This window comes from Eubalaena glacialis, chromosome 3, assembly GCF_028564815.1.
Source record: "Eubalaena glacialis isolate mEubGla1 chromosome 3, mEubGla1.1.hap2.+ XY, whole genome shotgun sequence".
NCBI classification, from domain to species: Eukaryota; Metazoa; Chordata; class Mammalia; order Artiodactyla; family Balaenidae; genus Eubalaena; species Eubalaena glacialis.
The window spans coordinates 88,310,739-88,381,917 of NC_083718.1; the positions used below are offsets into that span (position 1 = coordinate 88,310,739).

General features: G+C 43.0%; 1 protein-coding gene, 3 long non-coding RNA genes and 6 other non-coding genes across 12 annotated transcripts; 5 read left to right on the top strand and 5 right to left on the bottom strand.

Annotated features, from left to right (window-relative positions):
* Window positions 1–5,209: 5,209 nt before the first annotated feature.
* Window positions 5,210–31,636, bottom strand: LOC133088244 (uncharacterized). Of its 2 annotated transcripts, none has more exons than XR_009700500.1 (8): window positions 31,599–31,636; window positions 31,194–31,276; window positions 30,778–30,859; window positions 30,373–30,434; window positions 28,983–30,233; window positions 9,983–10,038; window positions 5,959–6,069; window positions 5,210–5,416 (listed from the first exon to the last, which is right to left on the bottom strand). It is a non-coding gene; the product is annotated as an uncharacterized LOC133088244 (long non-coding RNA). The 2 variants fall into 2 exon arrangements; XR_009700499.1 differs by lacking the exon at window positions 31,599–31,636 and adding an exon at window positions 31,414–31,589.
* A 327-nt stretch (window positions 31,637–31,963) lies between these two features.
* On the top strand, window positions 31,964–32,127 carry LOC133089240 (U1 spliceosomal RNA). The gene has a single exon (XR_009700618.1). It is a non-coding gene; the product is annotated as a U1 spliceosomal RNA (small nuclear RNA).
* Window positions 32,128–34,181: 2,054 nt separating this feature from the next.
* On the bottom strand, window positions 34,182–34,255 carry TRNAN-GUU (transfer RNA asparagine (anticodon GUU)). The gene has a single exon. It is a non-coding gene; the product is annotated as a tRNA-Asn (tRNA).
* A 2,594-nt stretch (window positions 34,256–36,849) lies between these two features.
* On the top strand, window positions 36,850–36,923 carry TRNAN-GUU (transfer RNA asparagine (anticodon GUU)). The gene has a single exon. It is a non-coding gene; the product is annotated as a tRNA-Asn (tRNA).
* A 2,054-nt stretch (window positions 36,924–38,977) lies between these two features.
* On the bottom strand, window positions 38,978–39,141 carry LOC133089251 (U1 spliceosomal RNA). Its single transcript, XR_009700629.1, has one exon. It is a non-coding gene; the product is annotated as a U1 spliceosomal RNA (small nuclear RNA).
* Window positions 39,142–39,467: 326 nt separating this feature from the next.
* LOC133088245 (uncharacterized) lies at window positions 39,468–41,595 on the top strand. 2 transcript variants are annotated; one of them, XR_009700502.1, is made up of 5 exons: window positions 39,468–39,506; window positions 39,829–39,911; window positions 40,246–40,327; window positions 40,671–40,732; window positions 40,873–41,595. It is a non-coding gene; the product is annotated as an uncharacterized LOC133088245 (long non-coding RNA). The 2 variants fall into 2 exon arrangements; XR_009700501.1 differs by lacking the exon at window positions 39,468–39,506 and adding an exon at window positions 39,516–39,691.
* A 4,289-nt stretch (window positions 41,596–45,884) lies between these two features.
* Window positions 45,885–49,579, top strand: LOC133088246 (putative neuroblastoma breakpoint family member 5). The gene is given in 5 exon segments (XM_061186092.1): window positions 45,885–46,196; window positions 46,198–46,334; window positions 47,384–47,435; window positions 48,267–48,481; window positions 48,841–49,579. Coding segments are annotated over 5 exon segments (579 nt in total). The 5' UTR covers window positions 45,885–46,050; the 3' UTR covers window positions 48,870–49,579.
* A 2,722-nt stretch (window positions 49,580–52,301) lies between these two features.
* Window positions 52,302–52,373, bottom strand: TRNAQ-CUG (transfer RNA glutamine (anticodon CUG)). Its single transcript has one exon. It is a non-coding gene; the product is annotated as a tRNA-Gln (tRNA).
* Window positions 52,374–53,128: 755 nt separating this feature from the next.
* Window positions 53,129–53,292, bottom strand: LOC133089263 (U1 spliceosomal RNA). Its single transcript, XR_009700640.1, has one exon. It is a non-coding gene; the product is annotated as a U1 spliceosomal RNA (small nuclear RNA).
* Window positions 53,293–53,637: 345 nt separating this feature from the next.
* On the top strand, window positions 53,638–58,851 carry LOC133088247 (uncharacterized). The gene is made up of 3 exons (XR_009700503.1): window positions 53,638–53,656; window positions 53,976–54,058; window positions 58,593–58,851. It is a non-coding gene; the product is annotated as an uncharacterized LOC133088247 (long non-coding RNA).
* Window positions 58,852–71,179: the final 12,328 nt, after the last annotated feature.

Sequence of the window (71,179 nt, forward strand, 5' to 3'; positions counted from 1 at the left end):
ATGTTGAGGAAAGTTCCCTCTATGCCTACTTTCTGCAGGACTTTTATCATAAATGGGTGTTGAATTTTGTCGAAAGCTTTTTCTGCATCTATTGAGATGATCATATGGTTTTTCTCCTTCAATTTGTTAATATGATGTATCACGTTGATTGATTTGCGTATATTGAAGAATCCTTGCATTCCTGGAATAAACCCCACTTGATCATGGTGTATGATCCTTTTAATGTGCTGTTGGATTCTGTTTGCTAGTATTTTGTTGAGGATTTTTGCATCTATGTTCATCAGTGATATTGGCCTGTAGTTTTCTTTCTTTGTGACATCTTTGCCTGGTTTTGGTATCAGGGTGATGGTGGCCTCGTAGAATGAGTTGGGGAGTGTTCCTCCCTCTGCAATATTTTGGAAGAGTTTGAGAAGGATAGGTGTTAGCTCTTCTCTAAATGTTTGATAGAATTCGCCTGTGAAGCCATCTGGTCCTGGGCTTTTGTGTGTTGGAAGATTTTTAATCACAGTTTCAATTTCAGTGCTTGTGATTGGTCTGTTCATATTTTCTATTTCTTCTTGGTTCAGTCTCGGCAGGTTGTGCATTTCTAAGAATCTGTCCATTTCTTCCAGGTTGTCCATTTTATTAGCATAGAGTTGCTTGTAGTAATCTCTTATGATCGTTTGTATTTCTGCAGTGTCAGTGGTTACTTCTCCTTTTTCATTTCTAATTCTATTAATTTGGGTCTTCTCCTTTTTTCTCTTGATGAGTCTGGCTAATGGTTTATCAATTTTGTTTATCTTCTCAAAGAACCAGCTTTTAGTTTCATTGATTTTTGCTATTGTTTCCTTCATTTCTTTTTCATTTATTTCTGATCTGATCTTTATGATTTCTTTCCTTCTGCTAGCTTTGGGGTTTTTTTGTTCTTCTTTCTCTAATTGCTTTAGGTGCAAGGTTAGGTTGTTTATTCGAGATGTTTCCTGTTTCTTGATGTAGGCTTGTATTGCTATAAACTTCCCTCTTAGAACTGCTTTTGCTGCATCCCATAGGTTTTGGATCGTCGTGTCTCCATTGTCATTTGTTTCTAGGTATTTTTTGATTTCCCCTTTGATTTCTTCAGTGATCACTTCGTTATTAAGTAGTGTATTGTGTAGCCTCCATGTGTTTGTATTTTTTACAGATCTTTTCCTGTAATTGATATCTAGTCTCATAGCGTTGTGGTCGGAAAAGATACTTGATACGATTTCAATTTTTTTAAATTTACCAAGGCTTGATTTGTGACCCAAGATATGATCTATCCTGGAGAATGTTCCATGAGCACTTGAGAAAAATGTGTATTCTGTTGTTTTTGGGTGGAATGTCCTATAAATATCAATTAAGTCCATCTTGTTTAATGTATCATTTAAAGCTTGTGTTTCCTTATTTATTTTCATTTTGGATGATCTGTCCATTGGTGAAAGTGGGGTGTTAAAGTCCCCTACTATGATTGTGTTACTGTCGATTTCCCCTTTTATGGCTGTTAGTATTTGCCTTATGTATTGAGGTGCTCCTATGTTGGGTGCATAAATATTTACAATTGTTATACCTTCCTCTTGGATCGATCCCTTGATCATTATATAGTGTCCGTCTTTGTCTCTTGTAATTGTCTTTATTTTAAAGTCTATTTTGTCTGATATGAGAATTGCTACTCCAGCTTTCTTTTGATTTCCATTTGCATGGAATATCTTTTTCCATCCCCTCACTTTCAGTCTGTATGTGTCTCTAGGTCTGAAGTGGGTCTCTTGTAGACAGCATATATATGGGTCTTGTTTTTGTATCCATTCAGCCAGTCTGTGTCTTTTGGTGGGAGCATTTAATCCATTTACATTTAAGGTAATTATCGATATGTATGTTCCTATTCCCATTTTCTTAAATGTTTTGGGTTTGTTATTGTAGGTGTTTTCCTTCTCTTGTGTTTCTTGCCTAGAGAAGTTCCTTTAGCATTTGTTGTAAAGCTGGTTTGGTGGTGCTGAACTCTCTCAGCTTTTGCTTGTCTGTAAAGGTTTTAATTTCTCCATCAAATCTGAATGAGATCCTTGCTGGGTAGAGTAATCTTGGTTGTAGGTTTTTCTCCTTCATCACTTTAAGTATATCCTGCCACTCCCTTCTGGCTTGCAGCGTTTCTGCTGAAAGATCAGCTGTTAACCTTATGGGGATGTCCTTGTGTGTTATCTGTTGTTTTTCCCTTGCTGCTTTTAATATGTTTTCTTTATATTTAATTTTTGATAGTTTGATTAATATGTGTCTTGGTGTGTTTCTCCTTGGATTTATCCTGTATGGGACTCTCTGTGCTTCCAGGACTTGATTAACTATTTCCTTTCCCATATTAGGGAAGTTTTCAACTATAATCTCTTCAAATATTTTCTCAGTCCCTTTCTTTTTCTCTTCTTCTTCTGGGACCCCTATAATTCGAATGTTGGTGCGTTTAATGTTGTCCCAGAGGTCTCTGAGACTGTCCTCAGTTCTTTTCATTCTTTTTTCTTTATTCTGCTCTGCAGTAGTTATTTCCACCATTTTATCTTCCAGGTCACTTATCCGTTCTTCTGCCTCAGTTATTCTGCTATTGATCCCATCTAGAGTATTTTTAATTTCATTTATTGTGCTTGTCATCGTTTCTTGGTTCCTCTTTAGTTCTTCTACGTCCTTGTTAAATGTTTCTTGCATTTTGTCTATTCTATTTCCAAGACTTTGGATCATCCTTACTATCATTATTCTGAATTCTTTTTCAGGTAGACTACCTATTTCCTCTTCATTTGTTAGGTCTGGTGTATTTTGACCCTGCTCCTTCATCTGCTGTGTGTTTTTCTGTCTTCTCATTTTGCTTATCTTACTGTGTTTGGGGTCTCCTTTTCACAGGCTGCAGGTTCGTAGTTCCCGTTGTTTTTGGTATCTGTCCCCAGTGGCTAAGGTTGGTTCAGTGGGTTGTGTAGGTTTCCTGGTGGAGGGAACTAGTGCCTGTGTTCTGGTGGATGAGGCTGGATGTTGTCTTTCTGGTGGGTTCGTCCACGTCTGGTGGTGTGTTTTGGGGTGTCTGTGGCCTTATTATGATTTTAGGCAGCCTCTCTGTTAATGGATGGGGCTGTGTTCCTCTCTTGCTAGTTGTTTGGCATAGGGTGTCCAGCACTGTAGCTTGCTGGTCGTTGAGTGAAGCTGGGTCTTGATGTTGAGATGGAGATCTGTGAGAGATTTTCGCCGTTTGGTATTACGTGGAGCTGGGAGGTCTCTTGTGGACCAGTGTCCTGAAGTTGGCTCTCCCACCTCAGAGGCACAGCCCTGATGCCTGGCTGGAGCACCAAGAGCCTTTCATCCACACGGCTCAGAATAAAAGGGAAAAAAAATGGAAAGAAAGAAAAAAAGAGGATAAAATAAAATAAAATAAAGCAATTATAATAAAAAATAAGAAAAAAAATTATTAAGAGTAAATTTATTAAGAAAAAAATTTTTTTTTTAATTTTTAAAAATAGATTTATTAATTTTTTATACTAAAAATAAGAAAAAAATTATTTAGAAAAAATTTATTAAGAAAAAAAATTTTTTAATTTTTTAAAATAAAAAATATGAAAAAACTTATTAAAAATTTTTTTTAAAAATAGAAAATAAGGAAAAAATTATTAAGAAAACATTTATTAGGGAAAAAAAAAATTTTTAAGCCAAAAAAAAAAAAAAAAAAACCAAAAAAAAAACGGACGGACCTAACCCTAGGACTAACGGTGAGAGCAAAGCTATACAGACAAAATCTCACCCAGAAGCATACACATCTACACTCACAAAAAAAAGCAAAAGGGGAAAAGTTAATATATCCTGCTCCCAAAGTCCACCTCCTAAATTCGGGATGATTCGTTGTCTATTCAGGTATTCAACAGATGCAGGCACATCAAGTTGTTTGTGGAGCTTTAATCCGCTGCTTCTGAGGCTGCTGGGAGAGATTTCCCTTTCTCTTCTTTGTTCGTACAGCTCCCGGGGTTCAGCTTTGGATTTGGACCCGCCTCTGCATGTAGGTCCCCTGAGGGCGTCTGTTCCCCGCCCAGACAGAACGGGGTTAAAGGAGCAGCTGATTCGGGGGCTCTGGCTCAGTCAGGCCGGGGGGAGGGAGCGGTATGGAGGAGGCGGGGCGAGCCTGCGGCGGCAGAAGCCGGCGTGACGTTGCAGCAGCCTGAGGCGCGCTGTGCGCTCTCCCGGGGAAGTTGTCCCCGGATTACGGGAGCCTGGCCGTGGCGGGCTGCACAGGCTCCCGGGAGGGGCGGTGTGGAGAATGACCTGTGCTCGCCCACAGGCTGTTTGGTGGCGGCAGCAGCAGCCTTAGCGTCTCATGCCCGTCTCTGGGGTCCGCGCTGACAGCCGCGGCTCGCGCCCGTCTCTGGAGTTCGTTTAAGTGGCGCTCTGAATCCCCTCTCCTTGCACGCCGCGAAACAAAGAGGCAAGAAAAAGTCTCCTGCCTCTTCGGCAGCTGCAGACTTCCTCTCGTGCACCCTCCCGGCTAGTTGTGGTGCGCTAGACCCTTCAGGCTGTGTTCACGCAGCCAACCCCAGTCCTCTCCCTGCGATCCGACCGAAGCCCGCGCCTCAGATCCCAGCCCCCGCCCGCCCCGGCGGGTGAGCAGACAAGCCTCTCGGGCTGGTGAGTGCTGCTCGGCGCCGAGCCTCTGTGCGGGAATCTCTCCGTTTTTCCCTCTGCGTCCCTGTTGCTGTGGGATCCGCGCTGATAGCCGCGGCTCGCGCCCGTCTCTGGAGCTCGTTTAGGCGGCGCTCTGAATCCCCTCTCCTTGCGCGCCGCGAAACAAAGAGGCAAGAAAAATTCTCTTGCCTCTTTGGCAGCTGCAGTCTTTTTCCCGGACTCCCTCCCGGCTAGCACCGAAGCCCGAGCCCCAGCTCCCAGGCCCCGCCCGCCCCGGCGGCTGAGCAGACAAGCCTCTCGGGCTGGTGAGTGCTGGTCGGCACCGCTCCTCTGTGCGGGAATCTCCGCTTTGCCCTCTGCACCACTGTGGCTGCGCTCTCCTCCGTGGCTCCGAAGCTTCCCCCCTCTGCTACCCGCAGTCTCTGCCCACGAAGGGGCTTCCTAGTGTGTGGAAACCTTTCCTCCTTCACAGCTCCCTCCCACTGGTGCAGGTCCCGTCCCTATTCTTTTGTCTCTGTTATTTCTTTTTTCTTTTGCCCTACCCAAGTACGTGGGGATTTTCTTGCCTTTTGGGAGGTCTGACGTCTTCTGCCAGCGTTCAGTGGGTGTTCTGTAGGAGCAGTTCCACGTGTAGATGTATTTCTCATGTATCTGTGGGGAGGAAGGTGATCTCCGCGTCTTACTCTTCCGCCATCTTGCCCCTCCCTCCACATTGTCTTCTTGCATATGCTGTTGCAGTTGAGAAGCAGAGGGTACGGCAGGGATAAAACCAAGAAGTCGTCTCCTGTTTTCAGAGGGAACATATAAATACCAATTTAACAACCCAAAACAAAGAAATCAGGTAAGGAGGAAGAAAACTGACACAGATTGATACAAAAAAATAAAACAGTAGAAGCAAATCAGGATGTAATTAATCAGTAAGTATAAATGGACTAAATTGCCAGTTAAAAGACTAAGTTTATCAGATTGCATAAAGCAAAACAAAACAAACAAAACAAAAAATATGTAGAGCTACGTACTTAAGACTCCAAATCTGACTGTATCATTCCCTGCTTAAAATTTTCAGTAACTCTCATCACTAATAGGGTTCACAGCATCAACTCAATTCACTCTGACTTAGAGTCAGTCAACCAACCTCTCTAGCCTTATTTTCTTTCAGCTACCTTTTTTCATCTGTTCCAGTAACACCGAACACTCCTAGCTCCGAACACTCCTAGCTCACTGCATTCACCATTTGTTTCAGGATTCTGTATCTTTGTTTATATGGTTTTCTCTTGACACACCTAACCCCTTCTTAAGAGTATTAATTCATCCAAAAGGACTTACTTTAGTTATCATTGCTTCTGGGAATTGGCCCCTAACCTTCAAGAATGTTCCAAATATCCTTCTTTTATGTTTTTTAAGGCACCTTGTATATTCCTTCATCATTCTTCTTACCTAAAAGATCAGGAGTAACAAACAGCAGAATTAGACCCAACAAGCTTTATATTGGAATTATCAGACATAAAATATTAAAAGTATATTTATAACATTTGTAGAAATAAGAGTGAACTGAAAATATGAACAAGAGGTGGGAGGGAATTTTCTGAGGTGATGGGAATATTTTGACGATAAGGTTGTGGATTACATAAGTGTACTCATTTGTCAAACTGAACAGCCTATCCACTTAAGATCTGTGCATTTCATTGCGTATAAAACAGTACTTAAGAAAAAATTTTGAAAATACCTTCCAGATTTTGTCCATCACTGCTTGTTACCTTAATTCAGGCTATAAATATTCCACATTTATTTTGTTATAATAATAAGGGAATTCTTTAAGTACAGAACTGTTTTATTTACGTTCATATCCCAGTGAATGGCCCAGTGTGTGGCACATTTTGTTCCCTAACCAGAAGTCCAGGTTCAAGCCAGTTGCTGAAATATAGCTCTACCTTAGCCATTCCACAGACATCAAACATCATCTAGTCTGTTCATTCCAGAACTTCAAGCTATTTCAAAACCAGTGAATCTTTTCATTCATCTCATTCATGTCCCCATTTGGCACCATTCAAAATACAAGTTACTTTAATTATTTGTCTTCTCTATCATCACCTCTTTCCAGTAATCCCTCTTCTTTGTTCCCCAGAAGCAACCGCTCATCTGATTTCTATTACCATAGGTTACTTTTGCTTATTCTAAACTTCTTATAAATGGAATTATAAATTATATACTGCTTTGTTTTTGGCTTCTTTTACTCAACGTTTTTGAGATTTATCCATGTTGTTATGTGTATCAGTAGTTCACTTCTTTTTATTGTTGTTCAATAGTATAAATATATCATAGATTATTTAACCATTGTTCTCCTATTGATGGACACCTGGGGTTTTTTTCCAGTTTGGGGCTACTACAAATAAAGCAGTTCTAAACATTCTAGAACAAGGCTTTTGTGGATAGATGTCTCTAGTTCTCTTAGATAAATACCTAGGAGTGTAACTGCTGAGTCATGGGATGCACATATGTATTTTTAGCTTTTGAAGGAACTGCCAAACTATTTTCCAAAGTGTTTGCACCATTTTATATTTTTACAGCTATGTATGAGATTTCCAGATGCTCTACATCCTCTAAAGCATTTGGTATTGTCAATCTTTTATCAATTTGTGTTTTAATTTGCATTTCCTTGAGAATCAGTGATGTTGAACACTTTTTAATATGCTTATTACTAATTCATGTCATTTTTGTGAAGCGTTTGCTTAAATATTTTGCAGACAATTATATGACTTATTATTAGTGAGCTCTAGGAATTCTATGCATATTCTATATGTATTATAAGCCCTTTGTCAAATGTATTTATTATGAATATTTTCTTCCAGCCTGTTATGTACCTGTTTTCTTAACAGTGTCTTTTGATGAACAGAACTTTTTTATTATAACAAAGTCCAATTTATGGTTTCTTTGTCTTAAAAAAATATGAACAAGAAATGAGAGATTATAATAAATGACCAGGCAGACTAGAAAAACAGCCAAATAAACTTTTAGAAATGAGATATAAAATCATTGAAATTAACTCAGTGGAGGGTAGGCAGAATAATGGTCCCCCAAAGATGTCCGTGTCCTAATCCCTGGAACCTATGAATATGTTATGTTACATGACAGCAGGAATTAAGGTTGCAGATGGAATTAAATTTGCTAATCAGATGTCCTTAATATAAAAAGACTAATACTGGATTATCTGGGTGGGCCCAATACAATCACTTGGGTACTTAAAAATTGAAGAGGGAGGCAAAACAGTCAGTGTCAGAGTGATGGATGTGATTTTCAAACTGGAGGAAGCAAACCATCAGCCAACAAATGTGAACAATTTCTAGAAGCTGGAAAGGGCGAAGAAGCAGATTCTTCTCTAGAGCCTCCAGAAAGGAATACAACCTTTGACTTTAGCCTGGAGACCCATTTAGAAATTCTGAACTATAGAACTGTAAGGTCATAAATTTCTATTATTTTAAACATTGTTTAAATTTGTGGCAATTTGATATGGCTGCAATAGTAAACTACTACAATGGGTTAATCAGATTAGACACAATGAAAAGAGAATTAGTGGAATGGAACATAGATCTAAAGAATGCAGTAAAGAAGGACAAAGATGGAAAATACAGTAAGTCCCCTACATATGAACGAGTTCCATTCTGAGAGGTATTTGTAAGTCCAATTTGTTCATAAGTCCAACAAAGTTAGCCTAGGTACCCAACTAACACAATCTGTTATATAGTACTGTACTGTAATAGGTTTACAATACTTTTCACACAAATAATACATTAAAAAAACCACAAAAAATAGAGAAAACATTTTTAATCTTACAGTACACTACTTTGAAAAGTACAGTAGTACAGTATAACAGCTGGCATACAAGGGCACATTCACATCTTTGAAAGTTCACAACTTGAAGGTCTGTATGTAGGGGACTTACTGTATGAAAGAAGAGAATAGGGACAATGGGTGAGATGTAATAGTCAATTTGCTGGAAATTCAATGGGTGAAATTTTCTAAAATTTATGAAATATATTAAAACTTAAGTTTCAGGAAGCAATGATTCCCGAACAGGGAATAAATAAATGAAAAGAAATCCCCATGTAAACATATCATAGTAAAACTTCAGGGCACCAAAGACTAAGAGAAGATCTTAAAATAGACATACAGAAAAAACAAATATAAATAAAAAAACAGAAAAACAAAAATAAACAAAACCAATGAACCAGATAAACTTCAAGGAATAAAATTTATACTGAGAACAAATTTCTCAATAGCAAATGGAAGGGTAAAAATAGTAGAATAATATCTTCAAATTGCTGAAAGAAAATAACCTAGAATTGTTTACTTGGTTAAAATATCACTTAAAAATTAGAACAAAATAGACATTCTCAGGCAAATGAATACCAAAACACCAGGCCCACAACACTTTACAAAAAATTTCTACCAAATAACCCAGAAGGTCATTCCCTTTTTGTATATATACATTCTTCCAGAGGATAGATAAAGAGGTGGTGTCTCTGATTCATTTCATGGGGCCAGTATAACCTTAATAAAACAACGCCAATACAAGCAAGGAAAATGGTAGGCTATTCTTACTCATGAACATAAGTATAAAAATTCTAAATAACATAAAAACAAATCAAATCTGGCAATGTGTATGGACTAATTCGGTTAAACTGACTTTGTATTTAACAGATTAGTATTAAAAATCTATTCTCATAACTTAGCAAGTAAAAGAACTTAAGACTTATCTGCCTACTGAGTGCATTGTCCTACATATTTTTAAATGATTTTTTCCTCAACTTTTTACAATTATCTTGTCCAAATGTAATTTGACATCAATTTTTTGGTGACTCATCTTTAGTAAATCTTCCAAAAACATCAACTTTTTCTACACATTTTATCAGTTTATCTGACACTTCTGGCATATAACAGGTGGGAACAAAGGTGCTGATTCTCAGCTAATACTCACCATACAAGAGCACTACTTGTTAACAATGAAAAACTTCCACACCAGTTAGTAAAGAGGAATTCTCTACTTACTTAGAATACAAGTTGGAAAGTGACATCAGCATGTGGCAGCATAAGACATTCCTCCTTTTTAATCCCCCTCTTTAATCAACAAATTGGACATCCATAACAAACAAGGGCGCCGCAGTGAGGGTTTCCAGATCTTGCACCTTTCCCCAGGGGATCCAAGGGGAATCTCGCCCACCAGTTCAGCCAGTAGCAGACAGACATACCTCCATACAAACTGTGGAAGCAGCAGAGCCAGTGAGACTTCCTGGACGCCTCTTGCTGCTGTTGAGCAAGAATTAGGTGAGTGCTGAAGAGGCTAGGTACTCACCCACAAGAGAGAACCTGCAGAATCCAGCCCTCCTGAAGGGAGAATACAATACACCACTGGAGAAAAAGGAAAAAAAATACAATTGGCCTTTGAACAACGTGGGGGTTAGGGGCACCCACCCTCTGTGCAGTTGAAAACCTGCATAGAACTTATAGTCAGCCCTCCATACACTCATGGTTCCTCTGTATCTACAGTTACACATCCATGGATTCAACAGACCTCGGATCATGTAGTACTGTTGTATTTACTATTAAAATAATCCACATATAAGTAAGTGGACCCACATAGTTGAAACTCGTGTTTGAGTCAACTGTGTATGAGTGTGGTCACAAGGGAAGCAGGAAGAGAAACTTTCCCAGTGCTACCCCCACCAGAAGGCCCTGATTGGGGCTGATTTATCAGGCAGAGGCGACACCTCTCAATCACCTGGCTCTTGTGGCAGTGGGTCTTACATTCAGGGGCCCCATAGGACTGTAACAAATGGAGAAAGAGTTCTTAACCAGCTGCCACTAAGATGAACCTGCCGTCTTCCTGTGAAAGGGGCCAATTAGCTTATCTTCACAGCTGTGGCCTTAGGGGCAATCTTCTAATTAAACACATTAGTAGAAAGAAGGAACTAAAGACTGGAGTGGAAATAAATAGAGACTAAAAAGAAAATAAAAAAGATGAATGAAACTAAGAGCTTTTTTAAAAAAAAATAAACAAAAGAGAAAAACTTAGACTCACCAAAAAAAGAGAACTCAAGTGCAATTACAAAGAACAAGGATATATTACAAATGATAATCACATAAATACAAAGGATCATAAGAGAATACTATGAAAAATTATGTCAATAAATTGGACAACTTAGAAGAAATGGATAAATTCCTAGAAATGTATATAACCTACCAAGACTGAATTATGAAGAAATAAGACCAACTGCTGGTAAGGGGATTGAATCAGTAATTAAAAACCTCCTAACAAACAAAAGTCCAGTACCTGATAGCTTCACTGGCAAATTCTACCAAACATTTAAAGAAGAATTAACATCAATCCTTCTCAAACTCTTCCAAAAATAGAAGACAAGGGAACACTTTCAAACTCATTTTATGAGGCCAGCACTATCCCGATACCAAAACCAGACAAGGACACCACAAGGAAAGAAAATTATAGGCCAATATCCCTGATTAACATAGATGCAAAAATCCTCAATGAAATATTAGCAAAACAAATTCAATAATACATTAAAAGAATCTTACACAATGATCAAGTGGGATTTATCCCAGGGAATGCAAGAACAATTGAATTGTAGATGTTGAATCAATGTGATACACCATATTAACAAAATGAAGGGTAAAAACCATATGATCATCTCAATAGATGCAGAAAATTCATGTGACAAAATTCAAATCTATTCATGATAAGAACTCTCAACAAAGTGGGCATGGGGGAACATACCTCAACATAAAAAAGCCACATATGATAAGCCCACAGCTAACATCAATTTCAGTGTTTAAAAGCTGAAAGCTTTTCCACTAAGGTAAGGAGCTGGACAAGGATGCCCAATTTGCCACTTTTATTCAACATAATATTGGAAGTCTTTGCCAGAGTGTGTAAGCAAGAAAAAGAAATAAAAGGCATCCAAACTGGAAAGGAAAAAGTAAAACTGTCTCTATTTGCAGATGACATGATCTTATATACAGAAAACCCTAAAGACTCCACCAAGGGAATAGGGCAAGATGGCGGAAGAGTAAGACGCGGAGATCACCTTCCTTGCCACAGATACATTAGAAATACATCGACACGTGGAACTGCTCCTACAGAACACCCACTGAACACTGGCAGAAGACGTCAGACCTACCAAAAGGCAAGAAACTCCCCACGTACTTGGGTAGGGCAAAAGAAAAAAGAAATAACAGAGACAAAAGAATAGGGACCTGCACCAGTGGGAGGGAGCCGTGAAGGAGGAAAGGTTTCCACACACTAGGAAGCCCCTTCGCGGGCAGAGACTGCGGGTAGCAGAGGGGGGAAGCTTCAGAGCCACGGAGGAGAGCGCAGCCACAGGGTTGCGGAGGGCAAAGCGGAGAGATTCCCGCACAGAGGAGCGGTGCCGAGCAGCACTCACCAGCCCGAGAGGCTTGTCTGCTCACCCGCTGGGGTGGGCGGGGGCTGGGAGCTGAGGCTCCGGCTTCGGTCGGATCGCAGGGAGAGGACTGGGGTTGGCGTCGTGAACACAGCCTGAAGGGGTTAGCGCACCACAGCTAGCCGGGAGGGAGTCCGGGAAAAAGTCTGCAGCTGCCGAAGAGGCAAGGGACTTTTTCTGGCCTCTTTGTTTCCTGGTGCGCAAGGAGACGGGATTCAGAGCGCCACCTAAACGAACTCCAGAGACGGGCGCGAGCCGCGGCTATCAGCGCGGACCCCAGAGACGGGCATGAGACGCTAAGGCTGCTGCTGCTGCCGCCACCAAAAAGCCTGTGTGCGAGCACAGGTCACACTCCACACCACCCCTCCCGGGAGCCTGTGCAGCCCGGCACGGCCAGGCTCCCATGATCCGGGGACAACTTCCCCGGGAGAACGGCGCGCCTTGGGCTGGTGCAACGTCACGCTGGCCTCTGCCGCCGCAGGCTCGCCCCACATCCGTATCCTTCCCTCCCCCTCGCCCGAGTGAGCCAGAGCCCCCGAAGCAGCTGCTCCTTTAACCCCGTTCTGTCTGGGCGGGGAACAGATTCCCTCAGGCGACCTACACGCAGAGGCGGGTCCAAATCCAAAGCTGAACCCCGGGAGCTGTGCGAACAAAGAAGAGAAAGGGAAATCTCTCCCAGCAGCCTCAGAAGCAGCAGATTAAAACTCCACAAACAACTTGATGTGCCTGCATCTGTTGAATACCTGAATAGACAACGAATCATCCCAAATTCAGGAGGTGGACTTTGGGAACAGGATATATTAATTTTTCCTCTTTTCCTTTTTTTGTGAGTGTATATGTGTAGGCTTCTGGGTGAGATTTTGTCTGTATAGCTTTGCTTTATAATAGCTTTATTTTATTTCATTTTATTTTCTCCTCTTTCTTTCTTTATTTCTATTTTTTCTCCCTTTTACTCTGAGCCGTGTGGATGAAAGGACCTTGGTGCTCCAGCCAGGCATCAGGGCTGTGCCTCTGAGGTGGGAGAGCCAACTTCAGGACACTGGTCCACAAGAGACCTCCCAGCTCCATGTAATACCAAATGGCGAAAATCTCTCAGAGATCTCCATCTCAACACCAAGACCCAGCTTCACTGAACGACCAGCAAGCTACAGTGCTGGACACCCTACGCCAAACAACTAGCAAGACAGGAACACAGCCCCATCCATTAGCAGAGAGGCTGCCTAAAATCATAATAAGGCCACAGACACCCCAAAACACACCACCAGACGTGGACGTGCCCACCAGAAAGACAAGATCCAGCCTCATCCACCAGAACACAGGCACTAGTTCCCTCCACCAGGAAGCCTACACAACCCACTGAACCAACCTTAGCCACTGGGGACAGATACCAAAAACAACAGGAACTACGAACCTGCAGCCTGTGAAAAGGAGACCCCAAACACAGTAAGATAAGCAAAATGAGAAGACAGAAAAACACACAGCAGATGAAGGAGCAGGGTCAAAACACACCAGACCTAACAAATGAAGAGGAAATAGGTAGTCTACCTGAAAAAGAATTCAGAATAATGATAGTAAGGATGATCCAAAATCTTGGAAATAGAATAGACAAAATGCAAGAAACATTTAACAAGGACGTAGAAGAACTAAAGAGGAACCAAGCAACAATGAAAAACACAATAAATGAAATTAAAAATACTCTACATGGGATCAATAGCAGAATAACTGAGGCAGAAGAACGGATAAGTGACCTGGAAGATAAAATAGTGGAAATAACTACTGCAGAGCAGAATAAAGAAAAAAAAATGAAAAGAACTGAGGACAGTTTCAGAGACCTCTGGGACAACATTAAACGCACCAACATTCGAATTATAGGGGTCCCAGAAGAAGAAGAGAAAAAGAAAGGGACTGAAAAAATATTTGAAGAGATTATAGTTGAAAACTTCCCTAATATGGGAAAGGAAATAGTTAATCAAGTCCTGGAAGCATAGAGAGTCCCATACAGGATAAATCCAAGGAGAAACATGCCAAGACACATATTAATCAAACTATCAAAAATTAAATATAAAGAAAACATATTAAAAGCAGCAAGGGAAAAACAACAAATAACACACAAGGGAATCCCCCATAAGGTTAACAGCTGATCTTTCAGCAGAAACTCTGCAAGCCAGAAGGGAGTGGCAGGATATACTTAAAGTGATGAAGGAGAAAAACCTACAACCAAGGTTACTCTACCCAGCAAGGATCTCATTCAGATTTGATGGAGAAATTAAAACCTTTACAGACAAGCAAAAGCTGAGAGAGTTCAGCACCACCAAACCAGCTTTACAACAAATGCTAAAGGAACTTCTCTAGGCAAGAAACACAAGAGAAGGAAAACACCTACAATAACAAACCCAAAACATTTAAGAAAATGGGAATAGGAACATACATATCGATAATTACCTTAAATGTAAATGGATTAAATGCTCCCACCAAAAGACACAGACTGGCTGAATGGATACAAAAACAAGACCCATATATATGCTGTCTACAAGAGACCCACTTCAGACCTAGAGACACATACAGACTGAAAGTGAGGGGATGGAAAAAGATATTCCATGCAAATGGAAATCAAAAGAAAGCTGGAGTAGCAATTCTCATATCAGACAAAATAGACTTTAAAATAAAGACTATTACAAGAGACAAAGAAGGACACTATATAATGATCAAGGGATCGATCCAAGAGGAAGGTATAGCAATTGTAAATATTCATGCACCCAACATAGGAGCACCTCAATACATAAGGCAAATACTAACAGCCATAAAAGGGGAAATCGACAGCAACACAATCATAGTAGGGGACTTTAACATCCCACTTTCACCAATGGAGAGATCATCCAAAATGAAAATAAATAAGGAAACACAAGCTTTAAATGATACATTAAACAAGATGGACTTAATTGATATTTATAGGACATTCCACCCAAAAACAACAGAATACACATTTTTCTCAAGTGCTCATGGAACATTCTCCAGGATAGATCATATCTTGGGTCACAAATCAAGCCTTGGTAAATTTAAGAAAATTGAAATCGTATCAAGTATCTTTTCTGACCACAACGCTATGAGACTAGATATCAATTACAGGAAAAGATCTGTAAAAAATACAAATACATGGAGGCTACACAATACACTACTTAATAACGAAGTGATCACTGAAGAAATCAAAGGGGAAATCAAAAAATACCTAGAAACAAATGACAATGGAGACACGACGACCCAAAACCTATGGGATGCAGCAAAAGCAGTGCTAAGAGGGAAGTTTATAGCAATACAAGCCTACCTCAAGAAACAGGAAACATTTCGAATAAACAACCTAACCTTGAACCTAAAGCAATTAGAGAAAGAAGAACAAAAAAAACCCCAAAGCTAGCAGAAGGAAAGAAATCATAAAGATCAGATCAGAAATAAATGAAAAAGAAATGAAGGAAACAATAGCAAAGATCAATAAAACTAAAAGCTGGTTCTTTGAGAAGATAAACAAAATTGATAAACCATTAGCCAGACTCATCAAGAGAAAAAGGGAGAAGACTCAAATCAATAGAATTAGAAATGAAAAAGGAGAAGTAACCACTGACACTGCAGAAATACAAACGATCATGAGAGATTACTACAAGCAACTCTATGCCAATAAAATGGACAACCTGGAAGAAATGGACAGATTTTTAGAAATGCACAACCTGCTGAGGCTGAACCAGGAAGAAATAGAAAATATGAACAGACCAATCACAAGCACTGAAATTGAAACTGGAATTAAAAATCTTCCAACAAACAAAAGCCCAGGACCAGATGGCTTCACAGGCGAATTCTATCAAACATTTAGAGAAGAGCTAACACCTATCCTTCTCAAACTCTTCCAAAATATTGCAGAGGGAGGAACACTCCCAAACTCATTCTACGAGGCCACCATCACCCTGATACCAAAACCAGACAAAGATGTCACAAAGAAAGAAAACTATAGGCGAATATCACTGATGAACATAGATGCAAAAATCCTCAACAAAATACTAGCAAACAGAATCCAACAGCACATTAAAAGGATCATACACCATGATCAAGTGGGGTTTATTCCAGGAATGCAAGGATTCTTCAATATACGCAAATCAATCAACGTGATACATCATATTAACAAATTGAAGGAGAAAAACCATATGATCATCTCAATAGATGCAGAGAAAGCTTTCGACAAAATTCAACACCCATTTATGATAAAAGCCCTGCAGAAAGTAGGCATAGAGGGAACTTTCCTCAACATAATAAAGGCCACATATGACAAACCCACAGCCAACATTGTTCTCAATGGTGAAAAACTGAAACCATTTTCACTAAGATCAGGAGCAAGACAAGGTTGCCCACTCTCACCACTATTATTCAACATAGTTTTGGAAGTGTTAGCCACAGCAATGAGAGAAGAAAAAGAAATAAAAGGAATCCAAATCGGAAAAGAAGAAGTAAAGCTGTCACTGTTTGCAGATGACATGATACTATACATAGAGAATCCTAAAGATGCTACCAGAAAACTGCTAGAGCTAATCAGTGAATTTGGTAAAGTAGCAGGATACAAAATTAATGCACAGAAATCTCTTGCATTTCTATACACTAATGACGAAAAATCTGAAAGTGAAATTAAGAAAACACTCCCGTTTACCATTGCAACAAAAAGAATAAAATATCTAGGAATAAACCTACCTAAGGAGACAAAAGACCTGTATGCAGAAAATTATAAGACACTGATGAAAGAAATTAAAGATGATACAAATAGATGGAGAGATATACCATGTTCTTGGATTGGAAGAATCAACATTGTGAAAATGACTCTACTACCCAAAGCAATCTACAGATTCAATGCAATCCCTATCAAACTACCACTGGCATTTTTCACAGAACTAGAACAAAAAATTTCACAATTTGTATGGAAACACAAAAGACCCTGAATATCCAAAGGAATCTTGAGAACGAAAAATGGAGCTGGAGGAATCAGGCTTCCTGACTTCAGACTATATTACAAAGCTACAGTAATCAAGACAGTTTGGTACTGGCACAAAAACAGAAATATAGATCAATGGAACAGGATAGAAAGCCCAGAGATAAACCCACGCACATAGGGTCACCTTATCTTTGATAAAGGAGGCAAGCATATACAGTGGAGAAAAGACAGCCTCTTCAATAAGTGGTGCTGGGAAAATTGGACAGATACATGTAAAAGTATGAAATTAGAACACTCCCTGACACCATACACAAAAATAAACTCAAAATGGATTAAAGACCTAAGTGTAAGGCCAGACACTATCAAACTCTTAGAGGAAAACATAGGCAGAACACTCTGACATAAATCACAGCAAGATCCTTTTTGACCCAGCTCCTAGAGAAATGGAAATAAAAACACAAATAAACAAATGGGACCTAATGAAACTTAAAAGCTTTTGCACAGCAAAGGAAACCATAAACAAGACCAAAAGACAGCCCTCAGAATGGGAGAAAATATTTGCAAATGAAGCAACTGACAAAGGATTAATCTCCAAGATTTACAAGCAGCTCATGCAGCTCAATAACAAAAAAACAAACAACCCAATCCAAAAATGGGCAGAAGACCTAAATAGACATTTCTCCAAAGAAGATATACAGATTGCCAACAGACACATGAAAGAATGCTCAACATCATTAATCATTAGAGAAATGCAAATCAAAACTACAATGAGATAGCATCTCACACCAGTCAGAATGGCCATCATCAAAAAATCTAGAAACAATAAATGCTGGAGAGGGTGTGGAGAAAAGGGAACACTCTTGCACTGTTGGTGGGAATGTAAACTGATACAGCCACTATGGAGAACAGTATGGAGGTTCCTTAAAAAACTAAAAATAGAACTACCATACGACCCAGCAATCCCACTACTGGGCATATACCCTGAGAAAACCATAATTCAAAAAGAGTCATGTACCAAAATGTTCATTGCAGCTCTATTTACAACAGCCAGGACATGGAAGCAACCTAAGTGTCCATCATCGGATGAATGGATAAAGAAGATGTGGCACATATATACAATGGAATATTACTCAGCCATAAAAAGAAATGAAATGGAGGTATTTGTAGTGAGGTGGATGGAGTTAGAGTCTGTCATACAGAGTGAAGTAAGTCAGAAAGAGAAAAACAAATACAGTATGCTAACACATATACATGGAATCTAAGGGAAAATAAAGGTCACGAAGAACCTAGTGGCAAGACGGGAATAAAGACACAGACCTACTAGAGAATGGACTTGAGGATATGGGGAGGGGGAGGGGTAAGATGTGACAGGGTGAGAGAGTGGCATAGACATATATACACTACCAAATGTAAAACAGATAGCTAGTTGGAAGCAACCGCATAGCACAGGGAGATCAGCTCGGTGCTTTGTGACCACCTAGAGGGGTAGGATAGGGAGGGTGGGAGGGAGGGAGATGCAAGAGGGAAGAGATATGGGAACATATGTATATGTATAACTGATTCACTTTGTTATAAAGCAGAAACTAACACACCATTGTAAAGCAATTATACTGCAATAAAGATGTTTAAAAAAAAAAAAAGACTCCACCAAAACACAGTTAAAACTAATAAATTAAGTAAAGTTGCAGGATACAAAAATTAATATACAAAAATCTATTGCATTTCTATACACTGATAACAACTCTCAGAAAAGAGAAATATAGAAAACACACCCATTTACAACTGCATCAGAAAGAATAAAATACCTGGGAATAAATTTAACCAAGGAGGTGAAAGACCTGTACAGTGAAAACTATAAGACATTGATGAAAGAAATTGAGGAAGACACAAATAAATGAGAAGATATTCTGTGCTCATGGGTTGGAAAATTTAATATTATTACCATGACTATATTACCCAAAGCAATTTACAGATTCAATGCAATCTATGTGAAAATTCCAATGACATTTTTCACAGAAATAGAAAAATAATCCTTAAATTTGCATGGAACCACGAATAACTAAATAACTGAATAACTAAAGCAATCATAAGAACAAAGCTGGAAGCATCACACTTCCTGATTTCAAACTATATTACAAATCTATAGTAATCAAAAGAGTATGGGATTGACATAAAAACAGATGCACAGGACAATGGAACAGAATAGAGAGCTCAGAAATACATATATGGCCAATTAATTTACAACAAAGGAGCCCAAAACATACAAAGGGAAGGGAGAATCTCTTCAGTAAATGGTGCTGAGAAAACTGGGCAGTCACATGCAAAAGAATGAAACTGGACCCCTATCTTACACCATATACAAAAATTGATTCAAAATAGATTAACGACTTGAATAAGACCTAAAATCATAAATCTCCTAGAAAACATAGGTGGTAAGGTCATTAACATCAGTCTTGGCAATGATTTTTTTTGGATTTGGCACAAAAAACAAAGGCAACAAAAGCAAAAATAAATAAATGGGACTACATGAAATTAAAAAGCTTCTGTACAGGAAATCATCAACAAAATGAAAAGGAACCTACAGAGTAGGGGAAAGTTTTTGCAAGTCATATATCTGATGAGGGATTTATATCCAAAAAATATTTTAAAAACTCATACAACTCAATAGCAAAGAACCACAAACACTACAATTAAAAAGTAGGCTGAGAAACGGAATAGACAGTTTTCTAAAGAAGACATACAAATGGCTAAGTGGTTGATGCAAAAGTGATCAACATCACTAATCATCAGGGAAATGCAAATCAAAACCACAATGAGATAACACCTCACATCTGTTAGAATGGCTACCATCAAGAATACAAGAGATAACAAGTGTTGGAGAGTGTGGAGAACAGGGAACCCTTGTACACTGCTGGTGGGAATGTAAATTGGTGCAGCCACTGTGGAAAACAATATGGAGGTTCCTCAAAAAATTAAAGACAAAATTACCATTTGGCCCAGTGATCCATTTCTGGTTATATTTCCAAATACAAAATATCAAAGAGGAAAAAATGGGAATCTTGACATTTGCAACACATGGATGGACTGTGAGGGCATTATAGTAAGTGAAATAAGCCTGACAGAGAAAAACTAATACTGCATGTATCACTTATATGTGGAATCTTAAAAGAAAAAAAAAAGTCAAACTCAGGGAGTAGAAAAATGGATGCCAGGGATGGAGGCTGGGAGAAATAGGGAGAGGTTGGTAAATGGGTACAAACTTTCAGCTACAAGATGAATAAGGTCTGAAGATCTAATGTAAACATGGTGACTATAGTTGATAACACTGTATTATATAATCGAAATTTGCTAAGAGAGTAGAACTTAAATGTTCTCACCAAAAGGAAGAAAAAAAGATAAATATGTGAGGTATTGGTTGTGTTAATTTGGAAGGAATCATTTCATAATGTATGCATGTATCAAATCACCACAATATACACTTAAAATATCATACAGTTTTATATATTAATTATACCTTGATAAAGCTGAAATTTAAAAGAAAAAAAAAGAGAATAAATATTAGTCACCTGGAATAAGCGTAAATATATTAGCTGTCTCAATAGATGGGTGATGGGGAGTTAAATAGAATATACAATTATTTTTGTAGTCCTATATAGAGGTAAGTAAATGTAACAAAGAAAAAAAATCACTGACGAAAAATAGAACCAAAGGTAGATGGTAAATGTAGTAGGCTAAATTACTGGTGTTAACACTTACCCTTTACAGTATCCACATCCTCACACCTGGACTTTGGGTGGCTATATCACCTGCTTGGATCAATGGAATGTGGGTAGAAGTGATAGTCTGCCATTCTGAGCCTCAGTCTTGAGGCCTCAATTGTTTATAGTTGTCCTCTTGCCCTGTGCTATCACCATGTGATCTTCCAATGAGTAGCTGTAATCCTGTTAGCCTGTACCTTAGTGGAACACATGTGAAGCAAAGCTATCCCTGGCTGACCTGCAGAACTTAGTGAGAGGCAGGGCTCCCTCAGCTAACGCAGAGGACTTGCAGATCCATGAGTGAAATAAATGCTTATTGCTGTAGAACACTTAGAGTGTGTGGTTGTTTGTTATACATCAAAAATTAACTAATACAAACAATGAGAAAACAGCCATTTCATTTTAACAATTGAGATAGTAGGTATGATGAAAATGAAATATCTAGCTCTCTAATAAACTTGATCCCAGAATCATAACATGGTTTGCACATACTTGGAAATAAGTCAACTAACATTTGGGTTGTCACCCAGCAAGAACTGCACAGGTGCCAAACAACACTGTATTAAATGGTAAACTACTTCCCTTTTATAATAAAATAATAATATATGGAAATTTGCCAAGGAAATATTATTTGCCAAGGAAATACTAAGAGCAAGAATCAGAATTGGCAAATGTTAATTTTAAACAAAATAAAATTCAAGAGAAAGCATCAAAGAAAATTACATCACACCAATAAAAGGTATAAGACAAATATAACTGTCATTAACTGTTTTGTACTTACAACTATAGTTTTAAATGGTTTCTCTCGCTATATCTATCTATCTAGATATATATCATAGATGTATGTGTCAATTATGCTTCAATAAAGCCAAAATTTAAAAAAAGAAGAGAGAAACTTAAGTAACATGAAAAAAGATTAACTATACCAAATTATATATATAGCATAAATTGAGGTAATTTTCTCTGTATTAACATATCGAAGGGGAAAAAAAAGGATGAGATTATCACCATAGATGCCACAAAAGTCTTTAACAAACTTCACTAATCATTCTTATTTTTTAAAATACTCAAATTAGGAATTGATGGATACAGCCTAAACATGATAAAATATATACACGTTACTCCTACAGCCAATATTTTACTAAATGGGAAAACACTAAAGCCATTTCTAATAAGGTCAAGAACCAAGAAAGATACCTATTATCTCCTCTACTATTTAACATTGTCCTGGAGGTTTTAGCCAATGTAACTAGAAAGAGAAAACAGAGACATAAGAATTGGAAAGATGATGTAAGACTATCTATGTTAAAAGGTGATATGAGAGTTTAACTAAATAATCAATTATAAACTCAGGCAATTAAAAAAATAAAAACCCTCAGTAAAGTAGCAATATATAAAATTTTAACATACAAATTCAACAGTCTTCATATATACAAATGATACATGATTAGAAAACATCAAGGAAGAAGAACACATTTAAAATTCCAATGGAAAAAAACCTATACACTGGAAACTACAAAACATTGATAAAGGAAATTGAATATGACTCAAAGAAATGGAAACATATCCCATGCTCTTGGATTAGAAGAATTAATATTGTAAAATGGCCATACTACCCAAAGCAATCTACAGATTTAATGCAATCCCTATCAAAATACCCATGACATTTTTCGCAGAACTAGAACAAATAATTCTAAAATTTATATGGAAACATAAAAGACCCAGAATTGCCAAAGCAATCCTGAGGAAAAAGAACAAAGCTAGAGGCATAACCCACCCAGACTTCAGACATACCACAAAGCTACAGTAATCAAAACAGCATGGTTTTGGCACAAAAACAGACATATAAATTAATGGGACAGAACAGAGAGCCCAGAAATAAACCCACACACCTTCGGTCAATTAATCTTTGACAAAGGAGGCAAGAATATACAATGGGGAAATGACAATCTCTTCAGCAAGTGATGTTGGGAAAGCTGGACAGCCTCATTTAAATCAATGAAGTTAGAACACACCCTCACGCCACACACAAAAATAAACTCAAAATGGCTTAAAGACTTATACATAAGACATGACACCATAACACTCTTAGAAAAGAACACATGCAAAACACCCTAGGGCATAAATTGTAGCAAAGTTTTCTTAGGTCAGTCTACCAAGGCAATAGAAATAAAAGCAAATATAAACAAGTGGGACCTAATCAAACTTAAAAGCTTTTGCACAGCAAACGAACCCATAAACAAAACAAAAGGATAACCTACAGACTGGGAGAAAATATTTGCAAACGATGTGACTGACAAGGGCTTAATTTCCAAAATATACAAACAGCTCATACAACTCAATATCAAAAACAAACAATTCAATCAAAAAATGAGCAGAAGACCTAAATAGACATTTCTCCAAAGAAGACAACAGATGGCCAACAGGTACATGAAAAGATGCTCGACATCACTAAATTAGAGAAATGCAAATCAAAACCACAATGAGTTATCTCCTCACACCAGTCAGAATAGCCATCATCAAAAAGTTTACAAATAATAAATGCTGGAGAGGATGTGGAGAAAAGAGAACCCCTCTACAGTGTTGGTGGGAATGTAACTTGGTGCAGCCACTATGGAAAACAGCATGGAGATTCCTTACAAACTAAAAATAGAGTTACCATATGATCCAGCAATCCCACTCCTGGGCATAGATCCAGAAAAGATGAAAACTCTAATTTGAAAAGATACACACACCCCAGTGTTCATTGAGGCACTATTTACAATAGCCAATACATGGAAAAAAACCCAAGTGCCCATCAACAGATGAGTGGTTCAGGAAGATGTAATATATATATCACACAATGTAATATTACTCAGCCATAAAAAAGAATAAAATATTACCATTTGCAGGAACAGAGATGGACCTAGAGACTATCCTACTAAATGAAGTAAGTCAGACATAGAAAGACAAATATTAAATGATATCACTTATATGTGGAAAAATATTTATATGTAAAAACTAATACAAATGAATCTGTATACCAAAGAGAAGCGGAGTTACAGACAGAAAACAAACTTATGGTTACTAAAGGGGAAAGGGAGAGAGGGGAGAGATAAATTAGGAGTATGGGATTAACATAAAAACTACTATACATAAGGTAGATAAGCAACAAGGATTTATTGTATAGCACAGGGAACTATATCCAATATGCTGTAATAACCTATGATGGAAAATTATCTGAAAAAAAATATGTATATATAACTGAATCACTTTGCTCTACACCTGAAACTAACACAATATTGTAATCAACTATACTTTAATAAAAAATAAAATAAAATTGCAACAATAAAAACAAAATATTCAAGAATAAAATCAACACAAAATGAGTAAAATCTATACAAGGAAAACTTTAAAATACCCCTGGGGACTTCCCTGGTGGTGCAGTGGTTAAGAATCCACCTGCCAATGCAGGGGACATGGGTTTGATCCCTGGTCGGGGAAGATCCCACATCCTGCGGAGCAAATAAGCTTGTGCACCACAGCTACTGAGCCTGCGTTCTAGAGCCTGCGAGCCACAACTACTGAGCTCACATGCCACAACTACTGAAGCATGTGTGCCTAGAGCCCGTGCTCCGCAACAAGAGAAGCCACCGCAATGAGAAGCCCACACACCGCAACGAAGAGTAGCCCCCACTCACTGCAACTAGAGAAAGCCTGCGTGCAGCAACGAAGACCCAATGCAGTCAAAAATAAATAAATTAAATAAATAAATTTTTAAAAATCAGGGTAGAAATGACAAAAAATGGACAAAAGATATGAGCAGACAATTAACCAGAATTTTATTATACTTCACTTATGATTAGTGAAACTCAAAACTCCGCTTATAAGTCATTTCTCACTTATTAGATTGGTAAAAATTCAAATGTTTGACAACAAGCTTTTTTAGAGAGATATAACTAAATAGGCACTATCATTATATTGCTAGTGGGAATACAAATTCCCCTATAGGGGAATAGCTAACAAAACTACATATTCATTTACTCTTTGACCCATTAATCCCACTTATATAAATTTACCCTGAAGATCTATGTGTACTAAGAAAAGATAAATACACAAGATCTATTTGAGCATTATTTTTAATTGCAAAATACTGAAGCTACCTAAATATTCATACCTAGGATACGGGCTGGAAAATTATGGCACAACCACACAATGGAGTAATATGCAGCTGTAAAATTTTTAAAAGCTGGTTCAACTAGTGAAGCAGAATGAGCTGAGGGGTTGCTGAACTGGAGCAACTGAGTTCTTTCCACACCCAAGACTGGGAAAGCTTAAGGAAAGGAGGATAGAGAGGCTTCTTCATTGTAACTCCACTGGAACCAGACAACACCCTGCCTCACTGAGCCACAGGAACAGAGGCTCATGCTTTCTACTTGTGAATCCTCCATCACCTAAGGCAGATGAACACAAGCTAGTTTAAGGAGACAAGAGAGGGGCTTCTCTGGTGGCACAGTGGTTAAGAATCCACCTGCCAATGCAAGGGACACAGGTTTGAGCCCTAGTCCAGGAAGATCCCACATGCCACGGAGCAGCTAAGCCTGTGCGCCACAAATACTGAGCCTGCGCTCTAGAGCCCACAAGCCACAACTACTGAGCCCTCATGCCAGAACTACTGAAGCCCGCGCACCTAGAGGCCATGCTCCACAACAAAGAGAAGCCACTGCAATGAGAAGCCCACGCACCACAACGAAGAGTGGCCCCTGCTCGCCGCAACTAGAGAAAGCCCACGCGCAACAACGAAGACCCAATGCAGCCATAAGTCAATCAATCAATCAATCAATCTGTGACTCTTTTAAAAAAAACTGGACAAAATATAGAAAAAAAGTCTTCAGACATTGGACAATAGGAAGCTCTGAACTGTGACCCCTAAAAGAAAACAAACAAGGTGAATTCTACCACACCTAAGCTTTCTTCTTGCAAACAACTTCTGGAATATGGCACAGGGAAGGAACGACAACAACAACAAAAAAGTGCGGGAACCTTGCTGAGTTAAAGAAAATAAACACAATTCAAGAAATCTTGAATTTTTGCACAGAGTAAATGAGGAGGGAGACACACAGAGAAGAGTTACTGAAATATACATAATGCGTCCTATGAATCAATAGTTGAATATAAATCTGTGTATGGTAGGGTAAACCTCCATGAGGCTGGGAAAGAACAGATTCCACGCAAAGAACAGTGACTAGGAAGAAGACAAATAATTCCTAGAGATCACACTGTGCTGGAGATCATTACAGCCAGAGTGGAAAAATGGAGAAATCTCACTGAGTATACAGGGCATCCAATAGAGACATCAAAAAGGCCATGCCTTAGAAGTGGGTCCAAGTCAGCCCTCGAGCAAAGACTACTATAGACCTGCCCTGAATGAATTTTAAAACAAGCCTCAAAAGAATCATACTGAACACAAGTAACTTAACTTCTGGGGAAAATAAAGTTCAACAATCTTTAAAAACAAAATTCAGTAACCAACAATGTATAATTCACAATGTCCAGCTTCTAATAAAAAGTATTATACATAGGACAGGAAAATATGACCCATAACCAGGAGAAAAATCAGACAACAGAAACAAACTCAGAAATGAAAGAGATGATGGAGTTAGGCAAAAATATTAAAACATATATTATAATTATGCTTATATGTTCAAAAATGAAAAGAAATATGAGCATAAGGAGAGAAATGGAAGATATAAGTATAAATGGAACTCCTAGAGATGACAAAATATCAGAAATAGAAATATTACTGGATATGGTTAATAGCAGATTAGAGATTGCAGAAGAAATTTTCATTAAACTTGAAGACATAGAAAAAGAATTTATCCAAAATGAATCAAAGAGAAAAAAAGACTGAAAAAAAAAGTTTTAGTGACTTGTGGGACGATGGTAAGTAACATAGTATATCCAAAATTGTTGTCTCAAAAAGAGATGAGAGGCTGGGGTAGAAAAATATTTGAAGAAATAAAGGCTCAACATTTTCTAACTTTTTGGAAAAGTATAAACACACAGAATGAAGACTCTCAATGAACTCTTGAGCAAAATAAACCCAAAACTCCAATAGCTATTTTCACTATAGAAAACGTTCTCTTCTTCCTACAAAAGACAATGTCTGCGTGTGCATGTTTCATACTAAGCACTTCTTTTCCTGGGAGATCGCAAAAGCCATCCTTTTGCTCCAAAGTGAATTGGAGAGTGAACTGGCCCCTGAAGAGGGAGCGGTAGGATCCGGCCACCTGGTGTGCAGTGGCTTTGAGCAGAGATATGACCACGGGAGGTGGTGGGAAGCTTTTCCTCTAACCTGATGGCCCCAGTTGCTCCTCCAGACCTCGCCGCATCCCCTCAGCTCATCCTCGTGACAGGCTCTCGGCGTGCTCCCGGCTTCTGTCACCACTCAGCACTCTCTCCAGCCTCAGTTAGCCACCAGCAGGGCCTGATAATGGACTCTTACTTTGATTGTGGTATTTTGGCCTCCAGGTGAAATCCCTAAGGGCTCTGCCATGCACTCCAGTCCTGTGACCCTTGCCTTCCAGGAGCCATGCAAGAAGCAAAGCCACCAAAGGTCCTTAAAACTGCAAGAAGGATGGGCCTGCCCCCCTTCTTCACAGCTCCCTGTCTGCTGAGGAGGACCCGGGTCCCACTCCTCCACACCTGCTGGAGGGTCTGGAAGGAGTCAGAGATGTGGCCTGGTGGGGCAGGGCGAAAGGCAGGGGGCCTCTCCTGCAGTCGTTGAGGAACCACCAGCCAAGGTCCACCGGGCCCAGCACTAAGCAAAACAGGCATCGTTGGTAGAGGACCTGGTGGCACTGCTTCTGAACGCCCCAGGGGCTTGGGAACCAGCAACAGCACATTTCTCGCCTCATCCTCTGAGGGTCAACTCGGGGGAAACGGGACCTGCTTCCTAGCAATGGAGCATGTGGTCCCCACGCCGGAGCTCCACGGCAGATCGTAAAGCTCAGGACTGAGCAGCGGTGCCCCGCAGGACAGTGTCGGCAGGGGCCCGACGACCTGACCCGGGGCCAGCGCGGCTGGGTCACAGTCAGGCTGGGCGTCGGTCTACACTGCAGCACCTGAGTTCTTTGAATCCACGTGGTGAGAGCAGTGATTCCCAGATGCCGTCTCGTGCTTAGCCTAGACCTCCTATTTCTATGCTTCTATGATCTCCAAGAAGTGTACTGACCTCACTCTAAATATACTGTCCGATTTTGTCATCCTAACTTCTCTCTGGGACTTGGGGGCTACTGGCCACACCAAGCCTGTTGCAAGTCTTGTGTAAATGAACCAGTGATCATTTTTAAGTGACATGTGAGCGGCCCCCAGTTGTGCCAAAGCCTAGTCTGTGTCTTCACAGTGCTTTCGAATGTGTGTATGTGTGAATAAATGTATGATATATATTTATACATGCTGCTACAGCGATACGTTAAAGGCCAACATAACTGGTGGACAGGGTCAGTGAGAGGAAATGAAACAATCTTTTCGGTGGCTATTAAAGCAAAATGTGTGTAAAGAAATAAGTTTTTCTTCCCCTACTTTGTTTCTAATTTCTGCACGCGTCCCTAGGCTGAGTGGGGAAGAATAGGAAAGACAAACTGTCAGGAAGAGCTCACCTCGCTGTCCAACGCTTGAAGTCTAAGTTTAAAAGAATGATTATTTACCCTCTTGTCATTTTGTAACAATCCCCTTATCTAAAAATATTAAAGGGCAGTTCTTACATTTAGAGTGCCTCAGAATCAGCTGTGGAGATTACAGAAGCTCCTTCCTGGGCTCCAACCCCCAGAGGTTTCGTTGGCGTGGGGCCCTAGAGTCTGCATTTTTCACGTAAACACAAACCACATGTTTCTGATGCGGGTGGGCTGCGGATCCCAGTTGAAAACCTATTGTTCTGTAAGACTGATTCGAACCTATAAATAAGTTTGTTTTCCTTTAATTAAGAATCCTTAATTGAAAAAGTGGATAAGTCACACCACAAATTGACATAAAGATCTCAAAGCATTCCTTGGGAAAAGTCCTTAGTTACGTTCTTTTGCTTTCCAGCATTAAAACCGAGCACTTGCTCCACAATTATTTCCTAGTAACAGTTGAAAAATTAAAACAAACAACAACATGAACAAAAAAACTCACGGACTTCCCTGGCGGTCCAGGGTTTAGACTGTGAGCTTCCACTGCAGGGGGCACGGGTTCGATCCGTGGTCGGGGAACTAAGATCCCGCAGGCCCCGCCGGCGTGGCCAAAAAAATAAATAAATAAAATAAAGATAAAAATAAAATAAAAAATAAAACAACTCAAACATTGTCACCACCACCGCCACCAATTACCAAAAGGCCCATCAGAAGACTCAGGCCTGAGGTAGACACATGTCCCACTTCCGTAGTAGATGAAGTGACCTCGACTTCTGCTTTTACACTTGGTTGTTTACGTATTTTCCGTAAGTGCCTTTGGCTGTCACTACAGAGGAACTCACTGGCAGAATCAGCAGAATGGATGAAAAGTCAGCCGAACTATGAAGTATTACTTAAAGATAAAGCAGTAAAATTTGAGGACCTCTTGCCCTGTGGTGATGCAAGCATCCCAGCAATTCTTCCTTCCTCCCTGTGCTGCCAGGGCTGGAAGGTATTGATGATACAATCAGTAATCAATGGAGAACTCAAATAATGCTTTTAAGAACTTCATTTTATGGACGTTAACATTTATGAAAACAACAGCATATGCATCGTGTAAATCTCAGACTTGGTCAGGGTTGAAACCGTGTACGAGCCCCCGTGTCCTTGTCTTTTGAAGTAAAGTGCTGACTCAAGAGTTAATGATTAGGGAATGTGAAGGTGTAGAAACAAAGAACAGCTGTTGGGCTGGGGAACGGGCAACAATTTAGACTATAAATCCGCCACATGGCAGAATCACCGAACTCCCAGTTCACTGAAGCTTCAGATAAAGGCCTGACACACACTCCTAAGTGGTTTTACAGGGAGCAGACCCCCTCCAGATGGAAAGTGCTGCCCACAAGCACATAGACCCTGGACTGGTTGAAACCAGAAAGTTGATGACGCTTGAAACTTCCCCTTGATGCCAGCCAGTCTGAGAACTGTCCGCGAGCTGATCACGCCCTGCTCCTCGGACACTGTAAGACTCCTCACTACGCCCTCGAGGGTGGGTCACACAGTCTTGAGGGCATTAGCCCGCCGTGGCCCCCTCTGCCTGGCAAAGCAATAAAAGCTACTCTTTTCTACTTCACCCAAAACTCTGTCTCCGCGTTCCTCTTCGGCACCGGTGAACAGAGGCCAAGTTTCGGCAACAGGATCCAGTCACAAATTACTTTGGGGGAAAATTCCTAAAAGCCAGTCTTGTGTTTCACCCTCTGAAAAGTAGTTCTTCACCCTAAAAAAAAGAAAAAAAAAAAAAAAGTTGCGAAAAATGTATCTTCGGAATGGAGGATTCTACGGTATTTAACTTTCCATAAATTATACTCTTTCCCTCTACGTGTTAGAACCCATTCTTAAAAGCAAATGAAATCAACCTGTGTCACCACCACTGTCTTCCAATTTGCTGTAATTCCAGTGAGAACCATGTTGGGTACACCTGTGCAGGAAATAGGGCGAGAGTCCTTTAGGGAAAAAACGGAAAGGAAAAAAGATACCTAATGTAATGCTTTAAACATGTACCAATATCTCTTGACCTGTCAACCTAGGACAGACAGACAACCTGCAGATTTATATAGGGTTCACTAGGTCCCCCATCTTATTACTGCTAAGGTGAATGTGCTAGACACTTAGTGAATTGGTGTTCTATGTCTGCCGTAATAAGTGACCATGAGTTTAGTGGCTTAAAAGAACACACATTTATTATATTACAGTTCTGTAGGTTAGGAGTCCAACAAAGGTCTCACTGGACTAAAATCAAGGGGTCAATAGGGCTGCCTTACCTTCTGGAGGCTCTAGGGGATAATCTGTTTCCTTGTCTTTTCTAGAGATCTTTTTCAGAGATTCTCTGAGCTATTACTCTCCCTGGAATAAAGCATATTTCAGATGAAATGAGCCAGAGTTTATTTCTGATGGCTGCAGAGACAGAAAGGAGGGGAAAGGGGAAAAGCAGGGGGAGGAAAGGAAGCTTCTTCCTGGAAGTTAGCTGGGTGCTGAGTTCCTTTGTTGTCGGCTCCAGGATTCTCCGGAAGAGTCAGCTTCCCCCTTAAGCCAAAGGCACCCTCAAGGATCAAGTTACTCCGCTCCTTGCTCTCTGGTCTGAAAACACAAGTTGGCTGCCTTCTTCAGCCTCCCCTCGCCCCGCCCTCAGGTCTAACCCAGTCTCACCCAGGAAGAGAAGACAAACGAACAAACCAACCTCGCTCTTCAAGCAAACAGGTCATCTTCCTATCCCTTATTCTGGTCATCAGCTTCTTTTTCAGAATCGTCATTTCTTGTATTCTGTATGGTGAGGAAAGGAAAAACATGGTCCCTGGGATACCACGAGATTGAAGTAGGAAGGACGTGCACAGAAAATACACCGAGTAGCACTCTGAGATGTAACCCTGAATCTACATGTCTACACACAAGACACATACATAAATATACACTTGTATCCATTGTTTTACAACTTCTTTACTTCTTAAAAACATTTTGCATCAGCATAACACACGATCCCAGAATTCCTTTCCCCGGCGTGTAACGCAGGACAAAAGGTAAGAAGAATTCGAGGAGGCTGGCAAAATCCGCCGGTATCTCAGATAAAGGGTAAGAGGCGTGTTACCTCGGCTTGGTGGGCTCCCGAAGTGGGCGGGCGTGATGACATCACTTCCCCCCTCAGCAGCCGGCCCGCCCATTGGTCATCTCGGCAGGGCGGGGACAGGGCGGGGGTTGGAGAAGAGGAGCCGCCTTAGAGGTCAGGAATGGGGCTTGGCTTATGTAAATCTTGCAGCGCAGGGGTACAATTCCCCGCGAGCCACTTCCCGGGCTGTGGAAGTTTTCCAGAGAAGTTGCTTGGATTTTATTAGCAGAGTCGTTTGGAGGGGCTGAGAGGCGTGGAAGAGGAGGGGGCGCGGAGGGTGGGTAGGGAGCGTGTGTGTACAGTGTAGGAGTCTAAGGCTGTACGGGGGGGCGGGGGCAGAGTGGTTCATACTTACCTGGCAGGGGAGATACCATGATCATGAAGGTGGTTTTCCCAGGGTGAGGCTCACTCATTGCACTGCGAGTGTGCTGACCCCTGCGATTTCCTCAAATGGGGGAAACTCGACTGCGTAATTTGTGGTAGTGGGGGACTGCGTGCGCGCTCTCCCCTGGCGATGAGTGTGCTAACAGCAGAATTAAAATCACTAGCGGGGCCCCGTGTCTGTTAAAGATAGCTAGTTAAAGATCACAGCCGGTTTTCTCACTCACGCGGTGTTCTGTGCTGTTGTGTTTCTGGTTTTTTTTTTTTGGTTTCTAGGCGTAAGGAATACGCCAGCACCCCCTGGCCCCCGACACGTGTGAGAGCGCGCATTAGGTCGTTTTTCTTTTTTTTCCTTTTCGTGTGAGTTGAGTATTAGCGTTCTGCGCAAGCGCCGAGAGTTTGCCTTACTACTTAGGAAGTCGGCCTTTCTTAGTCGGTACCTTGCAAGATTCTTTCGAGAGTCTCCACATGTTCCGTCCCAGCTTTGAACCTTGAAGCGGGGCGGGTCACGTCACACGCAGGCACGGCAACTGCATTTGTTCCCCTGCCTCAAACAACAGTCACAGTACCATGCGGGCGACGTGCAAAAACGTTTTCCCCGGGACTGGCCGTCTCGGCCTCCCTCGTAATGCAGTGGATAGCAATTAGTCTGCTAAGGCAAGGAACACGGGTTCACCGGTTCGAGCCCTGATCCGCGAAGATCCCATACGCTACAGGGCAAGTGAGGCTCTCCTCTGACGATGCCTCAAGCCTGCGCGCCTGGAGCCCGCGCTCCGCAACGAGAAAGGCCACCCCTCCCGCTTTCCGCAATCGGGATAACCCGGGCGCAGCAACGTCGCTGCAATGCACCCAACAATGAATAGAATCAATTTGTTAAAAGAAAAAAAGAAGGGGGAGAGAGAGGGGCCCTCCGGTGAACGAGGGCAGTGAGTGGTCCCCGAGGGTGGGGAAGCAATGGCTCCAATCTAAGGGCGGGAGAGTTTTCCAACCAAGGCACACGGGGGCCAACGGAGTGGACCTTGTTGAGCTGAGAGTCCAGGAAGGCCGAACGACTTCGTGTCCGCAGGACAAACTCCCAGGGAAAAGAGAGAAATGCTAAAAGTAAAGCAGCGAGGAATGCAGCACAGGCCTGACCCGTGCAGCTCTGGGAGGAAACTCCCCGAGGTCGGGGGAAATTTTTGACAGCCTCGGAGACTCGCACAGATAATGCTCCTCCCCAGCAGACAGGCTAGAAGGAAAAAACAAACAAACAACCGCAACCAGGAAACATCGTAATTCAGGAGGGCATTGGGTGGAGTACTCAGGAATGTCTTGCCTCAGTAGCGGAAGCTAGTTAGCCCCAGACTCATCGCTGCTCGGAACCACTTCGCAAATCATAAAAGCAAGAGCGGAAACGACCGAACTGTTTGCAAGTAACTTAAATGCATCCATGAACAAAGTTGAGCATTTACAGGAACACACACCTTTCCAGCAAGGCACCATTCACCATGCCTGGCCTTCCATCAGAGATTTTGAGGTATCCAATGACCCCCCTCCATCATGCAGAGACACATCGGTCATTTGCCAATGACCCAGAGCTGACACAGATGTTAGAATCACCAGAGAAGGACATTAAAACATTTATTCCAACTGTATTCCGTAACTTCCAACAGTTAAATGTACACACGGGAACCATTTTAAAAAGACCCACTCTAACGTAAAGAGGTGAAAACTACACTGTCTGAAAGGGAATGTACTGCAAGGGATTAACAGCGAGCAATTCGAAAACGCAGAAGAAAGAATTTTGAATAGGAATTGCATTGACTCTGCAGATCACTTTGAGTAGAAAGCGGCAGTCCCAAATGCCAGGGCTGAGGCGTCCTGAGATGGGGCGGTGAATACTCCGCGCGGGTGGTGCCATGGAGCTTGAGTGCCGACGTCGCAGCTTGAGTAAGGGATTGCCGCCACCCGTGTGCGTGTGCCTTCATCCTCTGGCAGTTGTCCTGGAACGTACAAGGCAGATGACTTAGTGAGGGCAGCCCTCCACGTGGTGCAGAGAGACCAGGGGCACCAGGTAAAAACCGGGAGCAGGCCGAGATCAGCTGGGTGGAGATTCGGGGAGAGGGGCGCTGGGGAGGAACTGAAAGGGCAGACGCATAAAAGCGACAGCTGAGACCTCGCTCATCAGATTCCAAGAACCAAGTTCGTCCCTGGGTGGGCTCGAACCACCAACCTTTCGGTTAACAGCCGAACGCGCTAACCGATTGCGCCACAGAGACGAGCCGCTGCGAAACTTTCTTGTAACATCCTGGAATCAGAATGTATTCCCCGTCCCCTCCAACCCCAGCGGAAAAGAGATTCAAATGTCTCTATCTTGTCCAACCTCGCCGGCGCCGGAGACACTGAGTCTCGTGGACCGTGGACACCGAGCCCGGGTGAGCTGGGGGCTCCGACGAAACAAGGCCGGGCCCACGACCATCCTGGCCTGCTCCTGGCCGCCTCGAAAGCGGCCCCTCTACACGAGACGACGGCCGCCTCTCTCGGGCTCAAGTCCTCCATTTCCCACTCGTGATCGGCCTCACCCGTCGCGCTCACCGCAAGTCCCCCTCCAGGCCCGGCTGGTCGTACGGGGGAAGGACAGCAACCGGCTGTGTCCCCACCGTTCTGCCCCCTCTGGGCGCCTCCAGAGAAGGGCTCCACGAGGCACGACCCGGAGTTTGCTCACCAGGCAGCCCCTCGCCCGGAGCAGGGCCTGGCATCCAGCAGGCGCCCAATAAATGCCTCGCGGAGGATGCATTCCGCCGCCGGGGCCAGGGGTGGGGGGTAGACCAAGAATTCTTATGCCACCTGTAAGCTTTTAGTCCTCGAGGAACCTAGGCTTTTTCAGATCAGCTGTTCTTCAAAACCTTTCTTCCAGCAGCTGATTTAGAACCAGATAAAAGTCCTAGAAAGGCCAGGAGGGCACCACCCCGACCGGCTCTGAACTCCCCACCCGAGACGGTGCGGCGGCCTCAGCCTGCGGGCGCAGGTGTCGGGTCTGAGAGGCGTGAAGGAGGAAAGCTGCAAAGGAGAAAGACGGCTGGGCTAGGTAACCTGGGAGTATGAGGGAGAAAGAGATACGTAGAGGCTGTCTTTCCATTGCCTTCGGTATTCTTTAATCACCTGCAGCTGTGTTTTGTAGTTTTCAGTCTACAAGTCTTTCACCTCCTTGGATAAGTTAATTCGTAGATATTTTATTCGTTTTGGGTGCTATCGTAAATTGAATTGTTTTCTTAATTTCTTTTTCAGATTGTTCACTGCTAGTGTATAGAAACACAACTGATTTTTGTCTGTCTTGTACCCTGCCATTATACAGAATTCGTTTGTTGACTCTGGTAGTTTTGTGTGGGTTATTGAGGATTTTTCTATGTATAGGAGCACGCCATTCGCAAAAACAACGACAGGAGAGGTTCCCTGTTTTGGGTCGCTGCAGCCCCTGAGTCTTGGACCATCATGCACAGCCTAGGCCAGGGAAATCGAAATCGGCGGGAGCCTTTCTTTGCAAGCCAAGCTCCAACCGGCAGGAGCACAGCGACACCTCCAGGCCCAGGCAGGGCCGGCGCTATGCCCTAGGATTTTCCGGGACGTGTGAGGCCCGAAAAGGGCAGATTCCGATCAACCCAGGCAAATGCTCCCAGACAGAGGAGAAGGTTGTTCTTGGAGCCGCAGGCGCTCTCCTCAGGGTGGGCGGCACCGGGAGCGTCAGCGACGGCGCAGCTGGAGGGAATGCTGACTCCAGGCCTTCGGGGTCTCGGGCGGAGTCTGGGCGTCCTCAGAACGTGGAGTCCTCCGGTGAGGTGTGCGCCTCGCCACCTCGCCCGCCTGCTCTGTGGCCAGTAGGGGGCAAGGCACCAAGTCCAAAAGGTAGAACCATACGGTGTTGCCGGGGGTGATCAGGCACCGGAAGCCCGTTTTCCGTTAGGATTCGAATTCAGACCCAAGCAGCCAGGCTCCCATCACCGCACCAATCACACCACGACCACTGTGCTCCACCGGGGACCTACGGAGCTGTGGTCGGATCCACGTTAGCGCAGCCGTCTTTCGCCTTTGCAGCTTTCCTCCTTCACGCCTCTCAGACCCGACACCTGCGCCCGCAGGCTGAGGCCGCAGCACCGCCTTGGGTGGGGAGTTCAGAGCCGGTCGGGGTGGTGCCCTCCTGGCCTTTCTAGGACTTTTATCTGGTTCTAAATCAGCTGCTGGAAGAAAGGTTTTGAAGAACAGCTGATCTGAAAAAGCCTAGGTTCCTCGAGGACTAAAAGCTTACAGGTGGCATAAGAATTCTTGGTCTACCCCCCACCCCTGGCCCCGGCGGCGGAATGCATCCTCCGCGAGGCATTTATTGGGCGCCTGCTGGATGCCAGGCCCTGCTCCGGGCGAGGGGCTGCCTGGTGAGCAAACTCCGGGTCGTGCCTCGTGGAGCCCTTCTCTGGAGGCGCCCAGAGGGGGCAGAACGGTGGGGACACAGCCGGTTGCTGTCCTTCCCCCGTACGACCAGCCGGGCCTGGAGGGGGACTTGCGGTGAGCGCGACGGGTGAGGCCGATCACGAGTGGGAAATGGAGGACTTGAGCCCGAGAGAGGCGGCCGTCGTCTCGTGTAGAGGGGCCGCTTTCGAGGCGGCCAGGAGCAGGCCAGGATGGTCGTGGGCCCGGCCTTGTTTCGTCGGAGCCCCCAGCTCACCCGGGCTCGGTGTCCACGGTCCACGAGACTCAGTGTCTCCGGCGCCGGCGAGGTTGGACAAGATAGAGACATTTGAATCTCTTTTCCGCTGGGGTTGGAGGGGACGGGGAATACATTCTGATTCCAGGATGTTACAAGAAAGTTTCGCAGCGGCTCGTCTCTGTGGCGCAATCGGTTAGCGCGTTCGGCTGTTAACCGAAAGGTTGGTGGTTCGAGCCCACCCAGGGACGAACTTGGTTCTTGGAATCTGATGAGCGAGGTCTCAGCTGTCGCTTTTATGCGTCTGCCCTTTCAGTTCCTCCCCAGCGCCCCTCTCCCCGAATCTCCACCCAGCTGATCTCGGCCTGCTCCCGGTTTTTACCTGGTGCCCCTGGTCTCTCTGCACCACGTGGAGGGCTGCCCTCACTAAGTCATCTGCCTTGTACGTTCCAGGACAACTGCCAGAGGATGAAGGCACACGCACACGGGTGGCGGCAATCCCTTACTCAAGCTGCGACGTCGGCACTCAAGCTCCATGGCACCACCCGCGCGGAGTATTCACCGCCCCATCTCAGGACGCCTCAGCCCTGGCATTTGGGACTGCCGCTTTCTACTCAAAGTGATCTGCAGAGTCAATGCAATTCCTATTCAAAATTCTTTCTTCTGCGTTTTCGAATTGCTCGCTGTTAATCCCTTGCAGTACATTCCCTTTCAGACAGTGTAGTTTTCACCTCTTTACGTTAGAGTGGGTCTTTTTAAAATGGTTCCCGTGTGTACATTTAACTGTTGGAAGTTACGGAATACAGTTGGAATAAATGTTTTAATGTCCTTCTCTGGTGATTCTAACATCTGTGTCAGCTCTGGGTCATTGGCAAATGACCGATGTGTCTCTGCATGATGGAGGGGGGTCATTGGATACCTCAAAATCTCTGATGGAAGGCCAGGCATGGTGAATGGTGCCTTGCTGGAAAGGTGTGTGTTCCTGTAAATGCTCAACTTTGTTCATGGATGCATTTAAGTTACTTGCAAACAGTTCGGTCGTTTCCGCTCTTGCTTTTATGATTTGCGAAGTGGTTCCGAGCAGCGATGAGTCTGGGGCTAACTAGCTTCCGCTACTGAGGCAAGACATTCCTGAGTACTCCACCCAATGCCCTCCTGAATTACGATGTTTCCTGGTTGCGGTTGTTTGTTTGTTTTTTCCTTCTAGCCTGTCTGCTGGGGAGGAGCATTATCTGTGCGAGTCTCCGAGGCTGTCAAAAATTTCCCCCGACCTCGGGGAGTTTCCTCCCAGAGCTGCACGGGTCAGGCCTGTGCTGCATTCCTCGCTGCTTTACTTTTAGCATTTCTCTCTTTTCCCTGGGAGTTTGTCCTGCGGACACGAAGTCGTTCGGCCTTCCTGGACTCTCAGCTCAACAAGGTCCACTCCGTTGGCCCCCGTGTGCCTTGGTTGGAAAACTCTCCCGCCCTTAGATTGGAGCCATTGCTTCCCCACCCTCGGGGACCACTCACTGCCCTCGTTCACCGGAGGGCCCCTCTCTCTCCCCCTTCTTTTTTTCTTTTAACAAATTGATTCTATTCATTGTTGGGTGCATTGCAGCGACGTTGCTGCGCCCGGGTTATCCCGATTGCGGAAAGCGGGAGGGGTGGCCTTTCTCGTTGCGGAGCGCGGGCTCCAGGCGCGCAGGCTTGAGGCATCGTCAGAGGAGAGCCTCACTTGCCCTGTAGCGTATGGGATCTTCGCGGATCAGGGCTCGAACCGGTGAACCCGTGTTCCTTGCCTTAGCAGACTAATTGCTATCCACTGCATTACGAGGGAGGCCGAGACGGCCAGTCCCGGGGAAAACGTTTTTGCACGTCGCCCGCATGGTACTGTGACTGTTGTTTGAGGCAGGGGAACAAATGCAGTTGCCGTGCCTGCGTGTGACGTGACCCGCCCCGCTTCAAGGTTCAAAGCTGGGACGGAACATGTGGAGACTCTCGAAAGAATCTTGCAAGGTACCGACTAAGAAAGGCCGACTTCCTAAGTAGTAAGGCAAACTCTCGGCGCTTGCGCAGAACGCTAATACTCAACTCACACGAAAAGGAAAAAAAAGAAAAACGACCTAATGCGCGCTCTCACACGTGTCGGGGGCCAGGGGGTGCTGGCGTATTCCTTACGCCTAGAAACCAAAAAAAAAAAACCAGAAACACAACAGCACAGAACACCGCGTGAGTGAGAAAACCGGCTGTGATCTTTAACTAGCTATCTTTAACAGACACGGGGCCCCGCTAGTGATTTTAATTCTGCTGTTAGCACACTCATCGCCAGGGGAGAGCGCGCACGCAGTCCCCCACTACCACAAATTACGCAGTCGAGTTTCCCCCATTTGAGGAAATCGCAGGGGTCAGCACACTCGCAGTGCAATGAGTGAGCCTCACCCTGGGAAAACCACCTTCATGATCATGGTATCTCCCCTGCCAGGTAAGTATGAACCACTCTGCCCCCGCCCCCCCGTACAGCCTTAGACTCCTACACTGTACACACACGCTCCCTACCCACCCTCCGCGCCCCCTCCTCTTCCACGCCTCTCAGCCCCTCCAAACGACTCTGCTAATAAAATCCAAGCAACTTCTCTGGAAAACTTCCACAGCCCGGGAAGTGGCTCGCGGGGAATTGTACCCCTGCGCTGCAAGATTTACATAAGCCAAGCCCCATTCCTGACCTCTAAGGCGGCTCCTCTTCTCCAACCCCCGCCCTGTCCCCGCCCTGCCGAGATGACCAATGGGCGGGCCGGCTGCTGAGGGGGGAAGTGATGTCATCACGCCCGCCCACTTCGGGAGCCCACCAAGCCGAGGTAACACGCCTCTTACCCTTTATCTGAGATACCGGCGGATTTTGCCAGCCTCCTCGAATTCTTCTTACCTTTTGTCCTGCGTTACACGCCGGGGAAAGGAATTCTGGGATCGTGTGTTATGCTGATGCAAAATGTTTTTAAGAAGTAAAGAAGTTGTAAAACAATGGATACAAGTGTATATTTATGTATGTGTCTTGTGTGTAGACATGTAGATTCAGGGTTACATCTCAGAGTGCTACTCGGTGTATTTTCTGTGCACGTCCTTCCTACTTCAATCTCGTGGTATCCCAGGGACCATGTTTTTCCTTTCCTCACCATACAGAATACAAGAAATGACGATTCTGAAAAAGAAGCTGATGACCAGAATAAGGGATAGGAAGATGACCTGTTTGCTTGAAGAGCGAGGTTGGTTTGTTCGTTTGTCTTCTCTTCCTGGGTGAGACTGGGTTAGACCTGAGGGCGGGGCGAGGGGAGGCTGAAGAAGGCAGCCAACTTGTGTTTTCAGACCAGAGAGCAAGGAGCGGAGTAACTTGATCCTTGAGGGTGCCTTTGGCTTAAGGGGGAAGCTGACTCTTCCGGAGAATCCTGGAGCCGACAACAAAGGAACTCAGCACCCAGCTAACTTCCAGGAAGAAGCTTCCTTTCCTCCCCCTGCTTTTCCCCTTTCCCCTCCTTTCTGTCTCTGCAGCCATCAGAAATAAACTCTGGCTCATTTCATCTGAAATATGCTTTATTCCAGGGAGAGTAATAGCTCAGAGAATCTCTGAAAAAGATCTCTAGAAAAGACAAGGAAACAGATTATCCCCTAGAGCCTCCAGAAGGTAAGGCAGCCCTATTGACCCCTTGATTTTAGTCCAGTGAGACCTTTGTTGGACTCCTAACCTACAGAACTGTAATATAATAAATGTGTGTTCTTTTAAGCCACTAAACTCATGGTCACTTATTACGGCAGACATAGAACACCAATTCACTAAGTGTCTAGCACATTCACCTTAGCAGTAATAAGATGGGGGACCTAGTGAACCCTATATAAATCTGCAGGTTGTCTGTCTGTCCTAGGTTGACAGGTCAAGAGATATTGGTACATGTTTAAAGCATTACATTAGGTATCTTTTTTCCTTTCCGTTTTTTCCCTAAAGGACTCTCGCCCTATTTCCTGCACAGGTGTACCCAACATGGTTCTCACTGGAATTACAGCAAATTGGAAGACAGTGGTGGTGACACAGGTTGATTTCATTTGCTTTTAAGAATGGGTTCTAACACGTAGAGGGAAAGAGTATAATTTATGGAAAGTTAAATACCGTAGAATCCTCCATTCCGAAGATACATTTTTCGCAACTTTTTTTTTTTTTTTTCTTTTTTTTAGGGTGAAGAACTACTTTTCAGAGGGTGAAACACAAGACTGGCTTTTAGGAATTTTCCCCCAAAGTAATTTGTGACTGGATCCTGTTGCCGAAACTTGGCCTCTGTTCACCGGTGCCGAAGAGGAACGCGGAGACAGAGTTTTGGGTGAAGTAGAAAAGAGTAGCTTTTATTGCTTTGCCAGGCAGAGGGGGCCACGGCGGGCTAATGCCCTCAAGACTGTGTGACCCACCCTCGAGGGCGTAGTGAGGAGTCTTACAGTGTCCGAGGAGCAGGGCGTGATCAGCTCGCGGACAGTTCTCAGACTGGCTGGCATCAAGGGGAAGTTTCAAGCGTCATCAACTTTCTGGTTTCAACCAGTCCAGGGTCTATGTGCTTGTGGGCAGCACTTTCCATCTGGAGGGGGTCTGCTCCCTGTAAAACCACTTAGGAGTGTGTGTCAGGCCTTTATCTGAAGCTTCAGTGAACTGGGAGTTCGGTGATTCTGCCATGTGGCGGATTTATAGTCTAAATTGTTGCCCGTTCCCCAGCCCAACAGCTGTTCTTTGTTTCTACACCTTCACATTCCCTAATCATTAACTCTTGAGTCAGCACTTTACTTCAAAAGACAAGGACACGGGGGCTCGTACACGGTTTCAACCCTGACCAAGTCTGAGATTTACACGATGCATATGCTGTTGTTTTCATAAATGTTAACGTCCATAAAATGAAGTTCTTAAAAGCATTATTTGAGTTCTCCATTGATTACTGATTGTATCATCAATACCTTCCAGCCCTGGCAGCACAGGGAGGAAGGAAGAATTGCTGGGATGCTTGCATCACCACAGGGCAAGAGGTCCTCAAATTTTACTGCTTTATCTTTAAGTAATACTTCATAGTTCGGCTGACTTTTCATCCATTCTGCTGATTCTGCCAGTGAGTTCCTCTGTAGTGACAGCCAAAGGCACTTACGGAAAATACGTAAACAACCAAGTGTAAAAGCAGAAGTCGAGGTCACTTCATCTACTACGGAAGTGGGACATGTGTCTACCTCAGGCCTGAGTCTTCTGATGGGCCTTTTGGTAATTGGTGGCGGTGGTGGTGACAATGTTTGAGTTGTTTTATTTTTTATTTTATTTTTATCTTTATTTTATTTATTTATTTTTTTGGCCACGCCGGCGGGGCCTGCGGGATCTTAGTTCCCCGACCACGGATCGAACCCGTGCCCCCTGCAGTGGAAGCTCACAGTCTAAACCCTGGACCGCCAGGGAAGTCCGTGAGTTTTTTTGTTCATGTTGTTGTTTGTTTTAATTTTTCAACTGTTACTAGGAAATAATTGTGGAGCAAGTGCTCGGTTTTAATGCTGGAAAGCAAAAGAACGTAACTAAGGACTTTTCCCAAGGAATGCTTTGAGATCTTTATGTCAATTTGTGGTGTGACTTATCCACTTTTTCAATTAAGGATTCTTAATTAAAGGAAAACAAACTTATTTATAGGTTCGAATCAGTCTTACAGAACAATAGGTTTTCAACTGGGATCCGCAGCCCACCCGCATCAGAAACATGTGGTTTGTGTTTACGTGAAAAATGCAGACTCTAGGGCCCCACGCCAACGAAACCTCTGGGGGTTGGAGCCCAGGAAGGAGCTTCTGTAATCTCCACAGCTGATTCTGAGGCACTCTAAATGTAAGAACTGCCCTTTAATATTTTTAGATAAGGGGATTGTTACAAAATGACAAGAGGGTAAATAATCATTCTTTTAAACTTAGACTTCAAGCGTTGGACAGCGAGGTGAGCTCTTCCTGACAGTTTGTCTTTCCTATTCTTCCCCACTCAGCCTAGGGACGCGTGCAGAAATTAGAAACAAAGTAGGGGAAGAAAAACTTATTTCTTTACACACATTTTGCTTTAATAGCCACCGAAAAGATTGTTTCATTTCCTCTCACTGACCCTGTCCACCAGTTATGTTGGCCTTTAACGTATCGCTGTAGCAGCATGTATAAATATATATCATACATTTATTCACACATACACACATTCGAAAGCACTGTGAAGACACAGACTAGGCTTTGGCACAACTGGGGGCCGCTCACATGTCACTTAAAAATGATCACTGGTTCATTTACACAAGACTTGCAACAGGCTTGGTGTGGCCAGTAGCCCCCAAGTCCCAGAGAGAAGTTAGGATGACAAAATCGGACAGTATATTTAGAGTGAGGTCAGTACACTTCTTGGAGATCATAGAAGCATAGAAATAGGAGGTCTAGGCTAAGCACGAGACGGCATCTGGGAATCACTGCTCTCACCACGTGGATTCAAAGAACTCAGGTGCTGCAGTGTAGACCGACGCCCAGCCTGACTGTGACCCAGCCGCGCTGGCCCCGGGTCAGGTCGTCGGGCCCCTGCCGACACTGTCCTGCGGGGCACCGCTGCTCAGTCCTGAGCTTTACGATCTGCCGTGGAGCTCCGGCGTGGGGACCACATGCTCCATTGCTAGGAAGCAGGTCCCGTTTCCCCCGAGTTGACCCTCGGAGGATGAGGCGAGAAATGTGCTGTTGCTGGTTCCCAAGCCCCTGGGGCGTTCAGAAGCAGTGCCACCAGGTCCTCTACCAACGATGCCTGTTTTGCTTAGTGCTGGGCCCGGTGGACCTTGGCTGGTGGTTCCTCAACGACTGCAGGAGAGGCCCTGTGCCTTTCGCCCTGCCCCACCAGGCCACATCTCTGACTCCTTCCAGACCCTCCAGCAGGGTCGAAGAACTTCATGACAGTCTAAAAGTTTGAGGTTTCTCACTTGTGGAAAAGCCTTAAGATCTGTTTAAAGAGAAGGTGGGGTGACTTCATGACAGCCCTACAGAAATTAAGACCTGTTGACAAACTATTTCTCCTGTGAATTTTTTTATACACAAAAGAATGAACAATGAGAACTCCGCTTAGATATTTTTTGGAAGGAGATAGGTAAGTGGTATCAGGACATGTGTAGACAACTTAAGAGTGACTGCTGAGGGGTTGGTTGCTATCAGTGGTGACCTTCACAAGCCCCCAGGCAGCCTTGTGTATTAGCATGGCCTAGGCAACTGGAAGGCAGGTGCCCCCAAGGTTCCATGACCGCCCCCACACCTACCAGTTCTGTTATTGCAACTCCAAACGGTAACCTAGCATGCTGGGTCCCCATCTGTCACTCCTGTCTGAGTGTGAGCTACAGACGGTGCCTTTGGCTCTGAGCGCTGGCACAATGAACCTTGTTTTTGCAGTTGCAAACCCTCAAGTTTCTCCCAACAGTAAGTTAAGAATTCCAGTTTCTGTCATCCCTCAGTCCTGATTAAACTTATGTGATTTCACATGTTTTTAATCCATCAAATGTTTGGGTTTCTTCTCCCCAGTCCCTGGCTCTACCTTTTCTCCCACATGTCACCATGGCAGTATCTCTTGGCCCTTTATCTGATCCAAGGGTAGAACTTACACTCACGGAAATCAACCAGGAGCTTCAGTTGTAGCTGGCAAAGAACAAGCAGAACTTCCAAGACCTCCCAGAGAAATTCCTTGTATCCCAAGCTACTGCCTACTCCCTGGCCAACCAGCTGCAGAAATACAGTTAAGTCCTAGGGGTCGTGGTCACCAAAGTGATGAATGGTCACTGTCTTCCCTCTGAGAAACAAAAACTCTCCAGACTTTGTCTCCTATTCCCTTTGTCATTTTGAATTTCATTCTGACCACAATCCAGGAAAGGTGGAAGTGGCTATTTTACCCTCAGTTGCCTGAGGATGGGAAAACCCAGGCACAAAGAGTTGAGCCACTTTTCCAGGTTTGCGGTGAGTTGTAGGGTGAGATTAGAGTTAAAATCCCAGATATTGATTCTTGGTTCAGGCACTGAACTGCCTGTTTCTCTCAGGAACAAGCTAAACTGTGTCAATTGGAATCTTTTCTGTTCTGTATCTGATCCTGCATCACTTGGCTAAACGACTGGAAATTGGATGGAGTTCATCAGTCCAAGTTTCCCTGAGGTCCCATTGGCAAAGCCCTGTGCTAGCTACACTGGGCTGACGTGGTGGTTACACAGGGGGAAGCAGGGGATAGTACCTGCTCAAAAGGAGCTTAAGGGTGAGACTGCCCCTCACTGAAACCAGGGCTACCTGTTTGAGTTGTAATGAATAATGAGTCACTTCTGACAAAGCTCTGACAATAGTCCCTGGCACAGTGTAACACAGTAAGTTCAAGTTCTACTATGTCTAATAACACAAACTTTCATAGTATTTGGGCACATTGTTTTCCAGGTCCTTATGGTTTCATGTATTCTCTTTCACACAAGTGTATCCAGGTGAGTTTTTTACCTTTGAGATACTTGTTCATTACTGAAGTCCCAGCACAAGGGAACCATCAGTCCTATGGTCCTAGGGGTCTTCCCAACCACACTGGAATCACCAGGAATGCCCCTGCTCAGCGTTTCACCTAAGAGGCTGCAAATATTGGTAAGTGGCCCAGGATTCAGTGTCAGTTTGCCAAACACCAGTTCATCTTGTCTAGTTACTTTCTGTGCCTTGGAGCTTCTGTTTCCTCAGCTCTAAAACAGGGAGTAACCGAATGCCATGCAGGTGGGAGGCTGAGGAATCAGATGTGGAAGTCCCTGCGTGGAGCCTGGCACCGAGGTTACATCTGTCCCCGGGATGGACCCCGCCTTCTCCCTTGAAGGCGGTGACCGCAGCAGCCTGTCCAGCTTTCCCCTGAGGCAGCGTCTCTGTTTCCCCAGAGTGTGAAGCATTTAAGGACATCACTGAATCTGTGCTGGGGGAGAATCTGCTGTTTGAGGCGCTGAGGCTAGCAGAGAAGCTGGCAGAGAAGCCCACGCAAGCTGAGAGGTGAGGTAAGGAGGGCAGAGATGTTCATGGCAGGCACATGGCACAATATTTATAAACCAGCAGGAGAACACCAATTGGTGAATTACGGACTCCAGTTGTTATTCAGAGCCTCATTTACTCCGCTTTTAGAAACACTGTTGACTTAAAATCACATATCATGAAATTCACCAAATTCAAGTGAACAACTCAGTGGCATTTGGTACCCTCACAATGTTGTGCAATCAATACCTCATTTACCTTTACATCACAACCCCCTCCTGACTGACTACACCTTATCATCCATTCTTGACCCTGTCATTCTCATGTTTTTTTCCAATTCACACCAGCTGTATCTGTCCACACTCCTTGGGGATGTTCTCACAGAAATCCCTAATAGTCTGTCATCTTTGCATTTTAAAATTGTATCTTCTGTCCCACCTTGGGACATGTGATATCCTAACTCGAAGTCAGGCACGAGAGCTGACCCAGTTACGGCGGACATTACGGGAAGTGAAAGATGACTGTCCTACTCCAGCAGCACCTCAAGGACTTCCTCATCCACAACGACCTTGACAACCACCAGGGGCAGGGCTTCCAAGAGCGGCTGATGGAGGGACACAGGCTGGCAGAGCACCTTGCCCACAAGCTCAGCCCAGGTAAGGGGGCCACAGTACTTGATAGCACTGAGCTGCTCCAAGGTCCCCTGCTCACAAGAGACTCCACACCTGCACTAGGAATGTTTTTTATCAGCCTTCCTGTTTCATGTCCCGTTTGGGGCTATGATAGGAGCAGGACTGGCTGAGTGGGAGAACAGAGGAGAAATGCGCAGGGTGGAGGGCATAGTATTCCAACTGTCTGATTCCTCCCTGATAGACCATGGCCTTTGGGGCAGGAGGCAGCATCCGCCCAGTGTTAAAGCACAGAAAGGACGATGTGACAGGAGGCAGCTTGTTAGAGTGAAAAGAGCCCTGGACTAAGCATGAAAGTTCCCAGGGTCCAGCCTGAGGGCTGTCTTTAGTAACAGTGAGTGAGTGAATGATTTTTTTCCTATCCCAGTATCTGTTTCCTCTTCTGTAAAATGGATCAAATAATCTGTTGATGGTAGCTATAGTGATGAAATGGGGAAATATTTACGAATGCACTGCAGAAAAAAGAAAGCCCTTCACTGTGTGGTGCCAGATAAGGTACTTGATGTAGTCAGACTCGGTGTTGGGAAACTTGTTTAGAATGGACCACTTTCCATAGAGAGACTTTCCCTTGATAACCAAGAGAAGCCACCTTGAAGAGCCCAGGGATGTGGGACATGGTTCTTCTCCTTAGAGAAAGGAGGGGATCTTGTGAGAGCTGTGAAGATGTATAGAGCCTGTGTCTTTGGCAGAATTTGTGGCAGGATGGATGATCCAGTTGTAGAAGTCAAGATGGAAGGCGGGCAAGTATGCAGTGATATAAGGAAGAAAGGACACTTTAAATGTTTGTCCAATTTCAGGCAGAAGGTGTCATGATGGTGATCCTCTGGTTTAGAGTCAGACTGCCTGATGGATCAGAAATCCATGCTCGGGCAATTGTTTAAAGACAATGCATTAGAACTTCCATACGGTACTAATTCATACATAGGTATTTATGACGCTATGACCATGTGAGTTGCTGTGTTTGTAGTGGGTGAAGTGGCAAGAAGCTGACTGGATATTTCTGAATTTGTCTGCAGAAATTCATGAAGATGAGGAGGATGAACAAGCACAAGAGACACTCACACACAGGTAACAGTGAACTATCAGGAGCTGGTAATGGGTAACGGGTAGGTAAATTATGGACGGGGTCAGAGAGAGTCAAGATACCAGATGCAAGGATAAGCAAAACTGCAGATTGTATTGATTTACTTTACTCAACCCACATGGAAATGGCCCTGTTAACTTGGTTGTCTGTTGTCTCCGTGCTACTTGTATGTATGACCCAAGGTGAATGCACCACCCTTAGGATTTCCTGCACACACAGAGAATATCTATTCTCTCCTAAAGGAACTCCAAGGTGAGATAAATAACTACTCCTACACAGTTGTTTTAGGTCCTTGGGAGGAAGGTACCTAGCAAAGGAATTAGTAGAGAAGTAACCAGAAAAATTAAGCATCAGGACAACTATCTAGAAAAAAGATTGGTTGTCATGTGACAGTAGTAAGTTCTATTCCTAAAAAGAAGGCATAATATCTCTGGGAGTCTATAATGCCTTAATAGCTATATTCACTTGACTACTTTATCTTAAATTGAACATGACTTAGGACCCCGGGGGTAGCATCTGGTATGGAAGTTCATGTGTGTTTCATGTTCCTGAAGGTACCATACTGGGATGGTTGAGTCTCACTCCTCATCAGACGTTGTGTGGCCAGTGCGCGGAGCACCTGCTGGTCTCCCTCTCCTGCCCCATGGCAGCCACACTCCACTTCACGTACGGGAGGATAGTTCCTTCCCTCTTTAGGGGACTGCCCTTTTGGTTTCTCTGACACTCCTGATGCCTCCCATCAAAACCAGCCAGGGCAGCTTGGGGTCGGATCCTCTTCGTTTAATTTTCTGTCATCCCTCTCCCACCTGGCACAGTGGGGAGCTGCAGGAGGTTGAAAAGAAGGAAGTGCCTCAGGAATCCCAGGATGAATGTGTTTTGACTCCTTCAATTCTCCAAGGAAGTTCTGACTGCAACCAGCCCTACAGTGATGGCAAATTTGCATTTGATGAATCAGAAGTGGGCCCTGCTCCGGATGGAGCCTGTGGTTGCTCCCATGCTAAAGAGGATGAAATTCCAACCGATCTCCCAGGTAGGTTCCATATTCTTTGTTCCCCACACCTGTGTAGACTGAGGAAGGTCATCTCTGAAGATAGTCCCTATAGACACATCTTGGTTAAATCAGGGAAAAGGATCTATTATGAAACACAGACATCAGGTGGCTCAGGGAGCCTTTATCCCTTTCTAGGCCCCAGTCATGCCTTTGTCACCCTGGCACCAGTGTCAGGCATTTGGACCCAAATCAGGTGTGAGAAACTCTCATCCACCTTGGGTGGAAATCCACAGTAGGTGTTTGTCAGACCTAGTTTGGATCAAATGTGTCTTGTCACCTGCAATGATCTAATTTTTGTTTTTTTGTACAATGTCCCTGGCCTTTCTCTCCCTATCCAGACACAATGGCAGACTTGCATATACATTAGGAGAGGTTGTTTCCCTGCTCTCAGTCCCAGTCTCCATCTTCTCTATGTTGGCTTCTGTTAACTAAGCAGTCATCCGAAAACCAGGACAGACACAGCTGTACCACTGCCTTGTTTGGATGTTTCCATGGAGCAAGGCTGGGCTCTGGCAGTCCCTTCAGCCTTGAATGGCCATGGTTTCTGTGTCGCACCAAAGATTCTTTTTGGTTTGAGGGTTTATACAATTCATCCATCACTCTAGTCTCAAGTATAAATTCCTCTAAACCATCAGCAACCACATAATCTGATGGGACTAACCAATATTGTAGAAACAATTCTAGAAAATAACTCAGCTCATTTTCTAGGATCATTGGGGAAAATATATTATTAACTATTTATACAGGCTCAGAACAAAGGATATTGGGAGAGCGCTTTACCAGATCAATAAGAGAATTTCCCTGACGGGTCTGGGGTCCAGTCTAATTCTAAGACTTAAGTGTCCTGGAATGTCTCTGCTAATGTATTATGTTCTTGCACTGAGAATATTAATGTCCTTGTGGTGTGTTCACTGAGTAAGTATGTGTGAGGCGTGATTTGCTTATTGTGACCCACTGTCTCTGAATTTCTTACTAGACAATCAAAATGATCATAAGCAAGTGGATGGACAAGAGCCAATGTCCATACTTTCTTTTTGGTGGTAGAATCTACAGCAGTGCTGTAATGTAATAAAAATGCAAGCCACATATGTAATTAAAATTTTTCTAGCTCGGTGCTTTGTGACCACCTAGAGGGGTGGGATAGGGAGGGTGGGAGGGAGGGAGATGCAAGAGGGAAGAGATATGGCAACATATGTATATGTGTAACTGATTCACTTTGTTGTAAAGCAGAAGCTAGCACACCATTGTAAAGCAATTATACTTCAATAAAGATGTTTAAAAAAAAAAAATTTTTTTTCTAGTAGCCACAATGAAAAGTAAAAAGTATAAGCAGACAATAATACAAATATAATCTTCTACATAGCTAATTAATGCTACACATTAAAGGAAATATAATTCCAGCAAAGTTTTAAAGTTGTGTTTAATAGAAAAATATTGTGCATGTCTTCAGCTTTTAAGTTTACATTCACATGAATTATAAATTAAATATAATTAAAATCCACTTCCTCAGTCCTACTAGCCACATTCTAAGTATTCAATAGCCATATGTGTCTAGTGGCCCCTATTTTGGACCTGGCAGATATAGAGACTGATGAGATTCACATTTGCTCTCTTGGCAAGACTACCTCAGAAGTGGTGTGTGCTCTCTGATCAGGAGGCACATCAAGTCCTGTGTGTCTCTTCTAATAATATTAGCAGCCCTCGGAGTTCAAGACCTAGATCCATTAACTGATTATGTGGAGTAAAATGGTGATATTCCATGGTCATGTATTATTTAACTGGAACACTTGTATAAAAAGAAACTTCCCCTAAATACTACATACTGTTTAATTATTTAGTGGTACCCTCTGTAAAGAAAACTGCAGCTTAATGAGCAATTCCCCAAGCATCCTCTGTGGTCACAGTTAGTTTCTTTTATTTCTTTTTTTTTTCCCCCTGTGCTAATATGAATTCAAAGTTTCAAACACATTGAAGTATTTCAATTCATTGCAATATAGTCTTTACTGATACTCCAATTATCCTGTCTTTCAGCAGTGAAAGTGACTTTAAGCTGGCTCCTTAATCCTTTTGATAAGATTCTAACAGTCTTTGAGACCTTTCTTGATATCAATATGACAAGGTGCTTCTGTCTCATCCTGAATATTTCTGCCCCTGACCTGGACTCAGTCATTTCTCTAAGAATCTCTGGTTTCTCTTTATGCAAAACGTTATTCCCAAATCAAATTGTGTAACCTAAAGATACTCATTGGAATTGGTTTCTTTCTAGGCCTTTCCAGCGGACAGAGCTAGGAAATACATACTCATATTTGTATGTATGTATTCACATATATTCACATTCATAATTCAAATTCGGAACTACAGGCTTTTTATTGAACGTCTATCTTTCATCTGAAACTCTTTTCTCTAATACCAGTATTTTTGTCTTTAAGGACACTGGGAGTAATAGAAATACAATATCTTTTACAGTCTCCTTTGCTTCTTCCCGCATTATATAGACAAAAGAATAAAGAAATACCAACAATGCCAATAATAACACAATTGAGGAAAGCAGTTTTTTAAATTTTGTCACTGTCCTGGGGTATATATATTGTGTTTTATGGTCTCTTCGGAGAGTTCTTATCCAATATGGTTGTTCCACAAAAGACATACACAGGTTCATTTGTTACATTGTGTTTTCAATGTCTAGAGGTGACATTTATAAATTTGTTTATTTATTATGTTTGGCTGTGTTGGGTCTTCGTTTCTGTGCGAGGGCTTTCTCCAGTTGCGGCGAGCGGCGGCCACTCTTCATCGCGGTGCGCGGGCCTCTCACTGTCGCGGCCTCTCCCATTGCGGAGCACAGGCTCCAGACGTGCAGGCTCAGCAATTGTGGCTCACGGGCCTAGTTGCTCCGCGGCATGTGGGATCCTCCCAGACCAGGGCTCGAACCCTTGTCCCCTGCATTCGCAGGCAGACTCCCAACCACTGCACCACCAGGGAAGCCCCTAGAGGTGATATTTAAAAGATTAATTTTATAATGATAAAAAAAATGAATGTGGTTCCCAACTCAAATCAAACCAAACAAGGCATATTCACTATAGTCTAGCCTTGACTATAAGATCTGCACGTGTCTCAAAGGCCTGGGTGGAGGTGCGTCAGGGATCCCTGCTCTCCTCAGACGCCGGAATCCTTGGCCTTCCTCCTCCTTCTGGCTGAGCTTGGGACGAAAGGACGAGGTTTCCTGGAGTCAAGGTTCAAATCTTAGCCTAACAGCGGCTTTTCTTGTCCAATTCAGACTTAGGAGTGAGAAATTCTGAATAAAATCGGAACAAAGTGGAATAGGCTCAATTAAAATTCGGAATAAAGTAGGGCACCTGAAAACAATTCAGTACTTCCCATCCAGGTCTGGAACCATAAGACGTTGTCACCCTGGCTGCTCAGCGATGTCACAGCCCCGCACCGCGACCATTTACTCACAGTGACAACCGCGCAGTTAGTTACAAGACGTCCGGGGCGAAGCCTCTCGCGGGGCAGGACTCAGTGGCCGCAGCCTCTACATTCCGCCCCCGAAACTCAGGGTGACCCGTCGAGGGGGTGGCACTGGCTCGGTCGCTGCGCCCCTGGGCGGCGGGGCCGGGGCCTCCGAAAACCAGCGACGGGCAGGATCACTAGGGTCCTGCGGGGACGCCGGGGGCTCGTCCCCCCGTCTGCCCGCCACGTCCGCGTGGAGCGCGCGAACCGCGCCTCTCCGGAACGCGGGAGAGGGAAAGCACGTCCCAGCTGAGAAATAAAAAATCCCCTTCTTCTAACGAAACAGAAAAGGTCCCACCGAGATTTGAACTCGGATCGCTGGATTCAGAGTCCAGAGTGCTCACCATTACACCATGGAACCCTCCGCCGGCTGCTTCGCTGCTCCCGCTACTGAGCCAGGCCGCGCACAACCCCGCAGGCGCAGGAGCGGCGTTGCGCCGGGGTCTCTCATCACCCCGCCCCGAGCCCGCTTCCTTCGCGACACCAGGAAGAACCTGACGCGCCTGCCCTCCGCCGTCTCTTCAGGTTTCTACCTGGTGGAAAGAGACGAAATCTATTCTGGCTGAGCGATAAGAAATGTTTTTAGGGTTTCTTCCCAGTCCACCTGCGCTGTGAGCAACCCTAGTGTTTCCCCCTGAGGTAAAATCCCTGCCAAGAAAAACAAAACTTTTTTTCGTTTTTTCGCAGTTGTCCTCTTCCCGCTGTCCTGCGAGCTTGGAACATCGTCAAACAGCCTTCGGGACTTGGGGGGATGATCTTCCCTTGCGATCGCAGCCGGCGTCGTTGGAGCACAAAGTGTTGTTTTTTTTTTTTCTTGTTGGTAACTAGATCGGAACCGAAAAACCTTGTTTACATGGTAGCAGCACCGCTACGTGTGTGTTGAAAAGGCACTGAAAACAAATTACATACAGAAAAAACGTTTATTACACTGCTGAGTAGAAAAAATGCTCTTACTCAAGCCGCCAGAGTTCAAAAAATCAGAAACAGGGCCGGATCCAGAAAACTACACACAATAAAACCCAGCAAAAACCACTACTACAACGCAAGCACATAAATACAAGGCAATCTTACGCTTTTTTTCCCCCCCGTTTAGCTCTACTGTTAAACATCAATTGCGGGGGAAAAGCGCGCACGCAGTCCCCCACTACCACAAATTATGCAGTCGAGTTTCTCCCATTTGGAGAAATCGCAGGCGTCAGCACACTCGCAGTGCAATGAGTGAGCCTCGTCCTGGGAAAACCACCTTCATGATCATGGTATCTCCCCTGCCAGGTAAGTATGAACTCTTTTTTCCCCGCCCCCCGTACAGCCTTAGACTACTACACTGTACACACACGCTCCCCACCCACCCTCCGCGCCCCCTCCTCTTCCACGCCTCTCAACCCCTCCAAACGACTCTGCTAATAAAATCCAAGCAACTTCTCTGGAAAACTTCTACAGCCCGGGAAGTGGCTCGCGGGGAATTGTACCCCTACGCTGCAAGATTTACATAAGCCAAGCCCCATTCCTGACCTCTAAGGCGGCTCCTCTCCTCCAACCCCCGCCCTGTCCCCGCCCTGCCGAGATGACCAATGGGCGGGCCGGCTGATGAAGGGGGAAGTGACGTCATAACGTCCGCCCACTTCGGGAGCCCACCAAGCCGAGGTAACACGCCTCTCACCCTTTATCTGAGATGCCGGCGGATTTTGCCAGCCTCCTCGAATTCTTATCTTTTGTCCTGCGTTACACGCCGGGGAAAGGAATTCTGGGATCGTGTGTTACGCTGATCCAAAATTTTTTTAAGTAGTAAAGAAATTGTAAAACAATGGATACAAGTATATATTTATGTATGTGTCTTGTGTTTAAACATACAGATTCAGGGTTACATCTCAGAGTGCTACTCGGTGTATTTTCTGTGCACGTCCTTCCTACTTCATTCTCATGGTATCCCAGGGACCATGTTTTTCCTTTCCCCACCATACAGAATACAAGAAATGAAGATTCTGAAAAAGAAGCTGATGACCAAGATAAGGGATAGAAAGATGACGTGTTTGCTTGAAGAGTGAGGTTTGTTTGTTTGTTTGTTTGTTTTCTCTTACTGGGTAAGACTGGGTTAGACCTGAGGGCGGGGAGGGGGGAGACTGCAGAAAGCAGCCAACTTGTGTTTTCAGACCAGAGAGCAAGGAGTGGAGTAACTTGATTCTTGAGGGTGCCTTTGGCTTAAGGGGGAAGCTGACTCTTCCGGAGAATCCTGGAGCTGACAACAAAGGAACTCAGCACCCAGCCAACTTCCAGGAAGAGGCTTCCTTTCTTCCTCCCTGCTTTCCCTCTTTCCCCTCCTTTTCCTCTCTGCAGCCATCAGAAATAAACTCTGGCTCGTTTCATCTGAAACATACTTTATTCAAGGGATAGTAATAGCTCAGAGAATCTCCAGCAAACTGGAGAACCAGGCTCTACAAACAGGGAGGAATAAAGAAGGCCAATGGAAGGGAGCACACAGACCAAATGGAAAGGACACTAGTGCCTCCTGCTGAGTGACAGACCCTGTAGCTTTGCACAGGTGACATTACTGGCCCTGGACACTAGACACTGCCAATGGGTCTATGACTTCTGCTGCACCTGGTTGGTGTTAAACTAAGGATATTGAGGTGGGGAGATTCTTCTGTTGCAGGGGACAGAAAAAATTTCCCCAAGGCCTGCTCCTTGTGTCTCTCAACTCCTGTCAAATGCTGGAGTAGTTGTTGCTGATGGGGATTGGCCAGCTCTTGGTAATAGACCCACATCTTAGCCCCTAGGAAAACTAAGACAGCAAGTGCGTGATCCTTAAAAGTTTCAGAATGTGGGAAGTTTCTCATACAAACAAAGGGGGCTCAGATACTAGATGGCCTAGATATGACAAAAGACCCTCCTGTGCCCAACACCCTGCAGCCAGCCCTGTGGGGAGCATTATAAATCCAGTTCTGAAGCCCCTGCTACCCTGTCCCAAACATACACCCGTGCACACCCAATTTTGGATGGTGTTAGACGTTTACCCTGAGCAAAGGGTGAGGGTTTTGACTCCTTATATGGTGATGGTTGGTATATCACTCAGTATTATTTACATTACCTACACTGAGAATTGAAAAGTTTGAAAGTTCACATTTCTGGGGGTAGAGTAATTGTTCTAAAGCCATGGTAACAAATAGCCACCAGAACTGGTTTTTAAATCCTCTCTATCTACCAATGTCCACTGTAGGAGTTTCCTGTTGCTATTGTAACACATTACCACACACTTAGTGGCTTAAAACAACACACATTTATTATCTTATGGTTCTGGAGATCAGAAGTCCAAGATGCATCTCACTGGGCTAAAATCAATCTGACAGTGGAGGTGAGGTTCTTTCTGGAGGCTCTAGGGGAGAATCTCTTTCTTTGCATTTTCCAGCCTCTTGAAGATGCCCACATTCTACTCTCATAGCCCCCTTCCATCTTCATAGCCAGTCACAGCTGATCAGGTTATTCTCACAACGCATTATTCTGACACCAAATCTTCTTCCTCCCTCTTTCACTTATATGGACCCTTGTGATTCCATTGGACCCTCTCCCCATCTCAAGGTCCTTAATTTAATCACACCTGCAAAGTCTCTTTTGCCATGTCAAGTAACATGTTCACAAATTCCAGGGACCAGGATGTGGACATCTTTGGGGAAACATTATTCTGCCACCACAGCCAGTCTCCTCAGTGAACACATTTCTGCAAACGTATCAGTCAGTGGTGGCCCCTCTCTTCTGAAAGTCAGCCAGGTGAAAGCAACTCAGTCCACTGCCTTTGAGTGTCAGCCAGTCAACAGCTGTGCCCTGTGTTGAGGCATTTGAGTCAGAGAGAGAGAAGGAGAAAGTCTGTGGGGAGAGGAATCTGAGGACCCAGTGCCTGGGAAGTTCCCAGGGACCAGAGCTGAGAGCTGCAAATGCCTTCATGGGAGGAGGAGGCTGGGGAGGGTGTTAGGAATTGAATGTATGTGTCCCACCACCCGCCCCCCCAATTCATATCTTGAACCCTAATCCCTGTGGGGCTGTATTTGGAGAAGGGGCCTTTAAGGAAGTAATTAAGATTAAATGAGGTCATAAGCTTGGAGCCCTGATCTGACAGGATTAGTGTCCTTAAATGAAGAGAGCTTGGGCTCCTGCCCTACCCCAGCTCAAGCAAGGAGAAAAGGCCATGTGAGGACCCAGCGAGGCATCTGCTATCTACAAGCCAGGAAGAGAGCTCGCATCGGAAACTGAATTGGCAGGAACTTCCAATCTTGATCTTGGACTTCCAGTCTCCAGAATGTGTGAAAACAGATTTCTGGTTAAGCCACCTGGTCTATAGTATTTTTTTCTGGAAACCCAAGCTGACTAATACAGATGGTTACTTAGCCATTGGCCTAAGCACCTTCTCCTACATGGTCCTTTCTGGGATCTGCCCCAGTTTTGTTCATTTCCTGTAATTAGCACTCACCACCTGCTTTGCCCTTCTTAAGGCTGATTCATGACTTTGGAATGAAGATTGATCACCTGGTTTAGGATTTCAATAGCATAATTTGCTACATGTAACAATGACCTGCACCAAGGATCTTCTTACAGTTTCTTTTGAACGAGTTTGACATCTCCCCAAATTTCAACCTAGCATGACTTGGACAGCTGGACTGAGATTCTGCAGAGTGCCCCCATGACCCCACGTGGCCTGCATTTCCTTTTCTCATGGGAGATTTCCGTGCTTTGGACTCTCCAGAACCACAGACCAGGGTTTGGCTGCTGGTGAGGAATCTGTGCCTAGCTCTGGGGAAACCTAGGGAAAAAGGAAAGAATCCCCAGAATCAGGGCACGTGAGGGGGCAGGGGCTGAGAGGCTGTTCTTCTGTGAATAAAGGAGTTTGGAGAATGAGAGAGGAGGCTGGGGTGTGTGTGTGTCCAGCATGAGGTCAGGGGAAGTTCAAGAGAGGGCAGCTGCCATTCTGGGACCAGAGGCTAGAACCTCCATGGCATTCACGCTCTGGTCATCGTCCTCCTTATTCTTCCTCAGCTTCCGCCTTCTCCTTCCTCGCCATCCTCCCCTATCTTCTCTCCAGGCTTATTTTGTTCCCACCCCTCCTCCTTGTCCCCACTCCTCTTGCTCCCATCCTCCCCATCCCTTCCCCCCACAAAGCAGGCCAACATGGGAAGGGGCTGCCCCAGTCCGAGAGGACGATGAGGGAGTATTTTCCACCAGCCTGAGAAACACGAATACATTTCTCTCTGGTCAGAACCTGGTTTGGAGGAGACAGAGCAAGATGGCTCTGCCTCAGGAGCTCATCCTCCACAGCCAACCCAGGCAGCACGGGCCTTAGGCCGACCCCAGGGATGTGTGACCAAAAGTCAGGAACCTCTGGACATGGATTGCTGACATCTGGTCCACAAGATTCCAGACAAGTTAATATCTCGGTGCCTGCCTTCTTTACAAGGCAAGTTCCAAGGGAAGGACTGTGGCTCCCCTTCCTAGCCGCCTGGCGAAGGCGCACAAGGATCCCTCTGTTCATGCAAGGGTAGGTCTGAGAAAACCCTCCCATCTGTTCCATGGAGATCAGCTGAAAGTTCACAGTCAGAAGTTAGTGGGGTCCCAGGTGCACCGACTCCACCACCACCTTCACCTCCTCCACCACGCACTCTTTGTTTCGGATGAGATTTCTACCATCAGAGTCAGGCTTGGAGGGGGGAAAAAGCTACATTTTGGGGAAAAAAAAAAAATCTAAAGAGACTAGTACTTGTGCAATTTTATGGACAGCAGTGAAGCACTTCTAGGGTTCTAAGCTGACTTTATCTTGATTCACTGGTCTAGATTGTGCCTTCAGGTAGTGTCTTATTTTAACTAAACTTTGTTGAAATTAGAGAAGTTCTTTTTTTCATAGTTCCAATATTAGTTGGCATCTGAGTTAATAGTTTTGTGACCAGCAGAATAATACTGTCTCCCCCAGGATGTCCCTGCTGTAATTCCCCCAACCTGTTCATATATTACACCACATAGGAAAGGAAACTTTGCAGATGTGATTAGGGTAAAGACCTTGTGATGAGATTATCTTGGACCATTCAGGTGGGCCCCATGAAATTACATGGGGCCTTAGAATTGAGAGACAGAAAAGGTCAAAATGGTGTGAAATTAGAAGGACTTTACCTGCTGTTCTGGTTTTGAAGTTGTAGGAAGGAGTCAAAAGCCAAGGAATGTGGGAGGCCTCTAAAAACTTTTTAGGAAAGCAAGGAAAGAGATTATCCCTTAGAGCCTCCAGAAGGTAAGGCAGTTTTGTTGACCCCTTGATTTTAGTCCAGTGAGATCTTTGTTGGACTCCTAACCTACAGAAGTGTAATATAATAAAAGTGTGTTCTTTTAAGACACTAAAGTTATGGTTACTTGTTACAGCAGAAATAGAAAACCAATTCAGTAAGTGCCTAGCATATTCACTTTAGCAGTAATAAGATCTGGGGGATATAATAAACCCTGTATAAATTCTGCAGGTTGTTTGCCTGTCTTAGGTTGACAGATCAAGAGATATTTGTACGTTTGGGCTTCCCTGGTGGCACAGTGGTTAAGAATCTGCCTGCCAATGCAGGGAACACTGGTTCGAGCCCTGGTCCGGGAAGATCCCACATGCCGCGGAGCAACTAAGTTCGTGTGCCACAACTAATGAGCCTGTGCTATAGAGCCCGCGAGCCACAACTACTGAAGCCCGTGTGCCTAGAGCCCATGCTCTGCAACAAGAGAAGCCACCGCATTGAGAAGTCCTCGCACCGCAATGAAGAGTAGCCCCTGCTCGCCACAACTAGAGAAAGCCCGCGCGTAGCAACGAAGACCCAATGCAGCCAAAAATAAATAAGTAAAATAAATAAATAAAATAAATTTATTAAAAAAAGAGATGTTTGTACATGTTTGAAGCATTACATTAGGTACCTGCCATCTTTCTTCCTTTCCATTTTTTTCCTAAAGTGCTCTCACCCTATTTTCTGCACAGGACCCGACATGGTTCTCATTTGAATTATGGCAAATTGGAAGACATTGGTGGTCATGCAGGTTGATTTATTTTTAAGAATGAGTTCTGTTTCTGACATATAGAGGAAAAGAATGTAATTTATGGAAAGTTAAATATTGGAGAATCTTCCATTCCAAAGATACATTTTTTGCAACTTTTTAAATAGGGTAAAGAACTACATTTCAAAGGGTGAAACACAAGAATGGCTATTGGGAATTTTCCCCATAAGTAATTTGTGACTTGATCCTGACCAGCTCTGAGATCTGTATGATTCATGTTGTTGCTTTCATAAATGTTATGTCCATAAAATGAAGTTCTTAGAAGCAATGTTTGAGTTCTCCATTGGATTTAGGAAGAATTGCTGGGATGCTTGAATAACTGCAGAGCAAGAGGCCCTCAAATATTCCTACTTTGTCTTTAAGTAATACTTCATAGTTTGGCCGACTTTTCATCCATTCTGCTGATTCTGTCAGTGAGTTCCTCTTTATTGACAGCCAAAGGCACTCATGGAAAATGCTTAAACAACCAAGTATAAAAGCAGAAGTTGAGGTCACTCCATTTACTATGAAAGTGGGGCATGTCTCTATCTCAGACCTGAGTCTGTTGATGAATATGTTTGTTATTGTTGTTGGTGGTTGTGATCATGGTTGAATTTTTTGTTTGTGTTGTTGTTTGTTTTAATTTATTACTGCCTCTAGGGTATAATTGTGGAATGATAGCTTTATTTTAATTCTGGAATGCAAAAGAACCTAACTATGGTCTTTTCCCAAAGGAAGATCTTAAGATCATTATGTCAACATTTATGGTGTGACTTAAACACTTTTCAATTAAAGCTTCTTAATTAAAGGAAAAGAAATGTATTTATAATTTTGATTCAGTGTTATAGAGCAATGTGTTTTAAACTGTGATCTGTAGCCCACCTGCATCAGAAACATCTGCTTGTGTTTATGTGATATGTAGACTCTAGAGCCCCACACCAATGAAATCTCTTGGGATTGGAGCCCAGGAAGTAGCTTCTATAATCTCCACAGCTGATTCTAAGGCACTCTAAATGTAAGAACTACCCTTTTATACTTTTAGACTGGAGATTTTTACAAAATGACAGGAGAGTAAATCATTCTTTTAAACTTAGACTTCAAGCATTAGACAGTGAGGTGAGCTCTTAGTGCCAGTTTGTCTTTCCTATTCTCACCCGCTCAGTCTAAGGACTGGTGCAGAAATGGGAAACAAAACAGGCAGTGAAAACTTTTTATTTCTTTATATACATTTAATAGCCACCAGAAAGACTTTCATTTCCTCACACTGACCCTGTCCATCAGTTATGTTGGCCTTTAACATATCACTATAGCAACACATATAAATATATATTATACATTTATACACACATAAGCACATTCTAAGCACTGTGAAGACACAGATTAGGCTTTAGCACAACTGGGGACCTCACACATGTCACTTAAAAATGATCACTGGTTTGCTTTACACAAGACTTCCAATGACCTTGGTGTGGCCATTAGTCCCCAAATCCCAGAGTGAAGTTAGGATGACAAAACAAGACAGCATACTTAGAGAGAGGTCAGTACACATTTTGGAGATCATAAAAGAGTAGAAATAGGAGGTCTAGGCTAAGCACAAGATGGCATCTGGGAGTCACTATTCTTGCCACGTAGATTCAAAGAACTCAGGTGCTGCAGTGTAGACCAATGCCCAGCCTGACTGTGACCCACTGCGCTGGCCCCGGGTCAGGTCACTGGGCCCCTGCCAACACTGTCCTGCAGGGCACCGCTGCTCAGTCCTGAGCTTTACGATCTGCCGTGGAACTCCAGTGTGGGGACCACATGCTCTATTGCTAGGAAGCAGGTCCTATTTCCCCTGAGTTGACCCTCGGAGGATCGGAGGATGAGGCGAGAAATGTGCTGTGTTGCTAGTTCGCATACCCCTGGGGTGTTCAGAAGCAGTGTCACAAGGTCCTCTACAAACTGTGCCTGTTTTGCTTAGTGCTGGGTCCAGTGGACCTTGACTGGTTATTCCTCAACTGCAGGAGAGGCCCCCTGCCTTTCGCCCTGCCCCACCAGGCCACATCTCTGACTCCTTCCAGACCCTCTAGCAGGTGTGGAGGAGTGGGGCCCAGATCCTCCTCAGCAGACAGGGAGCTGTGAAGAAGGGGGGCAGGCCCATCCTCCCTGCAGTTTTAAGGACCTCTGGTGGCTTCGCTTCTTGCATGGCTCCTGGAAGGCAAGGGTCACAGGACTGGAGTGCATGGCAGAGCCCTTAGGGATTTCACCTGCAGACGAAAATAACACAAACAAGTAAGAGTCCATTATCAGGCCCTGCTGGTGGCTAACTGAGGCTGGAGAGAGTGCTGAGTGGTGACAGAAGCCGGGAGCACGCCGAGAGCCTGTCACGAGGATGAGCTGAGAGGACGCGCTGAGGTCTGGAGGAGCAACTGGGGCCACCAGGTTAGAGGAAAAGCTTCCCACCACCTCCTGTGGTCATATCTCTGCTCAAAACCACTGCACAGCAGGTGGCCGGATCCTACCACTCCCTCTTCAGGGGTCAGTTCACTCTCCAATTCACTTTGGAGCAAAAGGATGGCTTTTGTGATTTCCCAGGAAAAGAAATGCTTAGTATGAAACAGGCACATATAGAAACACCCTGCTGTAGGAAGGAGAGGATATTTTGCAGGGACGTCCCCCTGTTAAATTTATGTTCCGTTTACTTGATGAGGAGAGGGAGGGGCCAGGTCAGCAGGGACCTCAGAGATCATCTAAGTCTAGTGCCCCCTCTTACAGATGAGTGTCAGCAGGCTCACAGAGACTGGGGCCAGCCAAAGCCACACAGCCAGTTAATCACAAGCCTGGGATAAGATCCCAGGCTTGGGGCCTTTCCAGTGGTCTAGGGGAAGTAGAGAGGAAACTTCCAAACTGGTGAAGTCAGTGAGTATGAGAGATTGTTGGGTTACCTTTGCTGGGAGAGGAATAAGGCTTTATAGAGGCAATGTTGAGTGTTCTTCTAAAAAGGCTCAGGAAAGAAAGGAATCATCAGAGGAAAACATAAGGAATTACCAAAAATAAAAAAATAAATGAATCATGGCCCAGCCCCTATTCACACTGTGGGCTCCACATTCTCTGAGGAACATTTAGGAACATTCTTACGAATATGCTCAATCGTTTATGGCAAAGCTTTAAAGTCCAAGGTAAAAGTTTTATTTTCTGATTTTTTAATTTTTTCTTTTATTTTTAATTGAAGTATAGTTGATATACAATGTTATGTTAGTTTCTGGTGTACAGCACAGTGATTCAGTGATATATATTCTTTTTCATATTCTTTTCAATTATGGTTTATAACAGGAGATTGAATAATGTTCCCTGTACTATACAGTAGGACCTTATTTTTTATCTATTTTTCTGCTTTATTTATAGTTTGTATCTGCTAATCCCAAATTTCTAATTTATCCATCCCCCACCCCCTTTCCCCTTTGGTAACCATAAGTTTGTTTTCTATGTCCGTGAGCCTATTTCTCTTTCGTAAATAAGTTAATTTGTGTCATATCTTAGATTCCATATATAAGTGATATCATGATATTTGTCTTTCCCTTTCTGACTTACTTCGTTTAGTATGATAAGCTCTAGGTCCATCCATGTTGCTGCAAATGGCATTATTTCATTCTTTTTTATGGCTGAGTAATATTCCACTGTGTATATCTACCACATCTTCTTTATCCATTCATCTGTCGATGCACCTTTAGGTTGCTTCCATGTCTTGGCTATTGTAAATAGTACTGCTGTGAACCTTAGGGTGCATGTATCTTTTCAAATTATAGTTTTCTCTGAATATATTCCTGGGAGTGGGATCACTGGATCATATGGCAACACTGTTTTTAGTTTTTTAAGGATCCTCCTTACTGTTTTCCATAGTGGCCGCACCAATTTACATTTCCACCAACAGTGTAAGAGGGTTCCCTTTTCTCCACATCCTCTTCAGCATTTGTTATTTGTAGACTTTTTAATGATGGCCATCCCGACTGGTGTGAGATGGTACCTCATGGTAATTTTGGTTTGCATTTCTCTAATAATTAGTGATGTTGAGCATCTTTTCATGTGCCTATTAGCAATCTGTTTGTCTTCTTTGGAGAAATGTCTATTTTGGTCTTCTGCCCATTTTGTTTGGTTTTTTTTGTTATTGAGTTTTATGAGCTGTTTGTATATTTTGGAAATTAAGCCCTTGTCAGTTGCATCATTTGGAAATATTTTCTCCCAGTCCATAGGTTAATTTTTTGGTTTGCTTATGGTTTCCTTTGCTGTGCAAAAGCTTATAAATTGGATTAGGTCCCATTTGTTTATTTTTGCTTTTATTTCTATTGCCTTGGGAGACTGATCTATGAAAACATTGGTATGATTTATGTCAGAGAATGTTTTGCCTATCTTCTCTTCTTGGAGTTTTATGGTGCGATGTCTTATATTTAAGTCTTTAAGCCATTTTGAGTTTATTTTTGTATATGGTGTGAGGGTGTGTTTTAACTTCATTGATTTACATGTGGCTATCCAGCTTTCCCAATACCATTTGCTGAAGAGAGTGTCTTTTCTCCATTGTATATTGTAGCCTCCTTTGTCGAAGATTAATTGATTGTAAGTGTTTGGGTTTATTTATTTATTTATTTGGTTGTGCCAGGTCTTAGTTGCGGCACGCAAATTCTTAGTTGCGGCATGGACGTGGGATCTAGTTCCCTGACCAGGGAACGAACCTGGGCCCCCTGCATTGGGAGAGCAGAGTCTTATCCACTGCACCACCAGGGAAGTCCCAGTGTTTGGGTTTATTTCTGGGCTCTCTATTCCGTTCCACTGCTCCATATGTCTGTTTTTGTGCCAGTTGCATGCTGTTTTGATTTCTGTTGGTTTGTAGTATTGTCTGAAGTCTGGGAGGGTTATGCCTCCAGCTTTGTTCTTTTTCCTCATGACTGCTTTGGGGATTCTGGGTCTTTTGTGGTTCCATATAAATTTTAGGATTATTTGTCCTCGTTATAATGAAAAATGTCATGGATAATTTGATATGGATCACATTAAATCTGTAGTTTGCTTTGGGTAGTATGGCCATTTTAACAATATTAATTCTTCCAATCCCAGGGAATGGGATATCTTTCCATTTCTTTGAATTACCTTCAGTTTCCTATATCAATGTTCTATAGTTCTCAGCATATGAGTCTTTCACTTCCTTGGTCAGGTTTATTCCCAAGGTTTTTTTTAATGTGATTTTAAAAGGGATTGTTTTTTTACTTTCCTTTTCCGATATTTCATTGTTAGTGTAAAGAAATGCAACAGATCTGTATATTAATCTTGTATCTTGCTACCTTGCTGAATTCATTTATCAGTTCTAGTAGTTTTTCTGTGGAGTCTTCAGGGTTTTCTATATACAGTATTATGTCATCTGCATATAATGAGAATTTCACCTTTCTCTTCCAATTTGGATATCTTTTCTTTTCCTTGTCTGATTGCTGTGGCTAGGATTCCAATACTATATTGAATAGAAGTGGTGACAGTGACCATCCTTGTCTTATTCTGGAATTTAGTGGGAAGGCTTTCAGGTTTTTACCATTGAATATTATGTTGGCTGTGGGTTTCTCATAAATGGCTTTTATTATGTTGAGATATGTTCTCTCTGTACCCACTTCGGTGAGTTTTTATCATGAATGAATGTTGAATTTTGTCAAATGCTTTTTCTGCATCTTTTGAGATGATCAAGTGGTTTTTGTCTTTTCTTTTGTTGATGTGGTGTATCACATTGATTGAATTGCACATGCTGAACGATCCTTGTGACCCTGGGATAAATCCAACTTGATCATGGTGTATGATCTTTTTTATGTGTTGTTGGATTTGCTTTGCTAATATTTTATTGAGAATTTTTTCATCTATATTCATCAAAGATATTGACCTGTAATTTTCTGTTTTGGTATTGTCTTTGTCTGGTTTTGGGGTCAGGATAATGGTGGCTTCATAGAATGATTTTGGGAGTGTTCCCTCCTTTTCAGTCTTTTGGAAGAGTTTGAGAAGGATCAGTATAAGTTCTTCTTTGTATGTTTGTAAGAATTCCTTAGTGAAGCCATCTGGTCCTGGACTTTTCTTGGCAGGGAGTTTTTTTAAATTATTATTATTACAGATTCTATTTCACTTCTAGTAATCAGTCTGTTCAGATCATCTGTTCTTCCTGATTTGGTTTTGGTGGGCTGTCTGTTTTTTGGAGACTTGTCCATTTCTTCTAGGTTGTCCAATTTATTGGCATATAATTGTTCACAGTACTCTTTTACAATATTTCACAGTATCAGTTGTTTTTCTTCTCTTATTTTCTTATTTGTTTATTTTGGTCTTCTCTCTTTTCTTCTTGGTAAGCCAGGCCAGAAGTTTGATTTGGTTTATGGTTTCAAAGAAGTAGGTTTAGGTTTTATTGATTTTTTTCTACTTTTTAATCTCTATTTTATTTATTTCCTCTCTGATCTTTATTAGTTCCTTCCTTCTGCTGACTTTAGGTTTTATTTGTTCTTCTTTTTCTAATTCTTCTAGGTGGTAAGTTAGGTTGTTTATGTCAGATTTTTCTTGTTTTTGAGGAAAGCCTGTATTGCTATGAACTTTCCTCTAAGAACTGCTTTTGCTGCATCCCATAGATTTTGTATGGTTGTGTTTTCATTGTCATTTGTCTCAAGGTATTTTTTAAATTTCCTCTTTGCTTTCATCGTTCACCCATTGGTTTTTTTTAGCACCATGTTTTTAGTCTCCATGTGATCGTTTTCTCATTTCTCTTTCTGTGGTTGATTTGTAGTTTCATCCCATTGTGGTCAGAAAACATGCTTGAAATAATTTCTATCCTAATAAATTTGTTGAGGATTGTTTTGTGTCCTAGTATGTGGTCAATCATAGAGAATGTTCCATATGCACGTGAAAAGAATGTGTATTCTGGGCTTTTTTTTTTTTTGATGTAATGTTCTGAAAATATCAATTAAGCCTAAGTGTTCTATTGTGTCATGTAGGATCTCTGTTGCCTTATTGATTTTTCTGTGTAGAAGATCTGTCCATTGATGTCAGCAGAGTGTTAATGTCTCTTATTGTATTCCCATCATTATCTTTTCTTTTCTTTGCCTTTTATTTATTTATTTGTATACAGCAGGTTCTTATTAGTTATCTATTTTATATATATTAGTGTATATATGTCAGTCCCAATCTCCCAATTCATCCCACCACCGTCAATGCACCCCGCCACTTTCCCACCTTGGTGTCCATACGCTTGTTCTCTACATCTGTGTCTCTATTTCTGCCTTGCAAACCTGTTCATCTGTACCATTTTTCTGGATTCCATATATATGCGTTAATATACGATATTTGTTTTTCTCTTTCTGACTTACTTCACTCTGTATGACAGTCTCTAGGTCCATCCACGTCTCTACAAATGACCTAATTTCGTTCCTTTTTATGGCTGAGTAATACTTCATTGTATATATGTACCACATCTTCTTTATCCATTCATCTGTCGATGGGCATTTATGTTGCTTCCCTGACCTGGCTATTGTAAATAGTGCTGCAGTGAACATTGGGGTGCATGTGTCTTTTTGAATTATGGTTTTCTCTGGGTATATGCCCAGTAGTGGGATTGCTGGGTCACACAGTAATTCTATTTTTAGTTTTTAAAGGAACCTCCATACTGTTCTCCAAAGTGGCTGTATCAATTTACATTCCCACCAACAGTGCAAGAGGGTTCCCTTTTCTCCACCCCTCTCCAGCATTTATTGTTTGTAGATTTTCTGATGATGCCCATTCTAATGGGTATGAGGTGATACCTCATTGTAGTTTTGATTTGCATTTCTCTAATAATTAGTGATGTTGAGCAGCCTTTCATGTGTGTTTTAGCCATCTGTATGTCTTTTTTTTTTAATATATATATTTGTTTATTTATTTATTTAGTTTTGGCTGTGTTGGGTCTTCGTTTCTGTGCGAGGGCTTTCTCCAGTTGTGGCGAGCGGGGGCCACTCTTCATCATGGTGCGCAGGCCTCTCACTATCGTGGCCTCTCTTGTTGCGGAGCGCAGGCTCAGTAGTTGTGGCTCACGGGCCCAGTTGCTCCGCGGCATGTGGGATCCTTCCAGACGAGGGCTCAAACCCGTGTCCCCTGCATTAGCAGGCAGATTCCCAACCACTGCGCCACCAGGGAAGCCCCATCTGTATGTCTTCTTTGGAGAAATGTCTATTTAGGTCTTCCGTCCATTTTTTGATTGATTGGGTTGTTTGTTTTTTTGATATTGAGCTGCACGAGCTGTTTGTATATTTTGTAGATTAATCCCTTGTCTGTTTCTTCATTTGCAAATATTTTCTCCCATTCTGAAGGTTGTCCTTTCGTTTTGTTTATGGTTTCCTTTGCTGTGCAAAACTTTTAAGTTTCATTAGGTCACATTTGTTTATTTTTGTTTTTATTTTCATTACTCTAGGAGGTGGATCAAAAAAGATCTTGCTGTGATTTATGTCAAAGAGTGTTCTTCCTATGTTTTCCTCTCAGAGATTTATAGTGTCTGGTATTACATTTAGGTCTTTAATCCATCTTGAGTTTATTTTTGTGTGTGGTGTGAGGCAGTGTTCTAATTTCATTCTTTTACATGTAGCTGTCCAGTTTTCCTAGCACCACTTATTGAAGTAACTACCTTTTATCCATTGTATAGGCTTGCCTCCTTTGTTGTTGATTAATTGACCATAGGTGCATAGGTTTATATGTAGGATTTCTACCCTGTTCCATTGATCTATAAGTCTGTTTTCGTGCCAGTACCATACTGCTTTGATTACTGTAGCTTTGTATTATAGTCTCAAGATGGGGAGCCTGTTTCCTCCAGCTTCGTTTTTCTTTCTCGAGATTGCTTTGGCTATTTGGGGTCTTTTGTGTTTCCATACAAATTACAAAAATTTTTGTTCTAATTCTGTGAAAAATGGCATTGGTAATTTGATAGCAATTGCATTAAATCTGCAGATTGCTTTGGGTAGTATAGTAATTTTGACAATATTGATTCTTCCAGTCCAAGAACATGGAATATCTTTTTATCTGTTTGTGTCATCTTTGATTTCTTTCATCAGAGTCATAGATTTCAGAGTACAGGTCTTTTACCTCCTTAGGTAGGTTTATACCTAGGTATTTTATTCTTTTTGATGTGATGGTAGATGGGATTGTTTCCTTAATTTCTCTTTCTGATCTTTTGTTGTGAGTGTATAGAAGTGCAAGAGATTTCTGTGTGTTAATTTTGTATCCTGAAGCTTTACCAAATTCATTGAAGAGCTCTAGGAGTTTTCTGTCAGCATCTTTAGGATTTTCTATGTGTAGAATCATGTCATCTGCAAACAGTGACAGTTTTACTTCTTCTTTTCCAATTTGTATTCCTTTTATTTCTTCTTCTTCTCTGATTGCCATGCCTAAGACCTCCAAAACTATGTTGAATAACAGTGGCGAGAGTGGACATCCTTGTCTCGTTCCTGATCTTAGAGGAAATGCTTTCAGGTTTTCACCATTGAGAATGATGTTTGCTGTGGGTTTGTCATATATGGCCCTTATGATGTTGAGGTAGGTTCCCTGTATGCCCACTTTCTGGAGAGTTTTTGTCATAAATGGGTGTTGAATTTTGTGAAAAGCTTTTTCTGCATCTATTGAGATGATCATATGGTTTTTATTCTTCAATTTGTTAATATGGTGTATCACATTGTTTGATTTGTGTATACTGAGGAATCCTTGCATCCCTGGGAAAAATCCCACTTGATCATGGTGTATGATCCTTTTAATGTGTTGTTGAATTCTGTTTGATAGTATTTTGTTGAAGATTTTTGCATCTATGTTCATCAGTGATATTGGTCTGTAATTTTCTTTTGTTGTAGTCTCTCTGTCTGGTTTTGGTGTCAGGGTGATGGTGACCTCCTAGAATGAGTTTGGGAGTGTTCCTTCCTCTGCAATTTTTTGGAAGAGTTTGAGAAGGATGGGTGTTAGCTCTTCTCTAAATGTTTGATAGAATTCGCCTGTGAAGCCATCTGGTCCTGGACTTTAGTTTGTTGGAAGATTTTTAATCACAGTTTCAATTTCATTACTTGTGATTGGTCTGTTCATATTTTCTTCCTGGTTCAGTTTTGGAAGGTTATACCTTTCTAAGAATTTGTCCATTTCTTCCAGGTTGTCCATTTTACTGGCATAGAGTTGCTTGTAGTAGTCTCTTAGGATGCTTTGTATAGCTGCGGTGTCCATTGTAACTTCTCCATTTTTGTTTCTAATTTTGTTGATTTGAGTCCTCTCCCTTTTTTTCTTGATGAGTCTAGCTAAAGGTTTATTAATTTTGCTTATCTTCTCAAAGAACCAGTTTTTAGTTTTATTGATCTTTGCTATTGTTTTCTTTGTTTCTATTTCATTTATTTCTGCTCTGATCTTTATGATTTCTTTCCTTCTACTACCTTTGGGTTTTCTTTGTTCTTCTTTCTCTACTTCCTTTAGGTGTAAGGTTAGATTTCTTATTTGCTTAGTTGCTCCATGACATGTGGTATCTCCCTGGACCAGGGCTCGAACCCATGTCCCCGGCATTGGCAGGCGGATTCTTAACCACTCTGCCACCAGGGAAGCCCCTTCTTTGATTTCTTCAATGCTCTCTTGGTCATTTAGTAACTTATTGTTTAGCCTCCTTGTGTTTATGTTTTTTATGTTTTTTCCCCCCTGTAATTGACTTCTAATCTCATCATGTTGTGGTCAGAAAAGATTCTTGATATGATTTCAATTTTCTTAAATTTACTGAGGCTTGATTTGTGACCCATGATGTGATCTATTCTGGAGAATGTTCCATGCGCACTTGAGAAGAAAGTGTAATCTGCTGTTTTTGGATGGAATGTCCTATAAATATCAATTAAATCTATCTGATCTATTGTGTCATTTTAAGCTTGTATTTCCTTATTAATTTTCTGTCTGGATGATCTGTCCATTGGTGTAAGTTAGGTGTTAAAGTCCCCCACTATTATTGTGTTACTGTCGATTTCCTCTTTTATAGCTGTTAGCATTTACCTTATGTATTGAGGTGCTCCTATGTTGGGTGCATATATATTTATAATTGTTATATCTTCTTCTTGGATTGATTCCTTGATCATTCTGTAGTGTCCTTCCTTGTCTCTTGTAACATTCTTTATTTCAAAGTCTATTTTGTCTGATATGAGAATTGCTACTCCAGCTTTCTTTGTATTTCCATTTGCATGGAATATCTTTTTCCATCCCCTCACTTTCATTGTAGTGAAAGTCTCTTGTAGATAGCATATACATGGGTAGTCTCTTGTAGATAGCATATACATGGGTCTGGTTTTAATATCCATTCAGTGAGCCTGTGTCTTTTAGTTGGAGCATTTAATCCATTCACATTTAAGGTAATTATCAATATGTACATTCGTATTACCATTTTCTAAATTGTTTTGGGTTTGTTTTTGTAAGTCCTTTCTTCTCTTGTGTTTCCCACTTAGAGAAGTTCCTTTAGCATTTGTTGTACAGCTGGTTTGGTGGTGCTGAATTCTCTTAGCTTTGGCTTGTCTGTAAAGCTTTTGATTTCTCTGTTGCATCTGAATGAGATCCTTGCTGGGTAGAGTAATCTTCGTTGTAGGTTCTTTCCTTCCATCACTTTAAATATATCGTGCCACTCCCTTCTGGCTTGCAGAGTTTCTGCTGAGAAATCAGCTGTTAACCTTATGGGAGTTCCCTTGTATGTTATTTGTCATTTTTCCCTTGTTGCTTTCGATAATTTTTCTTTGTCTTTAATTTTTGCCAATTTGTTTTTTTTTTTTTTTTTAAACATCTTTATTGAAGTATAATTGCTTTACAATGGTGTGCTAGCTTCTGCTTTACAACAAAGTGAATCAGTTACACATATACATATGTTGCCATATCTCTTCCCTCTTGCATCTCCCTCCCTCCCACCCTCCCTATCCCACCCCTCTAGGTGGTCACAAAGCACCGAGCTGATCTCCCTGTGCTATGCGGCTGCTTCCCACTAGTTATCTATTTTACATTTGGTAGTGTATATATGTCCATGACACTCTCTCACCCTGTCACATCTCACCCCTCCCCCTCCCCATATCCTCAAGTCCATTCTCTAGTAGGTCTGTGTCTTTATTCCCATCTTGCCACTAGGTTCTTCAT